This window comes from Lactuca virosa, chromosome 7 (assembly GCF_052849685.1).
Source record: "Lactuca virosa cultivar CGN04683 chromosome 7, Lactuca_virosa_CGN04683_v6, whole genome shotgun sequence".
NCBI lineage: Eukaryota > Viridiplantae > Streptophyta > Magnoliopsida > Asterales > Asteraceae > Lactuca > Lactuca virosa.
The window spans coordinates 211,722,049-211,794,137 of NC_136432.1; the positions used below are offsets into that span (position 1 = coordinate 211,722,049).

Below are 72,089 nucleotides of genomic sequence, written 5' to 3' on the forward strand. Positions count from 1 at the left end.
ACACCATGTAACTCATAACTTTACCCATTCCTTATGCTCCATGGATTTTAACCTCCATGGAGTATCCATGGGTCACCCCATGGACTTAGTCCAACATAAGAAATCTTGGATCACAAGCCCACATATATAAGAATGAATGATTTACACAATCAACCCATATATTTAATTAGTCTCCTTTTGATCACTTAATTAATTCCAAATTAATTCTTGATCAATACTAATTAAATAACCTTATTAATATATTAGAACTTATAATATATTAACCAACCTTAAGTGTTATTTCTCTCATTATAGTCTATCCAAATGCATGATGCCATGCAACCCAAATGGACCATGCCGGGTCGGGTCAAGTCTTACCAATTATAGTTATGGACTTAGACATTAATCCAACAGGCTCCACCTATTCAAACTCTCGACCCACATAGGCGTTGGACATTGGAATCCAACTCGAGGGTTAGGATTTGGTATTGGGGGATCCTGAGGTAGGTTCTCGACTTTGGGTTCCGAGTCCGTCTCTTTAGGAAATGGTTCGGAAAAGTCATCTTCTAAAGGAATTTCATGGTTCCCTTCTGGCTCTGGCTCGATCCAATCATCATCTCCTTGGTTGGGAAAGTACGTGTCGCCAGGAAGATGGAATCCAGCCATGCTATCTACGCGAGGTGATGGTAAAGGGATAGTTAATAGGCATCAAATCTATAATACCTCCAATGTATTATAGTTACATGATTGATTCTTGAAGAATGGATTTTTGGGTAAGTTTCCGGTTCGGTCGTTATAGCATCCTAAAATACTCCTATAGTATTTTAATCCTTATGTTCGGTTCTAGAACTCTTCTGGTATCTAGGTAAGTTTTAGGCTTGTTGCAACACCACAGTCACTCCCAAGCACATGTTGGTCATGTATCAAATGAATATAGTTGATCAGGCTATATTGATCCTAGACATGATTACATAACTGTCCAGGTTTAACCGCGATGTCCAACATCCAAATACTTTTGTTTTGTTCTACTTATGACACAGATTCTGGTACTCGAGTATACTTATATACTTTTTATAAAAAATACTTATACTTTTTTTTTCAAAGTATACTTTTAGTTTAGAGCACTTAGGCCCCTTAATGTTTATAGTTGTATCCCATGTAAGGTTCAGTATACTTATTTCGCTATAAACAAGGGCTCTGATACCAATCTGTCACACCCCCAAACCGGAACGGCGGAAACGTTCGGGGGTGGTTGATGTCATGCGTAGTATCACGACAATTGTATCATAACAAGCATAGTAAACACAACCAGACATTGAATACATATATTAAAAAGGTTTACATTGTTTAATACATAGTTTTGTTCATATCAAAAGTAAAATGGAAAGACGTGACTCTAACGCTCCGACTTCTCCAAATTCCTGGAAGTACCTGTCTACTAATTCCCTGAGAATACAAGCAGTTTTGAAAGAATATCAGCATAAAGCTGGTGAGTTCATAAGCATTTAGTTTTGGTGGGAAAAATGTTTCTTTGAATCCTTTTGAAGAGTGTTCCTCAAGAAAATCCTATATTTTCTTATGAAAAGCTTGTTTGAAAACTCATTCCTTCCATGACTTCCAGATTCATACAAGATATGTACAATCCAAGGGGTCGTGGAAAGAATATGAATATCCGTTAGTTACTTGTTAAACAATCCGTTTATGAAAAGCCGAGTTATCCCGGGAAAATCCTATATCTTCCCTAAAAGTTGGTGGTTGGTTATCTGTTCTAAACTGAGGTGTACAAGTATCAACCATACTTATATCGATAAACATAGTTTTCTTTTAAAAACCCTGGTTACTCCCAGTGAGGTATATTAGCCCTATTACATAAATAAAACTAATAAAAGAAAACGTGATGAACTAAATCCTGAAGGTACTATTAATACCCTCCAGTAATCAAATCGGTTATTACTTTGAGGTTAGTTCACTTGATTCATTATTACAAAAGTAAATCTCTGTTATCTACATTGTGAGTTTTATAACCATACATTAACTTGATATGGCATGTATCAGGGCCAGTATCCTTTATGACTGTGTCACCCGTAGACCTGCCGGTCCCACTGTAGCTAGCAGCGAGGTGCAGGATAGTCAGTCCCGTATAGATCTATACACAACAGTCACGCTCTTCCTACAAGAGATTATGTCCATAAGTGCTAGTTCTACACTCTGTTTCGGTGGTGAGTGTTACCAAGGACGTGTCTCCAACTAGACTAACAAATTTACAAGTAATAATACTGAAAATCCTTTTTATGATTTGCATGAATCCTTTTTAAAATAATACATTTTTCTACATGATTCACAAGTTCGTTACCCTAGTTTTGAAAACTGTTTCTACGAGTTGATTTCTTAATCGTTTGGTAAAACTGTTTTCCGTGTTAAAAGCATACTGAATATATAATTATCTTAAACAAAATAATATACTTTGAGCACAAGTTTCCTTGTACTTTTGCTTGTATCCCCCACCCCTGAAAACATGAAAAACTCGGAAAAAGCGTAGGGGTATGAACTCACCGTTGTTGCGTGAAAATGTCGGCTGGAAGCGAAGATCCTTGGTTTGTTGTACGAGGCACCTAACGGAATCCTAATATCAATAAACACATATATGTATCTAAATTAGTGATTTCGTTAGATAAAATGTTAGAAAAACACTTGCTTTCGGTTAAGGAATGTTACCGGGACTTGATTGAATCGAGGAAACTGGGTTTTTCGGCCAAGAAGCACCACTTAAGAAGTGTGTACGGCCGTGAATGGAGTTTACGATAACAAGGAGACTTTTCGGTCGACAGGCTGTTTACGGCCGTGAACAAGGGTTTACCGTCTTTGAAGATTGGTCGTAAACAGGTTTACGGCCTTTGAAGATTGGCCGTAAACTGAAGAACAAGGGCGTTTGTTTTCGCGTAAAACGTGCTCCAGATGCTTCCAATCGACCCCAAGTGATGATTTTTGATGTTTTTCGGAAGAAAATGGGCGTTTTAGGAGTTTACGGTCAGAGGTTCTAGAGAGAGAATGAGAGAGTTTCCGGTCAAAAGTGTTCAAATGAGGGTGGGGGTCTGATATTTATAGGGGATTTTGTGGTCGGTGGGTGGGGTCCACCCGACGCTGGCCGCAAACGAGTTTACGACCGTAAACAGGTTTACGGCCGTGAACATGTTGTTTTTCGAGAATAATTCGAGTTTCGCGCGGTTTTGGTTTCGACTCGCATATATAAATTTAATTATACAAAACCAGATGATTTTCTAAATCAAAAGTTCGACGGAAGATTAATAAAACCCAAATTTTATTAACGGAAAAATCGAATAACAGAAACGGAAAAAGTTTCGGGTTGTCACACACATAGTGTGAGTAGTATAATCACTAACTCACTAGTTATATTCGTTTATAAGTTATTAGCGTGACACATAAGGAACTCGGTTTCCTCGCATGATTCACGAATAGTCTCTTATGCTCTCTGTCCTAGCTATGATTGCTCTAGTTTCAGCGGTAAGGGTTGGCTTTCTCGTGGCATTCCTATGGCGTTATCGTTCCTATGATTGCCCTAATCTGGAGCCAAATGTTTGAGCGGGCTCTCCATTTTGTTTCTGATAGGGTAAGGTTCACTAACGATCTCTCTAGGGCCTTTCTCTTCGTCCGATCCTTTCTCGGGATCTTCCTCATGAACCCTCTTTTGGTTCTTCCTCAGTTCATTTGCTTGGCTGTTATAGTGGAGTGACTACATCTACTTATGTTGTTCTTGCGAGAATGGGAGTGACTAAAGAATCTATAAGGTTAATAAAAGTAATTCTATTGAAAATTTTATGATAATCCTTACTGGGTCCTCCTATAATCACGTAGTGTATACAAATTATATATGACCAAGATCAAATAGACCTTCGAATAAGTGATCCTACTCTAAGATCACAACCAAACAAGGAACAAAAAATAGAGCAAAAATCACAAATTCTAAGTGTATAAGATCTCAACTATGTATAATCTTAACGTATACACTTAGTAATTATAGACCTACCAGTAAGGGTCTTTTAGTTTTCACATAAGTTAGTTATTGTGCCTAAAATCTTCCTATAATATAAGTTATATGTTTGATTCTAAAGCTTCTTGGTATACGTAGTTGATAAGTTTTTAGACTTATGGTTATTTGTATAGTATCATAAAATACTCCTATAGTATTTTAAAATTTATGTTTGGTTCTAATATTCCTTTGTATATAGAGTTGGTAAGTTTTAGACTTATTGCAACACCACTATCACTCCCAACCACATTTTGGTCATATCTCAAATAAATATAGTTGACCAGGTTATATTTATCGCAGATATGATTACATAACTGTCTAGGTTTGACTGTAGTGTCCAACATCTAAATACTTTTGTTTTATTCTTCTTGTGATACTTGTTCTAGTATATATATATATATATATATATATATATATATATATATATATATATATATATATATATATATATATATATATATATATATATATATATATATGCACGTATGTATACATTTATAAAAATATTAATATATTTTAAAAATATAATTCTTGGTCAGAGTGTTTTTATCCCATTGTGTTTATAGTTGTATATCTTTTATTGGTTGATATACTTAGTTCACAATAAAAAATGCTCTGATACCAATCTGTCACACCCCCAAACCGGAACGGCGGAAATGTTCGGGGGCGGAGGACGTCATGTACAATATCACAACAATTGTATAATAGTAATCAAAGCAACAACAACGATTACATTAATAACATAATATTTACATTGTGTTCAAAACATTACATTGCTTAATGTTAAAACTATAGCAAAAGATAAGACGTGATACTACTATGCTCTGTCTTCGTTACGCTTGTGAGGGTACCTGTTTACTAACTTTCCTGAGAATACAAGTGGTTTGAAAAAGTGTCAACATAAAGTTGGTGAGTTCATAAGCATTTTTGTTATAGAAAGTATATTCTTTGTTCTTAGAAAATGTTAATATTTTCCTCCAAAAATCCAATATTTTCTTGGTAAATAAGTTATAGTCATAGTACTTTCAGACCAGAAAGTATTAGTTTCTTATGTTTATAATCTGTGATTCGAGGTTTAGGTTCTTGTAATTGGTATGACTCGTAAATAAGTATTGGATCTTTTGTAAATATGTTCCTAGTTACACCCGCTCTACTGGAAAACATTTTTTTCGATAAGTAATCGTATTTGTTTTCAGAAAGTTGAATTGCAAACTGTTTACTTGTAAAATAATGATGTTGATCCTGGAAAATCCTATATTTTCCATAGAAACCGGGTTGTAGTCTTAAACATTCCAAGACCGAAAGGTACAAGTATAAATGACTTACTTAATTTGATGAAACCTAGTTTTATTCATAAATAAAACTAGCTGAAAATATGTTTTCTCTACAAATTAGAAGCGATGTTAATAACCTTTTAGACTGTTTAAAAAGTATATTACTACGTAAATGAGTCTTTGTTTTCTCCATGTGAGTTCTTATAACCATACTATAACCTATGATGGCCTGATCGCGACGTTCTTCAGACGTCGGAATGTTAACGACATTTGTCACCCCAGGCCTGCCGGCCTAACTGTAGCTAACAGTTAAAGTGCGGGGTTGTCAGTCTCGTATAGATCAATACACCAATATCTCGCTCTCCCTACAAGAGACTCTGGTTATAAGTCAGGACTTGGTAGGTACTTAGATAAGTATGTGAAGGCGTCTCACAAATTGCTTCAACGAGTTTACGAGTAATAAAGTGAAAAACTCTTCAGTAAATGACGTGTAACTTTGTAAAAATAGTCTGTTTGTTCCATAAACTATACCTATTATAGTTTATAAGTTTATTTCTGTGTTGTAACCTCATCTTAGTAAAATAGTTTCCTTTGTTCCATAAACTATACCTATTATAGTTTATAAGTTTGTAAAATAGTTCATTTGTTCCTTTGATGTAAAAACCATTGCGACTTAAGATACTTTGTAAGAGAGAATGTCAGCTTGAGATAACGCAAACACTGGTGAGAATCCAATGCCCCGAAAACCTAAGGGTTCCTCCGCAAGGTTCGTCCACGGAGGGTGAGTCAGGGCCTAAGATCAGGCCGAAATGCGTAGTTGATGGATAACAGGAGAATATTCATGTACTACCCCTTGTTGGTCCCCAATATCATCCTAATTCAGGTCTTGTTTCGTACTTAAACGGATAACTCAAAGCCTTACCTTGACCAGGAAAACCTCGATGACATAATCGTTTATAGTCACTCACTTGAGGTTTGGAACCCTGAGTGCTGAATTCGGTTTTTTCGATGTTCTCATTGGTACACGCGGGCGTACTCCTTGCTTCTGGGGACATTGATCTGAAGCTCGAGTACGGTCTGTTCGCCGTTTTTCTTCTCTACCATGACGAATCAATTGATTTAATGTAGGCATCGGTCGCTCTTTCTTTCTTTTGTCCTTCGCGTTTAACAGTAACGATGTTTGGCGTATTTAGTAATTTCACATTCAAATACATGTTAACGGTAAGAAAATACAATAAACAATTTATATTTTTAAAACACAAGACTGCTTGTGTTTCACTTATATTCCCCCCCCCCCCCCTAAAACAATTTAAAAATCGTGAAAACTTAGGGGTATGAACTCACCTCGATTGTTTGTGCTCGGTTGAGTCGCGAAGTGCTAACGATGATCCTCGGATTAGAATACGTAAAGGTAGCCGTATCCTAATAATATGTATAAACGATATCGTATTTAAATTAATAAGCTATTAATTTAAATAATAAATTAAGTGATGTTTAAATAATAATTAAACTGTTAGACAACACTTTAATTATGTAAGGAATACTTATAAAACCCTTAGGAATCAATCGAGATAGTTCTAGGCGTTTTCGGTGTGAAAGTGGGTCCAAAAGAAGAGATTTCACTTCTGACCGAAATTAGTCTTGGGTCCAGAAGGGTTCTCGGTCAGGAGGGATTTCAGTCTAGTGGTTCTCGGTTAGGAGGGATTTCGGTCAGCTTGAAGATTTGAAGATTGTTCTTGGTGAAAATTATGAAGATTTGAAGGATTTTGCTTGAAGTTTTGAAGATTCTTGGATGATACTTGGAAGAAAAATGGGTGTGTTTCCGGTTGGAAAAGTGAGAAAATGACTATGTTTTCGAGTGAAACCATTTATATCGGTTGGGTTTTCGGTCGGAAGTGAGATTTCGGCCGAAAAGGGTGTTTGGTCGGAATCTAATTTCGGCCAAGGGGGTGTTCTCTGTGGGGTTTTCGGTCCGAGGAGTAGGACCTTTCGCATGCTCTCGGTTTCTAATTTGGCCCCAAAATTGTGTTTTTAGTCTAAGTGTTTATATTCCAAACATTAAAAATACTTATATAGAAACATCATTTATATATTTTAACTCATATTTAGCCCTTATAATTTTAACAAAATAAACAAAGCTCGAATTTTATTTAGAGGGTTTGATTTTTATTGACTTTTGTTGACTTGGAAAAATAACGGGTTGTTACAAGTCAAGACCATTCAGAAAGATTACGACATCTCATAACCTATTCTGACTGGTACTCCACATTCTACCTTCCTTGTCACTCCATCATACATATATATCTATTTGGAAGCGTATGCCCCATATCATAACAAAAAAAACCAGTTCTTTTATTTGTTTAATTTTTAGGTCATTTTTATATCGTAAAAAAATCCGAATATACCAAATTTCAGAATTTTTCATTTTTTTTAACTAGAGATCCAGTTGATAAATAAAAAACAATTTTTTTTATAAAAAACAGACTTTCTTTGTTTTTTTTAATAGTTGAGGTTTTCTTTATTTGTTTAACTTTCTTTGCTTTTATAAGTCTTCTTTTTCGGAACTTATGTTCATAATTACAATTGAATTTTAATTGTATCAAATTTTTATAAAAAATATTATATTTAAGTTATTATTATATTAAAATTTTCCAAAAATTATTAATCATTTACTTGTGAATTGGAGTAAATTTAGCTATGGTAATCGGTAAATTTATTTACATATGGTCAAACATTAAAATCATAGAAAAGTCAATTGTGAATGTGAATTTTCGTTCGAATTCATATGTAAATTTGATATATAAAGATTAACAATGATATAGGGTGAGGCTCAATAGATAACCATAATTAACCAATGAACCAATCTTTTTTTCAACTTTTAGAACTTATTTTTTATAAAAAAAAAACTAAAAATACAGAAATTCATAACTTTTTATCATTTTTCCAATAATATCAAATTTAATTTTTTTTACATCAAATTCACAATGTGAATCTTTGAAAATTCACAATGTGAATCCGGATTCACACGGTGAATCCGAAAAATATTTTTCACATTCACAATGTTAATATATGAATTTAGATATTTTTACATATTTTTTTCGATAAAGAATAAGCTCTAGAAATTTAAAAAAAGTTTTGGTTCCTTGAAGAACCAATAATTATGATTCTCTATTGAACTTTTCCCCAATGATATATATATATATATATATATATATATATATATATATATATATATATATATTATCATTTCATATTTCTCGTCATAACTTGAATGTAGACTTAGAAATCAATAGATTTTAATGATTTTTGTATAAAATGGTAATTTATAGAGTATAAAACATTAATTTTTTTTTGATGAATTATAAATAATTGCTAGAAAAAACAAGTACAATAATTATTCATATGTGAATTATTTTTTTTTAGCTAATATTCAAATGTTAATATGAACCAATGCTAATATGAACCGAATTGTTGTACGGATTAACAAAAAAAAAATCGTTTTATACATCTATAGATCTGTATTTAAATGACCAAAATTCGTGAATTTTGTTATATTCAAGGTTTATTCGATAAAAAAACATTACCTACAAAATAAAAATAAAACAAAAAAACGAAGTGAGTTTTTTGGTAGAATATTATACATGTGCGTTCAACCTACACAACCTATCTTTTTCCCAACCATTGTTTCACATGCCGACGTTCAAAATTGGTTAATTGGTTACTTGAATAATTACGATGTTCTTTTTAACTTTTATGGTCCGGTTCCTGTGAGAACTCATTTTAAAGTGAAGACACCTTTAAAAAATTGAAAAAAAATATATAAAAAAAATACAAATCATAAAATCGAGCATATATCTATGTCCGAGAGAAAAAAAATTGAAAAAAACATTTTGCATCATTAAAATTGATCAATGATTCAATTTTAATTTTTTATTTTGCATCATTATGATCCATGATTCAATTTTAATAATCTAAATTTTTTTTCCAAATTTTTTTCTCCCGGACATATATCTATGCTCGATTTTATGATTTGTATTTTTTTAAAAAAAAATTTAATTTTTTTAAGATGTGTTCACGAGTCCTAACTTTAAAATAAGTCATTACCCAAACTTGTTTATATATATATATATATATATATATATATATATATATATATATATATATATATATATATATATATATATATATATATCGACCCAATCCAACACTAACCGTCTTGACACATACTAAAAGTTTATTTGTTTTTATTTGTTATCTGTCATATTACAAAATTTAACTACATTAATCTTTTTTTTTCTCTTATGAGTACTCGAACAGTTTACAATAAACCAAAAGGGAAAGTGAGAAAAGATCCATACTTTTATGCAAAAGAGGAAGTGAGAAAAAAGAGAGGTTTGTAATAGGCTTGTGGTTTCTTAAATTGGAAGCATATCACAGTAACATAATTTATTATAATGTTTGAGGCTTTATGGAATGAAATAAAGCTTTATTACCATAAAGTGGTGAGCCCCTACAATGGTGGGTGTCACTATGCCATTGTCTTCCATTTATCCCACTAAACTTGCTTTTCATTCATCGTCTATCTCACCAAATATTGAATATTATCATATTCTTATTAATGCTCTAATTGGATTTGTAAGTGAAAACTATTCAGCTATACAATTATTATGATAATAAAACGCCGTTAAAATGGTTCCACGATAAAATCTGAATTGTCATTTTAAACATTACATGATTATAGTCTTATAATCAAATTCATCTATTAAATTGCCAATCAACCCAATATTAGTGTATATTAGCCCATTAGTTAGATTAGCCCATTCTCACCAAGAACCAAGGAAGAGTTGGCACCCTAATATTGTATCAAACACTTGATCCTCCGAACCCTACATGTCGTCACTCTTCTTCTCTCAATTATTTCTGTCATCGTTTCTCTTCTTCTCATTTTCTTCTCGTCATCTCTCATGGCCAACAAAAACCTCAAACCTTATAGCATCACAAATAGTAAATGTTGGAATCCTAAGTCGAGTAGGACTTGAAGACCAACCAATAGCAACCTAGTTTTTAGGAAACTATGTTCAAGTTGGTTTCTAGTTTCCTAATTGTGATCTAATTACAAGTCGGTAATTAGGATTATATATACATTGTTTTAGGTCGAGTTATGATCATTGAGAAACATTGTAAACATCGTGAGTTTTGAGCGATTTTCTCACAATAATCAAAGAGATATTTTGGTTAATATAATTGTGTTTACATCTTCTGATCTTTAATTGGTATCAGAGCCAAGATCAGAAGGCTTTGAAATCGAAATCTTACCTGTTGACGAGTCGGTCAACATGTCTGATACAGGGGGTGAAGGAGAAGCTCCAGTGAAGGTGAAGGAGGCTCACACCAACAAATTACACTGTTTGGGCCCTGCGTATGAAGGTGGTGCTTAGAATTCACAAGGCTTGGACAGTGATCGATCCAGGTAGGGGTGGAAATTATTTGGTCCGGAACCAAAAAACCCGAAAACCAAATCGAACCGAAATCGATTTCAGACCGAACCATATTCAAATTCGGTTTTTGGTTTGGTTTGAGACCAAACCGAATTGTAAATTTGGTTTTTGGTTCGAGTTTCGGTCTCATGAAGTTTAAATCAAACCGAACCGAAAAACCAAATTTCATAAATCAATTAATTAAAAAATATATTTTATATTTTATATTAAATAATAGTATTAATTATAAACTAGAAATCATTTAAACCCATTTACTCTCTTGATCATTTCGTATGAAACTTTAGATCTTTTTGTTTGCAACTTTAAGTTTCTATGTTAAAAATATTTTAATTTATGTTTGAATTTTTTTGAAGTTAATATTTGGTTTCCTCGGTTTTCAAACCGAACCAAACCGAATTAGAATTTGGTTTTCGGTTTGGTCTAGAGAATTTGAATTCGATTTGGTTCGGTTTTCGAATTGGACAAAAAAATATTTCAATCCGAAGAAATCGATTCTAGGAAACCGAAAAACCAAAAAACCGACCCGGTTCCCACCCCTAGATCCAGGAACAGACAAGAACGAGGAGAAAGTTTGCCTTGCTATGAGGTTGCTTTATCAGGCAATTCCAGAAATACCATGGGACTATCCGAGAGACGAGGCAGACAACAACCAAGGAAACGATGTAAACAATGATCCACTTGAACCAATTGAATCGGATCGTGAGATTGGAGACGGAGCGGAAGTACAAGATAATGAACAACTAAGTCCGGTAAATAATAATGTTCAACAAGGAGCTGCAAATCAAAGACCCTCAAGAACAAGAGTACCTCCAAGACGATTTCAAGATTATGAGCTTGATCTTGATAATCTCGAAGAACTCCTTCTAACAACCAATGACGAGCCGGTATCGATTGAAGAAGCGAAGAAAGAACCAGAGTGGGTCAAGGCCATGGATGCAGAAATCAATTCGATAAACAAAAATAATACTTGGACTCTTGTGAACAAGCATGTGGGGTTGAAGCCAGTTAGACTCAAGTGGGTGTTCAAATTGAAGAAAAATGCAGATGGCACCATTAATAAATACAATGCAAGGTTGGTTGCTAAATGTTACGTGCAACAACCCGGTATTGATTTTCAAGAACTATTTGCCCCAGTAGCTCGAATTAAAACCATTCGTTTTCTTATAGCCTTAGCAGCTACTCATGGGTGGGAGCTTCACCACTTGGATGTTAAAACGGCATTCTTACATGTAGAATTAAAGGAATCCGTTTACGTATTGCAACCAGAAGACTATATAAAGAAAGATAACGAATATAAAGTATATCGCCTTACAAAAGCACTATATGGTTTAAGACAAGCACCTCGAGCATGGAACACGAAGCTTGATTGTATTTTGAAGAGTATGAAATTTCAAAAGTGCATGAAAGAACCATCAGTGTACCGGAAAAGTGAAGGATCTAACTTGCTAATTTTAGCAATTTATGTTGATGATTTATTTGTCACAGGTACAAATTTGAGCATGATCAAGAGGTTTAAATTAGAGATGTCCAAAAACTTTGAGATGTCGGATATTGGAAGACTGACTTACTACCTTGGCATTGAAGTTAAGCAAGAAGAATCGGGGATTACTATAAATCAAGAAGCATATGCTCAACGCATTCTAAAAGAAGCCGGTTTACATGATTGCAATCCGACCCACATTCCAATGGAACCGGGAAATAAATTGTCGAAGGCCGAAGATGAACCCGAAATCGACCCGACACAATATCGAAAGGTGGTAGGATGCCTTAGATATCTCTTGCAAACAAGACCCGATATGGCATATGCGGTTGGAGTTGTTAGCCGATACATGCAAAGTCCAAGAAAATCACATGGAGTTGCAATCAAACACATTCTAAGGTACTTACGAGGAACAACGGGATACAGAATCAAGTATGGGAGGATGGGACAAAGACGACTTATTGGTTATAGTGATAGTAGTCACAATGTTGACCCGGATGACAGAAGAAGCACAACCGGTCACATTTTCTACTATGGTTCATCTCCAATTACATGGTGTTCACAAAAGCAAGATATCGTTGCTTTATCATCTTGCGAGGCGGAATTCATGGCAGCCACAACGACCGCATGTCAAGCAATATGGCTTCAAGATTTGCTTGGAGAAATCATGAACAAAGCGCAAGACAAAGTGATTCTTAAAGTTGATAACAAGTCGGCTATCGAACTAACAAAGAATACCATTTTTCATGGAAGAAGTAAACACATTCACACGAGGTTTCACTTCATTCGTAATTGTGTTGAAAAGGAACAAGTGGAGGTGGAGTACATTCCCGGTGAAGAACAAAGGGCGGATATTCTTACAAAACCGCTAGCTCGAACCAAGTTCAAGGAAATGCGGAGCTTGATCGGGGTTGAAGAATTCTCTAGAAGGACTTAGAGATTCGGGGGTGATTGTTGGAATCCTAAGTCGAGTAGGACTTGGAGACCAAGCAATAGCAACCTAGTTTTTAGGAAACTATGTTCAAGTTGGTTTCTAGTTTCCTAGTTGTGATCTAATTACAAGTCGGTAATTAGGATTATATATACATTGTTTTAGGTCGAGTTATGATCATTAAGAAACATTGTAAACACCGTGAGTTTTGAGTGATTTTCTCACAATAATCAAAGTGATATTTTGGTTAATATAATTGTGTTTACATATTTTGATCTTTGCATATGAAAAAATACCATTAGAAGCTTGGAATGGAGTAAAGCCATCTTCATATTACTTCAAAGTATTTTGTTGCATCGGGTATGTGTACATTCTAATCCAAAAAAGAACGAATTTTCATAAAAAAAAACTCATACATATGTTTTCCTTGGAGTTAGCTAGTCGTCAACATCATTCAAAGTGTAAGTGTATGATCTAAATACAAAAGGATAATCATTAGGTAGGTGTCATTTTCAAGAGAATAAAAATTTATACTTGGAAAAGGCATGACAATAGAAGAATATGATTACATCATAAAAGAATATAATAAAGGAGGAAGAAACATAACCAAGAGAAAAAGAAGCTGAAAATGCAAACATTGATACACCATGTCAAGAAAGGAGAGTTAGAAGACAACCTACTTGGATGGAAGATGACTACCGAATACCTATCACAATATTAGGGTGAGGTTGAAGACTAAATTAAACGGAAAGGAAAAGTAAATATGAGATAACAACAAAATGACCATATGATTATGGGAAATATAAGGAAATGATCCAACTTTTTGTATTTTCCCAAATAATTATCATGTCTAAAAAGGAGACATTTATGAGTTCTAACTAGCTTGTAACACCAAAAATACATTTCTGACAAAATGAAAACCAGATTTTAGATCTCAGACTAAACATAACATACAAACTAAAAAATGTATTGTATAATTCCAAAACTTGTCCAAAAAACAAAGATAAATTTCAAAAAAATGCTTTGCTACCAAGACCCAACAAAAAGTAATAAAAACATAGGGATAATGACTTGAGAGGGTAACGTACTTTATCTTTTGATCACATTTGGTCATTAAATTTTTTTTCGTGATATATTAACACTTGAACTTGTTGAAACGTGTAAATGTTACCCTTATGACCGCTTTTAGCTAGTTACAACCGGTTATAAGGGTAAAATGCGGACAATTTTAAATAATTCAAGGGTAAATCAAACACGAAAAAAGTTCAATGACTAAATATGAACAAAATGGAAAGTTTGTTACCCTTCAATTCATTATCCCATAAATGGTTCTAAATGTTATTAACGATGAGCACAAACAGAATATGGAAGTCACAAAAGTGAAGATGTTGTAATCGTGTGATATACCTTTATAGTATAAGGTACTAGAAACAACACTTATAAATGCAGTAGGAGAGGCTTCAATCACATAAAATGAATGGAAAAATATGGTGGTTTCAGACATATACTTAGGATATAAGCGACGATTTTCACTCTAGAAGATGGAGACGGTCGTTGTGAAGATAATACGATGTTAGATTTGAATGCGGTTTTTCTCTTTACAAGGACATGAACTTTAACAAGAGAGTGTGGATGAATAAGCTCAAGGTTGTGGAGTAGTACATGAGTAGTCTAGGTGCTAGCTCCCTCTACATTGTTTGTGCATTTGCCCAATTTTGATTGTTTTTACTTTTAACTTGTTTTGTCTATACTTTTCTTGCTAGTTATTACTTGCATCTAACTTTTCTATTTGTTTGTTAGTTCTATATGTTCCTTCTCACCGTGTCCTTTTGATTTTTGATCTTATTTTTTGTTTAATTGCTCATATGTCTCTTTTTCCCTTTGTGAAACTCTTTTGATAATTTCTTCTTTGTAGGCTGATGTTTCACTTATAGGTGAATAAAGAAACTCTAGTTAAAAGTTCATCTCATGGACTAGGATTAAAGCCATGAACTACAACATGGTTATGTGGTACATATTCTATATTTAGTACTCTGCATAAACACAATACAAAACAGTTCGTAGTGACTGAAATCAACATTATTAATCGTAGTTGCTACCAATAGGCAAAATAAACTAAGGGGTGATTGCCAAAATGGATAATGACTTGATAGGGTAACGGACTTTCAACTTTGTTCATATTTAGTCATTGAACTTATTTCGTGCTTGATTTACCCTTGGATTATTTGAAATTGTTCACAGTTTACCCTTAATGACCGGTTGTAACTGGTTAAAAGTGGTCATAAGGGTAACATTTACACGTTTCAACAAATTCAAGGGTTAATACATCACGAAAAAAAAGTTTAGTGATCAAATGTGATCAAAAGGTAAAGTACGTTACCCTCTCAGGTTATTATTCCTAAAAACATACCATAGACGAAATAGACTACAATATAAGGGAATAAAAGGTGACATTTAGTTGAAAACCTTGTGATTGAAAACATTTTGTATTTAAAAGTTTTAAAGACATGTCTAATTCCAAATAACAATTCAAAATTGCAAAAAATGATTCACTTTTTTTTTTGGAATTTAACAAAAAGTTAAAGGACGGCGTGTTTGGCAAAAAAACTTACTGGTAGCGGGTAGCTGATAGCGTTTGTTAAACGCTACGTGAGTTAGCTTTTAGATTTGAGTATTTTGTTTAAACTAAACGTTAAAAGTTTGTAGTGTCAAACAATGTTTTTTATTCAAAACCGAGCGCTAAAAATTAGAAGTTCCTAAATGTAAATATAATAAAAACAATAAAGCAATTTGATGTTGCAAACTTGAACTCCAAACAGTAAAAGAAAAAGAACTTAGAATGCAAAAGAGTACGTGAAAACCTACAAATACCCTCTATCTATATATATATATATCTATATCTATCTACAAATACCCTCTATCTATATCTATATCTATATCTATCTATATCATATCATATCATCATATCATCATATCATATCATATCATCATAGTATATTATAAAGGAAACATTTTTCCGTTCACCACATTTATTTGAAACTCCCATGCATTTTTCCTTTCACCACATTCATTTGAAACTCTCATGATTTTTCAATTTCTTTCAAATAATAATTATAATTTGGTTAATAATGTTAAATAAATATCAAACCTAAAGTGTAATCATATATAAACTAAATTTCAATATTAAAATAATATCTTTACTTCTACTTAAAAAGTTATGTTTTGTTAACTTTTAACATATTATACTTAATTTATTAGTTTTAATATATTGTTGGATGTAACTATTATCATTTTAAGGATATAATTTTGGAATAATTTGTATAAAATATTTAAATTATAAATTTGAATATAACATTAAAGGGTCAAATTAAATATAAATTTTAGTTTAACTTAAACAACCCAAATAATATTTTGTAAATAGTTAAAAGTGATTAATTGTAGTGTCTTTCTAATAATGATTATAAGTTGGTTAATAAGGTTAAATAAATATCAACCTAAAGTTTAATAATAAATATACTAAATTTCAATTTTAAAATAATATCTTTACTTCTACTTATAAAGTTATGTCTTTAACTTTTAACAGATTATATTCAATTTATTAGATTTAATATGTTATTGTATGTAAACCATTATCAATTTAAAACTACAACTTTTAAACAGTTTGGACAAAATACTTAAATTGTTAATTTAAATATAACATTACAGTGTCAACTTAAATATAAATTTCAGTTCCACTTAAAAAACCCAATGAATTTTTTGTAAATAGTTAAAAGTGATAAATTGTAGTGTTAAATGCAAAAACTGAATTATAATCTCAATTTAACTAAAATGTTTCCTAAAGATATTTGTATAATTGTTAAAAGTTTTCAAATAAGTAACTTAAAATAACTTACAATAACAATAGTTAAAAATAACTTTATATAAATGATTATATTGTAACTTTTAAAATCAAAAAACAATATTTGATGTTTTAAATAATTATAATGATAGAAATTAAAACATTAAGCAAATTAATTTTAAAAAATTAATTAACAATAACAACAATTATAAATAACATTAAACCATATATTATATTTAATTTTATTCATGAGTAACTCGCGGGTAGAAATTATTCAAACGATGAGATTATGCAGTTATAATGGATGTATATATTATCATATAATTCAAAATAATCAGTATATTATTTCAATTTAGTATACAAATTATTATATCAAATTTAACAACAATATTATTATTATATTAAAAAAAACATATATTTGTAAAGATTTCAACTATATAGTTGTTTCTGCGCAACGCGCAGACATTCGCCTAATTTATACTAATAAAATAGAATCATCATCTAATACTAAAACTAGGAAAAACTATTATTTAATCAAAGTTATCCTAATATAACAATACTTTCCTTATTAACTAATTGATTAATCCAACAATCACCCCCTTAATCGGTTTAGTCATACCATTCGTTCAAAATAATGTCGGTTCCTCTTCGATTAGACCCACCTCTTCTTTTCCCATTTAGGACATTCGTTGCTATAGTGACCAAGCTCACCACATTTGTAACATTTAACGTGACTTTTTTCCCGGACACGTTCATTACCATCTTGACTTCTCCCGGACCCCCGACCTCTTTCCCAGCCATGTCCAAAGTCATCCCGATTTGAATGTCCATTGCCACAATGTTTACAAACATGTATTTTTCCTCACTAGACAACAACAAACCACCTTGAGTTTCTTCCACTTTCTCGGTTCATCTTATACGCTCCTCATATGTCTTTAATCTACCAACCGCTTCATCGAATAACATTGAATCCAACTCGAAATATTGCTCTATTGAAGCCACGATTTGAAGAAACGACTTAGGCATCGAATCAAGTAACATTTTCACCAAATCAACTTCTTCAAACTCGTAACCAAGACTCCTTGCTTTTGAAGCTAAACCGGATAATTTTGTCACAAAATCATCGACCGTTTCACCGTCCTTCATGCGCAAACTTTCAAGCTCCCTTTTTAAGGTTGCAATTCGAGCCGTTCTCACCCGATCCACTCCCAAATATTGTGTTTTCAACCCATGCCATAATTGCTTTGGGTCGGTGTAACTCGCCATTTGCAACACCATGTCTTCGGGTATCGCTTGAAACAAAAAAGCAAGAGCTTGTTTTGACTTCTTTTGATCCGATGCTTCACCTAACACCTTCGGTTCGACCGTCTCCCATATGTCGTGTGCATCCATAATCGACTTGACTTTGACTGCCCACATCGGATAATTCGTTGGAGTCAAAACCGGAACTTGATACATCATCGCACCTCCTTCTTTAACCAACGACATCCTTTTTCTCTCCTTTGACAACCCCGACCTCTTTAATCAAGCTTGTTCTGAGAACACTCTTCCACCGGACAAAAAGACAATGTCACAACCACCTTTACCGTCTTCTGTCATCCGCAAAATGAACTGAATCAAAGCCACCCGCTTTGATGTCTTCTCGTCCATTTATTATGCACCTCCGGTTAGTCTATCACAAGCCCGATTAAGAGAAACCGAGGTTGCTTGTATTCAACCTCGAATCACACCCTCTTTAATGAAACCGCTCTGATACCAAGTGTAAATATAATAAAAACAATAAAGCAATTTGATGTTGCAAACTTGAACTCCAAACAGTGACAGGAAAAGAAAAAAATTAGAATGCAAACGAGTATCTGAAAACGAGACTTATAACTTGATTGACAAATAACCTACAAATACCCTCTATTTATACTAATAAAATAGAATCCCCATCTAATACTAAAACCAGGAAAAACAGTTATTTAATCAAAGTTATCCAAATATAATAATACTTTCATTATTAACTAATCGATTAATCTAATACTAAACATTCCGTGTCAAACATGTCCTATACCAAAAACGAAATCCTTCCTAATAAATAAAGAACTTTTTGCTACTTGTCACACTCTCATTGATTTGGCCACATGTCATTTTGTGGTTATTTTCAATTAAATTTTTTCCACATGATATTTTGTGGTTGTTTCATTTTTATTAAATGTATTAATTGCAATAATCATTCCTAATAAATAAAGAACTTTTTGTCACTTGTTACACTCTCATTGATTTGGCCACATGTCATTTTGTGGTTATTTTCAATTAAATTTTTTCCACATAACATTTTGTGGTTGTTTCATTTTTATTAAATGTATTAATTGCAATAAATATAATAATAAATGCATTTCAGTTTCATTAATTGACTTTCTTTCTAATTTCTTAATTTCTAAATTAAAGCCCATTAGTTTTCATTGTTTATTTATCTAAATTAGTTGTTTAAATTTAAAAGAGAAAAAACACTTTAATTTTAATAATTTAATAATTTTCTATTTTTCTTATAAATTCAACTTCTCAAATATTTATAATTTTATAAATTTTTTAAATGAACCCATGTAATACATGGGGGCCATAAACCTAGTTGCTTAATATACAATGACATGAAATATTGTTAGTTCATTGATAATAAATATTTCAGATTTAAGAAGAGTTTTTTTGGAAATGTTAGATGCAAAATAAAATAAAATTATAGGTTTTGATGTTTACGAAATCCAAATGGACCGTTTCGGACTTGGATGTTACTTTAGTAAATGTATAAAAATTGGATTTTCTTTTTCATAAATACATGGCATTTTTTAGATTATCCCCATAAATTATATCTTGAACGTTGTCACAAGCATCGATATCTGAAAAATCATTCGGAACTGAAACTTCATAAACTAAAAATTATCATATTCTAAAGGCAACTTGAAAGAAAGAAATTACAATGCTTTGAGATGGCTAAGAAAGCAAGAAATGAAAGATGGTTTGGTTTTTTTAGTTGTAGGTGATATCAATGCTTTGCTTTTCATATTTTATTGGGACATGGTGATCGCGACTTTTCTATTTTAATTTTATCAGGACATTTAAAGCTGTATTTTATTATATCATTAGTTTATTTAATAGGAAATATTAAATAAATATTATCATAAAGATTGTCATAATCGAGCATAATTATGCTACTTGCCATTCTTTATTTGAATTTTTTTTCAGATATATTATTGAAAACTGATTAATTAAAAATTGTTATTTTTAGCCCAAATTATTGATAAGTAAAAAATAAATAAATATTATTATTATTTGTTAACATTAATATTGTGTTTTTGAAACGATTCATTAGTAAGTAAAAAAGAGAGAAACTATTTGCTGAAGAATCCATAATTATTGACATTTTTTAGAGTTTTTTAGTTTGAAATATAACTTAATTTGTTTAATTAAAATTTACCATTATAAACATTTTCCAACCATAGATTCAAAATCATTTTTTTATTACCCAATTCAATATTTGTATTTAAATATTGGGTATAAAACATTCTAATTTAATTGTCATATTTAAATACATTTCATATATTAGTATAAAAGTATAATTTTACAAGACAAAATTGCAAAAATGGTCCCTGTGGTATGCAAAATTTTGGGGTTTTAGTCCAAACCACGATTTTTTTGGATTCGAGGTCCTTTTGAGCTAGTTTCACTGCGTTTTTGGTCCCTCTGAATAGTGAAATGACTATAATACCCTTAGATTATTTCTTTTTCATTTTTCTTTCATTTCTTTTTAAATCTAATACTAATATATTTATTTTAATAATTAATAAATTAAGAAGGGGCGCTCTCTCTCTCTCTCTCTCTCTCCCTCTCTCTCTCTCTCTCTCTCTCTCAGAACTCACTTGAATAAAAAATTTCATACAAAACCCAGGTAGAAGATAGTGGATTTAAATTCATTTATGACTTGGAAGTTCTCTGCCTCTCTGTTTCTCGCTCCTTGTATCTTACCCCACGAAGGATTTCATGGGCTTCGAATTGGTGAGTTTCAGAAGGCGATCGAAGATCGTGAAGGCAATCGAACCCCCCACAGGTCCGATCAAAACCCTCCTCCCCTAACCCTCTAGTTAAACCCCTTTTCGATTTAATGCCTCCCTCTTCTCTGTTCATTTTTTTGTATCTAATCTCTTTTCATCTTGATTCAATGATCTGAGACGATGGCGTTTTTTAGGATTGGAAGCAACGAGAAAGGAAATCAAGGTAGGTGGTTTTTCAGTTTGCTTCCTTGATGAATTTCATTGATGCTCAGTTTGGAAAACTTGATATGTTGGTAACGATCGTGAAGCCTCATTGTTCACTGAACCTCAAATGAAAAAAGCCTTTTGTTTCATCTCCGTTTGATTTATGAAAAATCGTTGAAATCGGGTGAGGGTTTCTGTCAAGATTGCTTCCTCACCACCACCTCTAACAAACTGAAGAGGGTAAAGGTTTCTGTCAAGATGGCTCTAGTTGGTCGATTTCCATGTTTGATTTGGTCAAATTCTCTGTCCGATTTCACCTGGGTTTTCATTGATTTCATCTGGGTTGCATAGAGTTTAGTGGCAGATGGGTTACATCGAGCTTTCATTAACTGCACCAGGAAAGGAAATGAAACAGAGTTGTTGCTCACCTCTTTTCAATTGTCTTCCATGTCCGATTTTCACAAAAAAAATCCTTACAAACAAAAAGAATCTTAACTATTCTTCTTTAACTGTTCTTCTTAGGATGGCAAAATTGGTTTATTGGTGAATTTTTAAGTGATTGTGGTGTATGAATTTTGATTATAACAGAGAATGGTCGTTTAGGTTTACGATTCATTAATCTGGCGAGAGAGAGAGAGAGAGAGGTGGGCCCCAAATTAGGTAATTATTTTATTTTTCATTTAAATTAAATAGAAAAAGCATAAAAAAATATATCAGAAGGGTATAATAGTCTTTTCAGTTTATCGAAGGACCAAAAACGCAGTGAAACTAGCTCAAAAGGACCACGAATCCAAAAAATTCGTGGTTTTGACTAAAACCCCAAAAATTTGCATACCACAGGGATCATTTTTGCAATTTTGTCATTTTACAATTACATGAAGTTATATAAACTAGGAAAAGGTCCGTGCGTTGCACGGGTCATTCTTTTTAGAAAAAGACGGTGAAAGTTGTATGACGATATTGAGAAACAATAAACAATGGGGACCAAAATTATCAAAACTTGAAAATTATGTGGCCAAACTCTAAAAGCAAAAACATTCCTGTTGAAAGAGTTCTTTTTAAAAAAAGAAAGTGAAAGTTGGTGAAAGTTGTGTAACTAAATTGAGAAAAAATAAACAATGGGGACTAAAATTATCAAAGCCTGAAAATTATGTGGCCTTTTTAAAAAAAGACGGTGAAAATTGTGTGACGAAATTGAGAAAAAATAAACAATGGGGACTAAAATTATCAAAGCTTGAAAATTATGTGGCCAAACTCCAAAACCAAAAAGATTCATGTTGAAATAGTCCATGCGCTTTAATATATATATATATATATATATATATATATATATATATATATATATGTTACTGAAAATAGAAAAGATAATATTGTCAAAAATTGGTAAAATATAGAGTATAAATAATATGGTATTTATTAAACTAACCACTATAAAAGAGGTAATTAATAAAAATGACTATACTTATCATTTTCAAAAAATAGCCAACTTTTTCGGAACACGTAATTCCATAATAATAATGTATGTTTCGGAGTTGGTAAAACTTAACCTAAAGGTTGTACGAAATCTAACATGCTAGAAATTAGATTCATTTCGGACTCTTCTGGTCGACAAAACATGACATAAAGTAGTTGAGTTAACATAACATTATTATGGACTAATCCGGATCATCCTATTTATAACTTATTTAATGTTGATTTCATTGACATCATTCCCTTTCAAGAAATTTGTGTTAATGGAAAAGTTGCAATTCATCGCTTATTCGTCAAAATGGCAACATATAATGGCCTTATGTCATAATTTAATTCGTTATTGGTAAGTTTTAAGAAATTTGTCTATATGACCTCGATACAAAACAACTCATACACTGTTCTGGACAAATTCATCGTATTCCAAACCGAAACACGTGTTCTGAATCTATCTATACGAGCCTGAAATATAACATCCCAAACACCCTTTCAGATACGTCGTATAATCATATTCATGATTGGTCATAATATTCCGGACCGAAATAAGTGTTCCTGATTTGTTGTGAGTGTGTGCCCAAAACACATTTTTTTCTGAGTTCCATACTCTAAATTAACATACATTTGTGGGGTTTTTTTGTGTTAAAACGTGCCATGAATACTCAAAGAAGGAATATTAAAAATACATCGACTAATAGAAAAGAATCTAAGGAAGTTGTTATGGTCATATTTAGACTTGGTTTAGGGTATTTAGTACACTTATCAAAGCTGCATATTAAATCGTCCAAACATCTCTCGCAAAAGACATAAGGTAACCCAAAAAATATGATGCATAAATTATTCAAAATATAATTAAATTAGTGATTAAAATATAATAAAAAATATATTAAAAGTTGTTATAATCTAAATAAAATAAAATAAATTAAACAGATATTTTAGTTTATACTGCGTGGTTGATAATATTAACCCATGAAGGTAAATGTAAATTAATAATTTTTCAAGAAAACCTTTTGATATTTTTTTTGTTATTTTTATAAAGTATATGAAAAAGTTGATGATTATGATATGACAAATTTAGAAAGAAAGAATAAGCATTGAAAATGGCGAAACAAAATTGAAGTTAGATAAAAAGGGGACAGGAGTGTCACCCTGTCCATGCGATTCCTCGATTCATTCATTATTCATATACACACCACGATTCCTTTTTAGGGTTTCAATTCCAATTTCTATTTCGTTTTTTTGTCTCTTCTGCACATATATATACATCGAATATGCATATATACAGTAGCTGAGTTGCAGTTACAAGCTGCCATTAACATAGATAGACCTTTCATCTTCATCTTCACATAGAGATACAGAAAGAGATGAGGAGAGGGAGGTGCTATCTGGATATTAGCATTAATGGAGAACTAGAGGGAAGAATAGTGGTGGAATTGTTTACTGATATTGTCCCCAAAACTTCCGAGAATTTCAGAGCACTCTGTACCGGAGAAAAGGGTGTTAGCCCTATCACCGGCGTCCCCCTTCACTATAAGGTTTTTCTTTTGTTATGCTTCCTGATTTTTGTAGTTTTGGACAAACTGTTTCTAATTTGGAATTCGAAAAACGTATGAATTATTCATGAATACTGAAATTAACATGACAAACGAATCGGAAAAGTTCAATAGTTGACTGATGAACGATTGTGTCAACGCCTACAGGGAGTTCGATTCCACAAGCTCATCAAAAGCTGTATGATCGAAGGCGGCGACATTTCTTCAGGTGATGGCACTGGTGGAGGAGAATCGATCTACGGTTCAAACTTCGAAGATGAGAATTTCGAAATGAAACATGAAAGAAAAGGAATTTTATCAATGGCAAACTCCGGCCCCAACACAAACGGATCTCAATTTCTCATCACTACAACTCGCACTCCTCATCTAGATGGAAAGCATGTTGTGTTTGGAAGGATAGTTAAAGGAATGGGAGTTTTGAAGTCAATTGAGCATGTTCCTAGCGACAATGATTCCCCCACTTTAGATGTTGTAATTGCAGACTGTGGAGAAATCAAAGAAGGTGAAGATGATGGAATTGGGAATTTTTTCAAAGATGGAGACGTGTATCCTGATTGGCCTGCAGATATCGACAATGGTTCTGTTGAACTTTCTTGGTGGTTGGATGCTGTTGATTCAATCAGAGCTTGTGGAAATGAAGCTTTCAAGGTACTTTTTATATAAATCATTTCAGTTTTCATGTTGCAATTTGCATACCTTTAAATCTTTCTCTCATTGTTATCTACAGAAGCAAGATCATAAAATGGCCCTCAGAAAGTATAAAAAAGCTGTGCGATATTTGGATCTCTGTTGGGAGAAAGAAGGAATCGATGATGGTATACTTAATACCAACATTTCTTTATTGGTTATAAAGATTTAATTTTTTCATATGAACAGAATTCTTATTTGTTAAAAAATTTGCAGACCGAAGTATTTCTCTTGGGAAGAAAAAGGCTCAGATCTTCACAAATAGTGCTGTAAGTTAATATCTCTAATTTGTTGTTTCTTTTTGACTTAATCTTGACATAATGTATTAAGCTATGAGCTTTTTTTTAGCTAATTGTATTTCTTTTTTTTTTTCCTCTCAACTAAAATTGATGAATATGGTGAAATTTGTTTCTTTGTAATGTAAGGGCAAAATGGTCATTTAGTCATATTCAGACGGTTTGTTTCTTTGTAATTGTATTTCTTCTTTTTTCCCTCTCAACTCCTCTTACACTAAAATTGATGAAAATCATAAAATTTGTTTCTTTGTAATGTAAGGGTAAAATGGTCATTTAGTCACGTTCAGACGGTTTGTTTCTTCGTAATTATATTTCTTCTTTTTTCCTCTCAACTCATCTTACATTAAAATTTGTTTCTTTTTAATGTAAGGGTAAAATAGTCATTTAGTCACATTCAGACAGTTTGTTTCTTTGTAATTGTAAGGGCAAAATGGTTATTTAGTCACATTCAGACAGTTTATTCAGTCTACAAAAGAAACAAATCTTATGTATAGTTCGTTTTATGATTACCAATACACGGTCTAATTATAGAAATATAAGTTCTATCTCAATTAATGACCCAAAATTCCTTTTTTACCCCTCAGGCTTGTAAGTTAAAAATAGGTGATGCGAAAGGAGCATTGTTGGACACAGAATTTGCCTTGCGTGACGGTGGAAACAATGCAAAAGCTTGGTTTCGCCAAGGTCAGGTTGGTCATTTCATCATTTATTAAAATCAATTTCACTTAATAAAATGATGTTTAATTATTGTTAAAAAAAATAATAATAATTGTGTTCATATAGGCACATATGGCACTCAATGAGGTAGATGCTGCAATAAATAGTTTCAAGAAAGCAAAAGATTTGGAACCAAATGATGGTTAGACAATAAACAATTAATTAATTAAAAACTACTCTTTTTATATTTCCATTCTTTAATAAAAATCGAATCTTTATAAATATTTATATGATTAAACATATGTATTTTAAGGTGGAATAAGAAGGGAACTCAATGCTGCATTGAAGAAGGTTTGTTACTTTTTTATATTTTTTTACATTATATGAAATATTCATTATTCAATATGAAAATTTAATTATTTATTTTTATTAATTTGCATAAGTAGGAGGCTGATAGAGTTGAGAGAGAGAAGAAGGCATACTCCAAGATCTTCTCATAGTTATGTGGGACCCATTTTTTTCATTAATGAGGTATTTTGGGTAACAATGTTTCCATCTTTAAATATAAATAGATATGGAAATCTATTTTGGTTTTTTTTTTTACTATATGATTTTATGTATTTTTTTTTATCTCAGGGTCGTAAATTTTGTCGGATTCTTCCCTTTTATAGTCGGGTGTTTCCTACGAATTTTTGAATGTAGAGAATTGAGAATTTTATAGAAACTCGTTTCGAATTGGATTGAATCAAATAAAGTGTACACAAAAAAGAATTCATGTATTATTGGGTGTGGTGTATTTAAGATGTATTTAAACGGTGTGAGTTGCATCTTTCAAAATTCCTAAACTAAATTTAATGACATAATGTGCTACAATTCACTAATTAGTACATATGGCATTGTAAAATTCAATTTTGACTTTGATTTTATGCTATGACAAAAAGTTCATGGACAATTAGTTTAATGACATAATTTACTATAAATTATATTAAGTTATAACATGTTTATTTTCTTTAATATTAACATATTTTTTAATTTTGTTTTACTTTTAGATACCTTCATTGCTCTAAAAACTAATAGCTTTAGATATACTAGAAATGGAAAAATGTTAAATGTCGTTTTAAAAACTTTAATATCCCATTTGTTGTATTTTAAAGAATAGGTATTGAGTAACCTAACTATTATAAATGAACTTTTAAAGAGAATAACCATTTTTTCGGTTTTTAAAAAATAACCACTTACTTTCGAATGCTCAATTTCAAATTTGATCTTCAAAATTCAGTGTTCTTTTTTGTTTTTTTTTTTCACTTTTTTTTTCCAAAAACATCTCTATACTTATGTCTGAAATGTTGATTTCGAAGTATTTAATGTCACAGTTTTTCAATCTAATGTATGATTTAATGTCATAATATTGTATATAGTTCACATTTACTATATTTGTTTAACTTTTTGTTAGATTTACATAAAAAATGAACTTTTTGCTCAAAATTTCTGAACTATTCATCGGATTTCAAATTTGTTTTTGAAATTTTAGAGTTTTTGAGACAATCAGTGCTCATAAAGCTATTCGCTATTAACTGAATTATCCAATTAGACAATTTGGATCAGACTATTTAGTTCAAATATTCATACTTTTTGATTGGTATTCAACAAAACAGAATTATTATAGTGGATTTCGGATTGGTTTGATTTACAAAACAAAAACTAAATAGTCCAAAAAAAAACCAAATAACAGTTTATTATTTATTTTTATTAATTGCGAGGTCATCATATACACTTTTGATAATATATTCTATTGTTAAAAGTTTGGGAAGTTTTGTGCATAATTTTATTTTAATGGGTTATGAAATTTTTATTTGAAAACATTATTTTAAACCTACTCACACGGTTGAGGTTTCATATAAGGCTAAACGGTTGAGGTTTCATATAAGACACGTGAACACCACCCCTAAGGCCGGTGGTTTGGGCGTGACGTGGGTGCAAAGACGGATGAAGACGACGAATAAGAAAGCAGCAACAACAATGGTCAAGTATTTGACCATTTTTTTTTCCTTTTCCTTTGTATCCATCGAAGTAAACAAAAAAAAAAATGGTATCGAGCAATGATCTGTTTTTTGAAAACGGGTGAAGAGAAGATGATTCATATTTGCTTTAATTGAGGTTACAAATGTGGTCCCTTAGACTGTCTCTTTTAATCTTATTACACCCTCTTACTTTTCTTTGAATTAATTTAACCCTCAACTATATATAACTATATATGTTTATTTAATTTTAAAAATTAATAATATGTTTATTTGATTTTTTAATTAGTAAAATGATTACTTAAGTTTTTAAGTTTATAATTATGTTCTTTTATTTAATCTAATATTAAAAAATTAAAAAATTAAAAAATATAAATAAGTGGTAACCATTTCCAATGTTTAGTAAGTTGGTGGTGGAGCTAACGTGATGCTAAATTGGCAGTGTTTTTCCGGTTGCTTGGGTGTGACTACTCCCCGTAGCCTTAGGCCTAAATATTAATAGTATCAATGACTTCCACCTGATAAGGTTATAGGTTCGGAGAAAACACTCAAATATTTTTATATGCGGAGCTAAAGAGCTAGTAAAAGTTATTGCTCCTTGGTCCTTTTGGACGTGGGGTAGTGTTTAGTTGGCAAAGTTTTGGGTAGACACACCAAAATGTGTATATGGCACTTGGTAATATCAACAACATAAATGTCGTCAAAGAAATGTTTGTTCAAGACAATATATAAATAACAACACAATACACAAAAAACAAATATATATATATATATATATATATATATATATATATATATATATATATATATATATGGGAAAAGGGAATATACATTACAGCCCCACCTAAGCTTAGGTACTAAACCTCTTGAAAATACATTGTTTTACTATATAAAGATTACGGTTAATGGATTCACGATTAATACTTCAAGATGTAAATTCAAGATCGACACAATATGGTTTAGGGTTTAGGGTTTAGGTTTAGGTTTAGGGTTTAGGGTTTAGGGTTTAGGGTTTAGGTTTAGGTTTAGGGTTTAGGGTTTAGGGTTTAGGTTTAGGGTTTAGGGTTTAGGGTTTAGGGTTTATGGGTTTAGGGTTTAGGGTTTAGGGGTTTAGGGTTTAGGGTTTAGGTTTAGGGTTTAGTAATGTTCACTTGGGTGAAGTAATAAACGATAATGGAGGAAAGAAAACAGAGATGATAAAACGATAATGAAAGAAAGAAATGTTATGGAGGATGGTATATGTACTAAGTAAAACCAAACCGGGTATATTTAGCAAGTTAAAACGATATATTTTAGATGTTTAGTACCTAAGCTTAGGTGGGGCTGTAATGTATATTCCCTATCCCTTATATATATATATATATATATATATATATATATATATATATATATATATATATATATATATATATATATATATATATATATATACATACTAGGTATAATACCCATGTATTACATGGGTTCATTTAAAAAAACTAAATAAAAAAATTCTAAACATTTGAAAAAGTGAATTTATAAGAAAAATTAGAAAAATATTGAATTATTAAAATTAAAGTGTTTTTTTTTCTCTTTTAAATTTAAACAAATAATTTAGATAAATAAACCACAAAATGACATGTGGCTAAATCAAATAATTTAGAAATGTTGAAATTAGAAGGAAAGTCAATTATTGAAATTGTAATGTATATTTCCTATCCCTTATATATATATATATATATATATATATATATATATATATATATATATATATATATATATATATATATATATATATATATACATACTAGGTATAATACCCATGTATTACATGGGTTCATTTAAAAAAACTAAATAAAAAAATTCTAAACATTTGAAAAAGTGAATTTATAAGAAAAATTAGAAAAATATTGAATTATTAAAATTAAAGTGTTTTTTTTTCTCTTTTAAATTTAAACAAATAATTTAGATAAATAAACCACAAAATGACATGTGGCTAAATCAAATAATTTAGAAATGTTGAAATTAGAAGGAAAGTCAATTATTGAAATTGATATGCATTTATTATTACGTTTATTGCAATTATCACATTTAATATTATATAAATTTAATAAAATGAAAAAAAACCACAAAATGACATGTGAAAAAAATTTAATTGTAATTAACCACAAAATGACATGTGGCCAAATCAATGTGAGTGTGACATGTTGTAACACCCCGTTTATTTATTTAATAAATAAATAAATTAGTGAATGAATAGTAGCCTAAAATTAATAATTATATAGCAAGGTGTTGGTCTCGAGGAGCTAATTGTCACAATTTTAGAAGTCGGGGATTAAAAGTGTAAGTTCCGGACTCAGTTCGTAAATATTTATGAAGAAAGGGACTCCGTAGAAATTATTGGAACTTAAGTTGAAAAGAATGAGAGGTGAAGGGATTAGAAGCGTTAATATGGCTGAAGTTTGATCATTGGACTTAAATTGAAATGAATTTAGAATGCTGAGGGCTAAAAGAATAAATTCTGGACTTCTTGTGGAAACAATTTGTAGGGAGAGGGGCTGTTAGGTAAATTTCTGACCGTTTTGCAAGGGATTCCCGAGGTCAGGGTAGAAAAGGTAACATATGGACTCCTTTTGAAGAAAAAAGGGGAGGGAGGGACCGAATCTGTAATTATGGGAAAATGCTTAACCGGCTGCCTCCATATTTAAACAAGCAAACCCTAACCCTAATCGACCATATTACAGCCGCATCTCTCCATCCTTATGACCCCTCGCCAGCACCGCCGCTATGTCGTATCCGACCAGCATCCGACGACAATGCCTCCAGACCTCCGTTCATCTTCTCCTTCTCCTTTCTTCAGTCGCTGCCACGTGAGGCTTCACTCACCACCAGCCACTTAGCAAACTGGAGCGCCACCCCTGTCGCATATTCCTCAGCCGCCGCTGTGGGTTTCTTGTGGGGGATTGCGTCCGTTAGGAGGTTGGGTCTAGGCGACCGGAGTTTCCGCCGCTGTTGGGGACTTGAGACCACCGAGAAGCCTCCAACGTCATTGTAGCGTCGCAGATAACGCCATCGATGCCGCTGCTGCTATTTTCCTTTGAAGATGTGTATCACCGGTTTGTGGGTTGCTGCTTGCTGGTGCGTCGATGCGTGTTGGGAGCAAAAAGGAAACCACCGCCACCACCACGGTGGTGGCTGTCTTCGTGAAGCAGTTGTGGCCGCCGCTACTGCCGTCGCCACCCACCAAAGGTGGGTGTTGGGTTTATTTTCGAGCAAAAAGGGGTTGTGTGTGTTTCTGCCGCCACGTGCCACCGCCGGCCACCATTAGGGTGGCTGTGTGTGTGTGTTTATGTTAGTTAGTGTGTGTGTGTGTCATTTTGTTGTTTTCATTGTAAATTGTAAAAAAAGTGGAATAAAGGAAAGAAACTTAAAACCACCACCTTAGGGTGGTGGCTGCCGCCACCGGACGCTGTGTCGGGTGGCGGTGTGCTTGCCTTGTTGAGTCTGATTCGTTTGGGATGCTTGAAACCCTAATGGGCCCAATGAAGCCCTAATGGGCTTAGTGAAACCCTAATGGGCCTAGTGAAAGCATAATGAGCCTAATGAACCCTAATTGATCAGAAGAGCTAGCTATTGGGCCTATTGGGCTAAGATGGGGTTGGAAACCCTAATTAGGGTTTAGAAAACCCTAATATTGGATTTATGGGCTTGGACTTATCGGGACCCACATTTGGGCCATTGGAATGGAATTGTGTATTAAGCTCAATCACACCATATGATTTATTTAGAAGAGTGATGGACTTAATGAATTAAGTCCTTAATGGGTTAAGTGAGAAACACTTAACCCTAATCGTCATTTTATGTGAAACCCTAATTTCAGTTGGGTTTATTGTTGGGCCTTTCTATTGGGCCTTGATGATTTGGGTTATTAATGGGCCATCCAAGATCAAGCAAATGGACTAGAATAATTAATGGGCTTTGAGGTAAAGCCCATATGAGGAGTTAGGCCCCATTTGGAAAATTGGGCCATAGATGGGCCATAGTTTGAGCATTTATGATTATGTGATATTGGGCCATTAGTGAAAGACCCACACTTTCGTATTTGACAATTGTTACTCCGAAACATGCTACATGCATATTCATAAAAACAATATTTTATATTGATAAAGTGATTACAAACTACTGGATACAAACCGACTATTTCAAAGTTTTATATATTACATAACTTCCCAGGATTCTATAGTTTTATACATATGGGAGTGCAATATACAATAGTTTCAAACTATTCGAAAATCTTCTATCAATACAATAGTTTCAAACTATTCAAAAATCTTCTATCAATATATAACTATACTGGATGCTTATCTCCTGCAATTTGTTAAACATTGAGAGGGTAAGCGGTGACGCTTAGTGAGTTCAATAATAGATACAATATAACGTTATGCCATATATATACTTCAATATGGCAGAAGCAAAGAGGAACAAAGAACAACAAAGGCATATGTGAATCATGTGACAAACTTTCCATATCAATCATTGATTTGATTCAAAAATATACAATCAATGAGACATAACAATTTTCATACTTGATATACATCAATAAAGCTTTGGCCCAAATGGCACACAAGACATACAACTTCAGATTAACATTTTGGTAGATTTCAGGCTTATAGCCCTGTCTAACCTTCTGCCAATACCATAGAATAGAAATCATTCTCTTACGGAGACATGTTCTACATGGCCAGAGGCTACATACCAGTACCAATATGAATCTAAGTCCTTTCACTGATCACATGGTCAAAGGTATTTCTTTTGCTATTAAAAATAGCGAATAAAAATAACACAGGAAAATAACCCGGAATAATAACACTGAAAAGCACATAGCACATATAACACATAACATACAATTGTTCTTATATATTAAACTCACCTTGAAATAATCGGGGGTTAAAATAATAATTTGTGCAGCACTTCATTCATATAAATAGCTTTCTTCTATAAAAACCGGGAGATATATTGAAAACCGGGCTCTGCGAAGGTAGAGCTTCAAACCGAAAAGATAAATTTCTCGGGGTCTTCGGGCACTTCGGGGTGTGTTTTGGGTGCTAAAATTGATATCGGGGCTTCGGGGGATGTCAAAATAGTGAAAATATTGAAAAATGGGTCAAAATTGCCAATTTCCTAAAAGTACCCGGGCAATCTCGCAGGCCTTCTATTTATAGGGGCGAGCATGCGAGGGTCGGCCGAGAAGGAGGAGTCAGCGAAGGCAGGTGGCAGCCGCAGAGCGAGGCCAGGTGGCGGGTGCGAGCTTCGGACACGCGGCGCTCTCAGATTGGACCAACGAAGCTCGGATGCGATGAGTCACCGCGACACGCGTCGGCTGCTGCTTCCGGATGAGTCACGACGTCGGACACGGGGCGCCGGCTAGGATCCGATGACGTGGCCGATCTTACCCATGCGAAATTCCTCGGAAATTGAACCAAAATCTTCCGAAATTCATAACTTTCGCATACGGGCTCCGTTTTTAACGTTCTTTATATGGACGCGTAGGCGGGAATATATTCTACAACTTTCGTTTAGACTTCGTCGGCTAATTTTGACTTTATTTTTAATATTATTATTTTTAACAGACCGGGACTGGTAAATTCGTTAAAAATTCATAACTTTTTCATCCGACATCCGTTTTCGTCAGACTTTTTACCGTTGTACTACTATTGACGAGATCTTCAATTATCGTTTAGGTTGTTTCGGCTAAACATCACTCGATCTAAAATTCGAGTTTTTAGCTGTTACTACTAAGCTGAAACTTAGAAAAATCATAACTTCCTCATACGAACTCAGATTTTGGCGTTCTTTTTATCGAACTTCTCGGTTTAACGAATACTACGACTTTCATTTAGATTACTAAGGCTAAAAAGTAGTTTATCAAAAACTCACTTTTTACGTCATTCGGCGTCGTGCCGGTTTTGTCGCAGATCTTTGATTGGTCATAACTTCTTCGTTATAACTCGGATTTCGACGAGGTTTTCGCCTACATGTTTCTAACGAGATTATCTACAACTTTCAATAATAAAATTTTACTTATTTCAAATTTTATATTTTCGCTAAATTTCACTATTTGGCTTTTAATTGGAATCTCATAAGACTTCCAATATTTTCTGAGTGATTCTAAACATACTTTTACTTCATTTCTAGTAAAAAAACTATCTGTTAGAACTCAACACTCAATTTCATATAATATTTCATAATATTATTCACTTTTATAATTTACAATACACGATAACTGAACGTGTATGTTACAATTAGAATGTTGAATGTTGGACTGGACTAAATGGTTGGGCCTTATGGTAAGACCTTATAAAGGTTTGGGCCCAATTTGGAAAATTGGGCCATGTGTTGGGCTTTGACCCATAGTTGACTTTTGGGCCTTTGGATTGGGCCTTAGGCTTGGCTCAAGCTAAGATTGGGGTAAAGTAGTCTTTTACCCCAAGCATAGACTTATGGTTATGTATTAGAACCCAATTATTAATTGGGTGTTGTTTTGATGTTGACAGTTCGGGAACCTGTCATCCAGCAGCTGGGGTTGGGTCTGCGGGACTTCAGCAGTGACAGGTGAGTTACCTTCCAGTAGAAGTGGGTCTACAGCCACAATACCGGCCGACTAGTAGGAGTTGTTTGTTAGATGATTGTCATTGTGATAATTATCTGGTATGCCATTATCTGTTATGTTTGTGTGCTAGGATGCTTTGCGATACATGTTAGTAGTAGTAGGGGTGAAATAGGCCCCAGATACTGGTTGGCAGATACCGAAGGGGTCGTCAGAACCCATGCATGCATAGCAGTATGTTTATGATATGTTATATGTGATAATGGTAGTAAGAGGGGAATAGTCCCCAAGTTCGGTCGTTAGGACCGAAGGGTAGGTCGGGCACCCCAGATATGCCTGACAGTATGTTTATGCTATATTTTATGTGGTAGTAGTAGGGGGTGAAATAGTCCCCGGAGCCGGTTGGGATAAACCGGAGGGTAGGTCAGCACTCCAGAATTGCTTGACATGGGTTGGTCAGCACCCCAGAACTGCTTGACATGGGTTGGTCAGCACCCCATAACTGCTTGACATGGGTAGGTCGGGCACTCTAGAATTGCCCGACAGTATGTATGTTTTGTGGTATGTGGTATGCTGGGGGAACTCACTAAGCTTTGTGCTTACAGTTTTTAGTTTTGGTTTCAGGTATTTCGTTTTCAAAGGAAAGGAGCCGGCTCGATCGCAGCGCATCACACTATATTTCCGCACATGAGATCTTGGAGATTACACTCTGATATTGTTTTATGATAACATGTTTTGATTATTTATACTTTGGTTTTTGACATGAGATGTATTATGGATGTTTTATTACTAAGGGTTTTATAATAACTTATTTAAAAATGAAATTTTCAGCCTTGAATTTTGGGATGTTACACATGTGGCAAAAAGATTTTCATTTATTAGAGTAGATTGGTCATAAAAAACAAACGAAACATATGAAAGTGAGAATTAATACGTTCACATGAACCAACATTTATATAATTTCCCACATAACATGGCACTATCATCCCAAAACTACCTTGAATGTGCATCAATCTATAAGACTATTGAGTCTTAATTAAGCGAAGTTTAAGGTACTTGGATCTCGTATAATAAACCAAAGAAATAGGGATGAAGAATAGACTCAAACCCGAATGGAAAAACCAATCTCGAAACCTTTGGGATGGGTTTTGGACCGCATATGTGTTTATTCTATAGGTTTGAGATGATTATGATATTTTGATTTTATATGTCCGATTACTAGATCTAAACCATTTAAATTTTATGATCCTTATAATTTTATATTAATATATATAATTTCAAATTTATAATATTATAGGTGATTAGAAATAAAAAGTTTGTTATGTATATTAGTATATACTACTTACATCCTATTCCACAATACAAAATACTTATTCAAAATTAAAACCACATAGTTGAGAGCCTCAAACTCATGAGGTTTCTGGTTCTCCAATATCCAAGTCGACAGTATGTTGAGTTGTTGGCACGAGCATTCAAGCAAGAACCAAAAAGTTCAAATTATTAAACTTGTTAATATTGTTGTAAATTGTAACTATTACAAAAATTCAAGTAATTTTTTAGATGAGATTGTGAAAGGATTTTAGGTCATGAAAATTCCACCATGTAAATTTTAGTCAATTAAGATAACAAATTGGGATACTCGATGCCCAAATGTATACCCACGAAACCGGTGATTATTTACTAACCAGGATACCCAAGGAAACGAAAGCAAATTTAGGATACAAATTTATAATCAAGTAGGAAACTGAGATCACCAATAAATAAAACCTCATCACAACCATTCAAACAAGATAATCATCCACCTTAAATTCAACCTCTAGCCCTACATTTGTATTATAAAAAAATAAATAAAATTATTTACATTTATATAACCATGACTTCAAAGATTTTAGAAACTCAACATTAGCCAACCTAGATAAATACCAAGATTGTAAAAATCACTAGACAGTAACTAGTCGTTCGACTGGGTCAAGAGATTAATCGGCCTATGATTAACCTGAGATTAATTGGAGACCCTAAGTTATAAAAAAAATTATTTAAAAAATAAATAGTTCGACTATTTTGCTAATTTTGACCAATTAATTACCATCAAGCCCGATTAATGACTACCAAACCCCATTTAATCATATAAACACCCTAATTAATTTTTGAAATATTTTTATTGGTTGAATTATATTGTTTTTCAAAAAAACTGATAATAAGTAGTTGACTATAATTTGACATTTTATAAAAATGTCAATATGATGTCTAAAAGGTGTCTTATTAATAACACCCTTGTTAACTAGTTTGCTCATTTTGACCAATTAATGAGCACCAAGACCGATTATTGACTAGCTTTGACCGATATTGACTAACTTTGACCCAATGTTTTAAAAACCGTTTTTTTAGTTGAACCGGTATGGTGACCGGTTCCCGGTTCAACCGGTTCGACCGCTGGGTCAACCGATTTCTATAATTTTCATATTTTTTCCTATTTTCCTATACATATATAAATCATGAATTTGATGTTTACTACTTCAAATATTATATATATATATATATATATATATATATATATAAGTTATAAATCAATTCAAATACATTAAAATAACAATTAACACATAACCATAAGTTTTAGTGTTTTACATCAATCCATATACGTCAAAAAGAAATAAAATATAATACTGACACAAAGTATAGTTTTAAATGAGTACAAACACATCAAAAAACTTTATAACATTTAGCATATGTTTTTATTTAGAGAAAACTAAATAGATTTGAAAAAAAAAATCACCAAAGTTTATTATGAAAATGATTCTTTCCCATGTGTTTTTATTCGGTTCAACCGGTTTATTTTGACCGGTCCAACCGGGTTTTTCTAAAAAACCGGCCAGTTCAATCCGGTTCAGAAATCGACATAAAACCGATGATAGTTGAACCGCTCTTTCCTCCGGTTCCCGGTCCAACCAGTTCAACCGGCCGGTTCAAACCGGTTTTTAAAACATTGCTTTGAACTTGACCAAACCCACCTAGCATCTAACCATCTAGGAGCCAATTAATCGGTCAACTAGACTGATAAATAGTAATGACTATAGTTACACGATCACCCATGTTCTTACATCCTATAAGATTTTTCAAAGTTACATATAAATGATTTGGATCAAAGGAACCTCCGTCTACAAAATGACATATTTGCCCTTGTGGTTATACTTTTCTTCTACCACGGTTCATAGCCAAGTAAAAAAAAACATTTTTCATATAAAGAAAGGTAAAAAACTTACCCATCTCTTACATAACAATTTTTATAAAGTCTAAAAACAAAATCATATATCATAAAAAGATAACATTTTTTTAAGGCAACAATAGCTATGAATTATAGTTTTCAACCCCCAAGTCTCTAAGTGCATCAGTCCCAGCTTCTCTACAACTTTTATGGCTTTCTTTCGCATTCCTTATCATCTTCTCAATAGCATTATTCAACAAAATAGACCTATCCAAATTCCAAACAAAAAAAAAAGTTTATAAAAAAACAAAAGATATAATTTCCATATTTTGAGTAAAAGTTAAAAATATCCACCTGTTTTCTGTATTCCTAGCAACAAGATTACGAATCATGAGACATGAATATTTCTGCAACTGAGATGCTTCAGGAAACTTCTTCATAGCTTGAATTGCAAGCTCTCCTGCTCCAGCTTCCATGGCCATGGCTGCATGATCAGGTGATCGCAGGCACAGGGTGCTTATGATGGTCATCACCTCTTGGATGACTGAAGGATCCTCATGAAGTCTGTTGGAAAGTGTGATGAGTCTATTCAAACCTCCCCTTTCAATTATAGCACTCTTATTAAAGTCACTTCCTGCCAACTACCAAAAGAAAATATCTCAAGATTCTCAATACCCTTTTTGGGAAATAGTATAAAAATTAAAAATTTATAAAAAGATTAAACCTTTGATAACAAAGAACAGCAAGATTTGGCTACAGTTTTGTTTCCTTGTATGCCAGATTCATCGATAGTATTGAGTAGTGAATCTATAACACCTTTTTCAGCAACTGATCTGCATATTTCATCCTGAAAGTATCCCAGAAAGATCAAGAAAAGGAGAAGAATAGAAGATAAATTTTAATGGGATATGATAATTGATAATTGATAAGTTTAGTACTTACATTCACTGCAATGGCTTTTAGTGCAATTGTTATTGAAACCAGGCTTGATAAGTTAAGTTCATCATCAAGTGACTCAGCAAGAGCTTCAGCAATTCCAAATTTAGCAAATTTTCGAGCATACCCATAAACCTAATTGGGGATGCATGATTTATTTAATGTTTCAAGAACATTTAGAATGAAGTGTTTATGTGTTTTTGTATGTTACTTACTTGTGAGGCGATTACACGGGTATCATCAGCTGCTAAGAGTACTCGAATGGCATCATATAAACTTGAGATGCTTCCTTTTTTATGGTTCTTCATGATTTTAACTATTAACTCATCTATGTGTAATTCGACATATGCTTCCTTGAGAACCTCATTACCAGTTGCAGAAGCAGCAACAACAGAGAAGGCACTGTTCAAGATGTTTACATTTTGAGTTTCATCAGTTAGGATACCAATCACGATTTTTGGTCCTCCACTTTGCCTGAAAGTTTCTGTACTTTGAAGATCTGCATTGAAAGATTGTATTCATGATCTTATGACTCTCAGTGTAAAGATCTTAAAGGTGAAAGGTTACAAAGAAGAAACTTAGTATTGAATACGTAATCCTGTGAGTGAATCTGAGCCACAATCATGAAGGATTAGAACTGCATAAGCATTCACTTATTCATAGTTTAAGCATTTGAATTCATGCTCCATAACACTAATCAATGTCACAATTGGCAAAAGATATCACACACATCGGATCAATCAAACGAGAGATCGATAGAACTCCAGTACTACATTGAACAATTAAGTAAAATCATAGAGTTAGCCATTCATACCATGGAGAAATGCAGCCAATGCATTCAAAGCCGATACAAGTGCAGAATCACGGCCAATATCGCGAAGCTTCGAACAAACAGAGCACATCAATTCTACACCTCCGTTTCTCGTAGCAATCGCAGCATTTCCAGATCCCTCAACACGGGACAATTCCGTCAAATGATCTAACAAACATCGCGCCTCGTCTAAGACTGCTTTGTCTGTCCAATCCGAACTCTGTAATTGTTTGATTCTGTCAAGTGATTGAATCACCGGATTGGTTTCTCCGGGGAGTGTAGAGGTGACGATACCAGAGAGATCTACGCCTTGAAGAGTAAGGGTTTCGATGGCGTCGCTTAGGGCTTCCGTTGGCTCCATACCTAGATCGTCTATGTTTTCTTTAACCATTTCATCGAATGCTTGTTGCGAGATCGACCGAATGCTGGGCTTTGCAGGGGCCATGACTGATGTCTCACCGGTGGTAGCGTAGGTGGTTGCCGGAGAAATGGCGGTGGTGGAATGAGGGTGGAAACGGAGTGTGTGAGTGAGACTTTCTTTGAAATTTTTAAGCTCTTTCCAGAATCTACAAAAGACACAAATTACATTCAAATTTAATCTATTTACAAAAACTGCCCATGGATTCAGATAATTGCAAAAGTCACATCACATTTTCGTATAATTGTAAAACCAGCCCAAATTGCTACAAAGTAGTCCCTTTGACCCTATGTAAATAAACCCAATGAAAACGGCTTGCTCATTTAGTCATTTTCATTTATTTAAAGTTAGTCGAACAAACAAATAAACAAGAACAAATAAACAAATGAGTTTTAATGTTTATATTCATTCGTTTAACAAATTACATTATTAATGTTCGTTTGAACATGTTAAAGGGACAAACATAAACGAAAGGAGATAAAAACACAATTGAATATATATATGAGCATACACAAACATAAATTAATATAGTAATATGACCAAAAACAATTAAACATATATGAAAATAAATGAACTTAAATGAGCGAACGTAAACGAACAACATAAACAATCGTTCATAAATATAAATGAACAAATGAAAATATTGTTCAATTTTGTTCGTTTAACTAAACAAACAATAATTTGTATTCATGTTCGTTCATTATTATATAAACGAACTTCCTGCTAAACGGTCTGCTAAATATTTGGTTCGTTTATACTCTTAATTAATTATTTGGATCAACGGAAATAGCTAGAAAATGACCATTATCGTATAAGGTCATTTTTGTTTTTCCATATAGATTGTCTTTCATGCATTTTTTCAAATAATTAAAAAAAAAAAAAACTCTTAATAAAACTTGATTTTAGATTGAAATTTATAAATTGTAGGTTACGACGTTAAATGATCCAACTAAAATTTTTAAAATGCATTTTAGCAAGTTAATTGTAAAAATAACAACTAATTCCATCGTAATTTACTTAAAGTTCACCAATAAATTAAATTGGTAGGGAAATGTTTTCGTTTAGGATATAATGGGTCAAATTGTTGAAAATGTTTCTATTTTGGACATAATCCACTTCCATATGTTGAAATTTTTCTGCACGCAAATGAGAACACAAAAACTTAAAAATCCACAAATTTTCAACATTACACCAACCCAACTAAACAAACTTAGGCTCAATTCCATTTCTTACTTCAATTGTTAGCCTCATTAATCTCTATATAAACACATTTTCTCCAAACTTTATAAATCACCACCTTAACCAAATTCATTACTTTCAAGTCTCTTTCCATCTATTAGAGAAAACTTTGAGTAAAATGGCTTTGACGTACACACATTCCCTTCTTCTAATAGCCGTAATTTCGGCAATATTCACAGTTGCATCAAGCAATGCGAATTTCCAAAAAGGTCCCCAAAATTGGAACTTCAACTTCAACAATACAAACGAGCCATTTAGACATAAGAACCCTTTTCATAGCTCTAGAAGAATCATTGTTGGTGGATCTGATAATTGGCGTTTTGGCTTTAATTACACTGAATGGGCTCGCACAAACGCACCATTCTTCTTCAACGACACTCTAGGTATGTATCATGCATGAAGACATGCATGAGACACCATGCATGTAGTTTCCAAGTCTTTTTCATTTAAATAACATGATATATTTTGTTCAACGAAAATCTTTACAAATGTTATTGATCAAATACATATCATGATTTAACGTTGAAAATTATGGTATTGCAGTGTTTAAATTTGATCCACCTAGCACTACCAATTTACATCCACATAGCATTTATTTGCTACCAAATTTATGGAGTTTTTTGAAGTGTGATCTAAAATGGGCAAAACTTGTGGCAAACACATCACAAGGTGGAGGAGAAGGGTTTGAGTTCGTGTTAAACAAATGGAAGCCCTATTATTTTGCTTGTGGAGAAAGCAACGGTTTTCATTGCCAATCTGGAATGAAATTTTCAGTAATGCCATTATTTCGTTGGTTTTGAACGCTTTAATGCTCATTTTAAACCAATTGAAGAAAGAAGAATAAGTTTTTTTTTTTTTTTTTTTTTCCTGTTTTAGGTTTATCATTTTTCGACAAAAGAAAATAATGAGTGTTTCAATATTTACTTTTTTGCTTCTATGTTTTGTATTTTGTGCTTCACATACTTTACTTCTACAATTTGAAATGTATTTGTCTTAATAGAGTTGTAATAAAAAAGATAATTTTACATTTTTTGATATGGTGAGGTAACAAGGGAATTATTAGTTCATTCTAGTATGTATTAATTCATAACAAGATTTTAATAAGAATAAGAAAGTTTTATGTTTTAGCTCGTTTGGTATATAGACATAAAAGATCGTTACATATATAAGTCAAATAGTCAAATATAATTGAAGAAAAAATAAACAAAATTCTAACTATTAACACATAGGATTATTTTCATTTTTACCAACACAATTGACATGCAAATGGGGAAGTCAAACTCCTTTATTTTTTGTTGGCTTTATCATTATTAATATATCTATTGCCAAAGATTTATTTAACTATGAATTTTTTATTATTATTATAAATATATATTTTAATAACTATTTTATTAACTGAATAATAAATAATTATATGTTTATTAATATTCCTATGTTTTTTGTATATTAAAATTGTTAAATTATGCATTTTATATTATAGTATTCGTACCAATATAATAAGACGTGCCACATATAATGTCCAAGATGGAATAAAGCTATCCACTGTGAAATTTCAGTGCTTTCTTTGACCATATAATTCCAACGTATGTGCTATTGTCGTTGACGATTGACTTCCATTATCTGTAATCTGCTTTTGAAATTTAAGATCCAAGTCAATGATTTATGATTATTAGTTTTGTAGGTTTTATTTATGAGCAAATACTAGAAATAATTGCATATTTTGATCATATTTTTTTAAAACAAAAATCAATTTAATTCAAAATTTCTCAAAGAAGTCATACACAACCTAGTAATTCAAGCCTTAAAGGCCTACTAAACATAGAGCAAAATTTGGATAATACTTGATATATAAAGTCATCCATTATATACATACCACTAACCATTATAATAGGTACCACACTCTATACCACTAACATAGGATATCTACCATTAAACACACAACTCCACCTCATTTTTTAATTAAATTTAATTCAAAATACATTAAAATCATATTTTTTTTAAATACTAGTTTTTCATTAGATTAAAGCACCACATTACATTGAAAAAAAACACAATAAAACAATATATTTTTTAAACAAACATTACATTAATTAAAAACACACAACAAAAAACCATAAAAATGCAACCACAAACAACTTAAACTAGTTTTAAACCTTATTATTTTTAATGACTGAATTTTGGGCACTCCTTCAATTTTCGTCAAGTTTTGACGTGTTTAAACGGTATGTGTTTCGTGTCTTCATATTGGTGCATGACCACAACAAACGGCTCGCCTTCGTGTACGTTGTTTATAACAAAATTATAAATTTCATCAAACTCAAGGCATTTAACCCTCATATCACGAAACTTCGAACATATACGATTTCGGCAACCCGTTAAATCATGGAAAACGTTTCCAACTTTTACCAAAAAATTAGGAGGCATTATAGCATCTGGGTCTTCTGAAGCCGTCACCCATGCTAGTGATAAGTTCTCTTTTGAAGCCGCCACCCATGTTAGTGCTAAGTTCTCTTCTTTATTTTCTGATCAATTCATCATTTTAGGAGCCATTGGTTTTGAATTATCAAGCAAAACAAGTGTTTGATTGTGAATAAAATGAGAGAGGAATTATGTGAGTAAAATGAAAGAAACATTGTGGTATTTATAGAAGATGTTTAATCGTATTTGAAAGGTAAATTTTTTTTAAAAAAAAGTATGAACGTTACATATTTAATATTGAGCCGTTACTCACAATCGATCAAACAACAATTTCATTGGCCGTTTAGAATCGTGATGGCCACCACGAATCACCACGAAATCGAGCAACCACGACCGGTCGGCCTAGTGTGCATGGTCGTGGTCCGTTGCCACCTCAACCACGGACCGGTGCGTGGCTTGTATACCGTATGGTCTAAACATAGATAATTACGTTAGGAAAATAATATCACGACAAAACTTTTAATTAGGGTATGCAATAAGCAATATATATATATATATATATATATATATATATATATATATATATATATATATAAGTTCAATTGAGAAAATAAAAAATGTTGACAATTGGGGAATCATTCTCAACCGATCATTTATTTTTGCCGCAAAATGTTTCGGCGTACCAGCCGACGGAGGATGAGTAGTATTCATATATGAATATAAATATAAATGTTGGTGGCGGAGAGAGGTGGTGTATTCATATATAAAATACATTTAATGGACCAATAAAAGTACAATGAAATATACAAGTATAAAATATTGGAACAATAAAAGAAAAAAGATAATGTAACGAAAACACAGTTTGCGTTATTGGTAACAATGAAATATCTAACAAAGTACAATGAATGCTTGAATATCTATAATTGTTGATGGACCTCTTTGTAAACTACATTTTTTGTTTTATTAGTTGGGCGGTCTTCCTCATCACATATGAGTACCTCAAGCCTTTATAACTTATGACGCGAGAAATAACGACATATAATTGACCATTATTGAAGATGAGTCTACGCAAGTATAATCCAACATTTGATAATGATTGTTCTTGATTTTTGTTAATGGTCATAGCAAAACAAACAACTATGGGGATTGCCTCTGTTGAAAATAGAGTTAACTTCATGCAAGGTATATAAGTAATCTCGTTGAAGAATCACCACTGCGAATAAGCCTTAAACTAAAAACAATACATTGATTTTATTTTTTCTATAACATCATTCTTTAATTTGTTCTCATATAAGTATGAAGCAACTAAGGAAGAAGCTCAAAGCGTTGACTTATGCTAAAATAATCAAGAAGCAATACCAGCATTTCAAACCACCTATCATTTTTATTATGAACTGAATGGAAAAATAACAACATACTTTGAAAATTTTATATAGGTAAAGTTTTAAATTGAATATTTGTTAAAGTATAATTCCTTAATAGGAAAATAGTGAAATTATAATGATGTAAAATTAAAATACGTTGTTATTTCTTACATTGCAATCAAGTTCTAACTTTCTCAATCAAGACAGTATTAATGTAGCAAGTTAAAAAGTTGATCATTCATAATGTGATTAATAGATATATCCTAGGAAGATATCTCAATGTACTTGGTAGGTATCTTAACAAGAAAAATAAAATTGCATTTTGCTTTATAACAGGAAGACATATTAGCAATGCAATTTTTTTTACTAAAAACATACTAAATAACAAAATAGTACTGAAGGCGTTAATGAGAAATATATAAGGCGAACATATTGCTTTGGAGCCGTCCTTAAAAAGTAAACCCGAAAACTTGTTTAAAGAACCAAAGAAACTTATCATATTCTAAAATATTACTTGAACAAATCATTTCTATCTATTACAAAATTACACTTTCTAAAGTATAATATTGTCACATGAAGAAATGAGAGTAGAATAATATATAAACAAATATATGAAAGTAAGTTGTTATTTCTTGCATTTAAAAAAGATGGCATACAATAAAATATTTCAATATCCGTCATTGCTTTGCTGGTGCTTTCAAGCCTAGTGGCAAACATTGACCTTTCTACCCTTGGTACCGTTTTGGGTTGTATATGAATGCTGTCACTTCTGGTGCCTTGGCTAGCTTTTTATATCCGTTTTATTAAGTACCATGGTTTAATAAATAAATAAATAAATAATAAAGTATGTTTTATTTATTATATTTAGCCCATAGTTGGGCTAAATGCAAAAAAATAGCAATATATTTTCCGACTTCCAACTGTTTTGACTGATTGAAATGACCAAAATGACAAAAGTTGACTTGAATGGTAAAAATGACAAAACGGTCCAAATACGTTATTTCGTATGGTGAAGGTGAGTTTAAAATGACCAAAATATATGTTTTTCATGGTTGAAGTGAGAAAAATGACCAAAATGGTCATTTTGACAAAAATAGACTTACTTGGTCAAAATATACAAAATGGTCCAAAATGCATTCTTTTGTACCTGTAATCTACATTTAAAATGACCAAAACACGACTTATCTTATGTTTAACCCGATTGAAAGGACCGACATGACTAAATTGGTAAATCTGACCAAAATGGCAAAAATAGACTTAAGTAGTCAAAATGAGCATAACAGTCTAAATGTGTTGTTTTGTTCGTATAATGTAAAGTTTAAAATGACCAAAATACTAATTTTAACCTTTTGGACCGATTGAAATGAGCAAAATGAGAATTTTGCGAAAATGATAAAAATAACCTTAAATGTTCAATTTGAAAAATGACCAACTGTTCTTTTATACCTGCAATTCCAAATTTAAAATGACCAAAAAATTTAATTTCTTTAAGTTTTACCTAATTGAAATGTGAAAAATGACCAAAATGGTCATTTTGGCCAAAATGGTCATTTTGGCCAAAATGTCAAAAATAGACTTAAATGGTCAAAATGATCAAACTGGTTACATTATGTTCTTTTGTATCCGTAATGACATGTTTAAAATGACCAAATCACATTGTTTTTTCTATTGAACCTGATAGAAATGATCAAAATCGTCATTGTGATAAAAATAGACTTAAATGATCAGATTATCATAACGATCCAATTGCATTTTTTGTTTCACATGTGGTAGCATATGATTAATTTCATTATACATGTACTTTTTAAAATAAAAAAATCACATTAATATGAGCTTAAAAATGATTAGAATGATATCCATATACATGCTTATGAATGAAGAGTTAACCCTTAAAACAGACTGCATGATATATTTTGTTAAACTAATTCTCTTTAATTGTAGTTTACATTCATACTTATGTTTCCATTTACTTGCTTAATATTAGCATTCTAGTTCCAATTGTTTCTTTTAATATATTTTACAATAAATGGAAATAAGTAGACTCAATAGCTATTAAACTAACATAAAACCATTTTTTTATTTGCAAACGACCATCTTGTCCCTTTATTTATTTTTATTAAGAAAATGATTGATTTGGTATTTTCCTCCATGTAAGGCTCATCAAATTTGTCTGACCCAAAACCTGAAATAGTGGATTTGAGTCCACCGGTTCCAGAGGCCTGAGCAGTTAGCTAGAGTGCAAGGTAGAAAGACATACCTAGCCTTAACATAGTTTCCTTTGTTATTAGCCTAGAGATGGTTAAGAATATCACACCCTTGAACTGCAACAATATGGCAATGATGAGGAACCTGTAAAAACATTCATAATATAAAATATGACAAATTACGTTTAAACTAACTTTTATTTAAGAAGTCAACAGGTTAATATGCTTAAGTAATTACCAACCAAGAAAAGTTTCAACAATAAAACCTCCAAAATGAATAGTTCCAGTCAAATGGGTCACTAAATTCACAGCAATACCAAAAGTCACTAAAGTTTCACATCCCTCTATTATTAAATATATGATATCTCAAAGTGTAACTTTTAATAGTTAAGGTTTCATAAAAAAAACAAAAATCTTGCAAAGCACAAGTAATCTTACATTAATACTAAAAACATTTAAGTTGAAAGTCTTGATGAAGGCGTCGATTTGTGTAACATACACGTTCAGTTATCATGTTTTGTTTAAAAATGAATATTATTTAATATATGATTTTGAGTGTTGAGTTCTAACAAGATAGTTTTATGAAGAATTGAAGTAAAACTATGTTTAGAATCATTTGGAAAGTATTGGAAGTCTTATGAGATTCCGATCAAAAGTCAACTATTGAAATTAACGAAAATATAAATTTGGAAATAAATAAAAATAATGTTATTGAAAGTTGTAGATTATATCGTTAGAAACATTTAGGCGAAAACCTCATCGAAATCCGAGTTATAACCAATCGAAGATCCGCGACAAAACCGACAAAAAACACTATTTAGCGTAAAAAGTGAGTTTTCGATAAACTACTTTTTAGCTTTAGTGATCTAAATGAAAGTCGTAGTATTCGTTAAACCGATAATTTTCATAAAAAGAACGTCCAAATCTGACTTTGTATGAGGAAGTTATGATTTTTCTAAGTTTCAGTATAGCAATATACATCTAAAAACTCGAAATAAAGATCGAGTGATTTTTAGCCGACACAACCTAAACGAGAATTGAAGGTCTCGTCAATAGTAGTACAACAGTAAAAAGACGGATGAAAACGGACGTCGGATGAAGAAGTTATGAATTTTTAACGGAGTTTCCTGTCCCGGTCTGTTAAAAATAATAATATTAATAATAAATTCAAAATTAGCCAACGGAGTCTAAACGAAAGTTGTAGAGTATAATCTCGCCTACCCGTGCATATAAAGAACGTAAAAATCGGAGCTCGTATGCGAAAGTTATGAATTTTTGAAGATTTAGGCACAAAATCCGAGAACCTTCGCATACTAGGCTCGGACTCGGCCACGTACGAGCCTCGCAAGCCTGCCCCGTGTCTGAATCGTGGCGCGTCCGAAGGATCCGAAGCGAGCCACCTCGCCTCGCTGCTGATGCGTGCCTCGCCTTCGCTGCTGACGCGTGTCTCGGCTTCGCTTCTGACGCCTGGCCCCTCGCATGTCCGACGCGTAGCCCTCCCCCTCGCATGCGAAGCTGCCCCATGTCCCTCTTCTTCCTTCGGTCCGAGCCCTCGCACCATATATAAGGGAGGTGCGAACCCTCCCGGTTTTGGTTGGTATTTTTCATACTTTTACACCCTAAATTTTATTTTTAAGTTATTCCAACATCCCCCGAAGCTCCGGGATCATACCTAACACCTGAAAAACATTTCGAAGTGCCCGAAGACCCTGGGAAAATTATCTTTTCGGTTTGAAGATCAACCCTCGCAAGGTCCGATTTTCAATAAAGCTCCCGGTTTTCAATAAAGCTCCCAGTTTTTCATTGAAGAAAGTTAATTATAGAAACGAAGTACTGCCCAAATTACTATTTTAACCTCCGGTTATTTCACGGTGAGTTCAAATTATAGGAACAATTGTATGCTTTGTGTTATATTTTCAATGTGCTTTCCTGTGTTATTCTGGTTTTATACCTTTGGCTATGTAGAGCATGACTCGTATAACTTCTGGTATTGGCTTTGAGCCTTTGCCCATGTAGAGCATGTCTCGTATTATTTTGGTAACAGAGTTATACCTTTGACCACGAAGTGAATGACTAAGCATCACTTGGGTACTGGTACATAGCCTTTGACCATGAAGTGAATGATTAAGCATCACTTTGGCATTGGCAGAAGCCTAGGTAGGGCTGAAAAGCCTGTAAATTGCTAGCAAAATGTTTATTCAGAAATCGTATATTTTTCCATGCCACATAGACAGAAGTCTTATTGATGTATATCAAGTTGAAATTGTTATGTCTCATTGATTGTAAATCTTTGAATCAGATTATTTGTTGATATGGAAAGCATGTCATATGATACTCATCTGTCTTTGTTGTTCTTTGTTCCTCTTTGCTTCTGTCATATTGGTATATATATATGGCATAACGTTATATTGTATCTATTTTTGAACTCACTAAGCGTCACCACTTATCCCTCTCAGTGTTTAATTATTGCAGGTGATATGCATCCAATATAGTTGTGTACTGTTAGAAGATGTAGAATAGATAATATTATAACTTCTGTATTTAGTGTATAAATTTCTGGGAAGTTATGTAATATATAAAACTTTGTAAAAACCTCGTTAGTCGGTTTGTATCCAGTCTTTTGTAATTAAACTATCAATGTAAAATATTGTTTATGAATATGCATGTAGCATGTTTTGGAGTAATATGATGTAGTTTTAGAGAGGGGTTCTCTCAATTTGCTAGGGGCATACTTATGAAAGTGATCTCTTTTCCATTCTATTTGATTTTCTATGTTTCACGTGACAACATCTCTTGATGTCTAGATTAATCAAAAAATGATCATGTTGTACAACGAAAGATAACATTTAAAAAACTAAAAAAAACATAGACAACCAATCATGAAGATAACATTGTTTTATTTAAAAATACACTTTTATCTATCTAATAATTCCTAGCCAAAATAATATGTATAAAAACATGCATAAATTAATAATTTACATGTCTTTGCAAAGTCTGTTTCTTCCCCCATCATTTTATAAACCTTATTACTTTGTTTTATAAATTGTGTACTATCTTATCAATTACAAACATGAAAATACGGAAATGTTGGAATGATAAAACAAGAAATTAATTGAATATAGAACATAGAGAGACAACTTTCATTCATTTAAAAAAGGCTAAATGAAAGAAATAACATCCTATATTCAAATCTAAGAAAAGGGCATTTAAGACTTTTCTACGCCTCATATGTCTGGTTACAAAATATTAACCCGACAAAATTGCTTACATTATATTCTTTAATTTATAAAAAAATGAAATTTACTTTATAATAATGGTGATATGCAAAAAAGTAAACTCACTGGGATTGCAGCTTTAACCTCATTTAACAATGAACTGTCTGGGGTATTATAGCTCAAAATCAACTTAAGTATTTCAAATAAAATCTTGAACATATCAAAATTCACATGTATATAAACTTGGATCTAACTTGAATTCGAGTTAAACCTCAATCACATGGTTATATGCAGAGTATCAAACATATTAATTTAAATAAAAAAGCAACAAAAAGATTCATTATAATTTATAACCAATTGATTTGAAGATTGAGATAACACTTAAATATTGGGCAAAAAACTATTTGAAATAATATATTGAACTATTTTAACCATTTGAAGTAGAAATATAGCATTCCAAAAAAAACCAATTCATTTATTAAACTCCATAACATATAATTAGGAACATAAAGACCAGCATATAATAAATCCTTGTTAAAAATGAATAAATTTATTGTGCACTACATAATAATATTAATCAAATTTACCATCATTTTGTTAAAAAAAATAGCATCATCAACATCATGCACCCACTTTGATTAAGGAATTTGTACTCTCATTGATGTTGGATTCAGTTTATATATAAATAGAGAAAATGACATGATTTTGAGAAAAACACCCTCAAAATTAAATAAAAATAATAATAATTTTAAGAGTTGAGATATATGTGGTGAATTATGAACATTGGTTTGGCATGCGGAATTAAAGAACACACAATGAACATGGTGATTTGGGTGTTTAAGAGATGCATTCGATTATGTATGGTGTTACACAAAAAAAGGATCTAGATCTAAATCTACATAATTAACACACACACAAGCTCAATGTTACACCTCTGAAGCACACCTCCATAAGTGATATGAACCCACCTTATATAGAGGTGTTTACATGTCTCTCTCTCACTCTCTATCTCATGTCACAAGGATAATTTACCACATGCAAGTGGGTCTACAAAAGTCAAACCATTTACAAAGTCATACATGGATAACTTTGTACCCAACATTCTCCCCCTCAAAGTTAGGAATGGATGATCCGCTTCAAATCTTCCAAAATCAAGCAACTGCGCGAACCAAGCCTCAAGCGTGACACATGTAGAGATGAACTTCAAATCTTCAATTCTTCAATGATTTTTCAATCCAGGTTCTAGAATGTGAGACCATATGAACCGAGCATCAAAGGATAATTAGGAGTTTCTCAATCTCCAAATAATCACCCTAAAGTTGAGCATAAAAGCACACCCCAAAAATCTTCAATAAATCCAAAATCATCTTGAACCGAAATCACCTCCAAATCTCCAATCGAATCATTTCATAAACTTCAAAAACTGAAGGTCACTTCAGTCTTCAAGTCCGCGTAATATCAAAAATTCAACTTTCGAATTTCCATATAAATTTCTCCCCCTTTTTATAATCGAAATTTGATTATAAAACCAACAAGGAAAGATAATGTGCTCTATTCGGAATTTTTCTAGCCAAAACTCCCCCTTAACATGTGGCATAAACTTTGTGCTTCAATCCGGAAAATCCAAAAAATCTTCAATTTTTAGCTTCGTTCACGGACCGCCTTTGACAAAATTTCTCAAAAATGGGTAGAAATTGTCAATTTCAAAATTCTGCAGTGACCCGATGCGCCCAAAACAGCCAAAAATGCGAAACTCTCCCCCATTTGCGAAACTGGATAGAAAGCGTCAATTTGCATTAACTGCAGGGGCCTGAAATGCATATTCTTCAATTTCTCAGCAAAATCAGTCCATTTTCGAAATTGTGTATGAATAGACAAAGTTTCGAAACTACAGGGACTACTTTTGAAATTTCTGCCTTTTGTCCCAAAATGTCTAAAATTAACTCAACTTTCCAAAGTGGTAAAAGTGTCATACTTTCGAAATAGCAGGGACCAAATTCGAAACATCTTCCTTTGCTTTCCAAAATTTCGAAAATAATGGCAAATTTCGAATGTGGGTCAAAACAATTAAACTTTCGAAATATTAAGGACCACTTTCGAAAATTTGTGTGTCTTCCCCATTTTGATAAACTTTCGACAGTATATAAAAAATCAACCATTGACTTTCAATTTTCGTTCTTTGACCATTGACTTAGGAAAACAACAACCCACAAAACCTTCGTTAGTCAAACTTAATTTCGTTATCAGCCACACCATTGCTATCCCAAACTTCGTTCATCGCTTTCATTACCGAGACCTCAAGATGGTAATATCGATTCCTAGATCGTTCCAATTATCAACCGCAATACTTTGAATTTTCAATCCCAATTCATTTTCTGTTCGATTCCAATCCTTCCTGTTCAGCATCAATCATCGACACAAAAGCAAATCCTTCAAAATCGTTTATTGACACTAACCATTGACATTGAACCCATCGATATCCATCATTTCACAGTTCATTCTTTAAGCTACCCAACACACGAATATCTGATAGAAATCAATCGAATTCATTCCTTCATCGTCCTTCGATTCTCAATCACAATGAATTCGTTATTAAGGCCATCGATTTTAAAATCTTCAAAATCCAAAGAACGAACATCTGAGTTCGTGAATCTCAGTTCGTTCCCAAGCCATCTCCTTCGAACATCGATTGTCAATACTAAATCGAAATCCAACAACTTTGATACTCAATGCTTCTTCCAACATCGAACATTGATCCATTAATTCTCAAAACTCAAAACAAAATTCACTGATTGAGAACCAAGAAATCGATTTTGACTTTTCTCAGTTTACTTTTCGAAATCAAAGTGCAAGAAACACCAAATTCTCGATTCTATCACCGATTTTCAGATCAAACAAAGAATCTTCAACTTGTTCTTCATTACATTCAAGTGTTCTTGACCAAGATTTATAAGATCTAAAAATCAATTTCCGATTTCTAAGACTAGATACGAATAAAACCGATTTCATCATACACAAATCATATGAAGTCGATTTCTAAGTTCAAATTAACAATCAACAACAAATGATTGTTAAGAACGATGAGATGAAATCGTAAGAACAATTTTGATCAATAATCAGATGCGTATCACAGTGTGAAAAGTCGTATGACAGATTGGAATAGTTTATCAACCACCGATTTTCGTTTAGATGAGTTTAAGAAGTTATTGGGATCATGATTTTAAGATATCGGATCAAATACTTTTGGGCTCAAGATACGTGAACAGTAACAGATTTTGAAATTTGGATCAATTGGGCTCATGAACATTGAACAGTAACTTCGAAAAAAAAATTGGAATTTGATTTTTATTTATGAACTTTTGATCTAAGCAACAATAAATGGATCAATCAATGGGGTTAAAACGAATTTCGATCCATTGAGACAAAACCATCAAAAAATCAAGAACGCAATGCACGAATCAATGAGATTTAGAGAGATCATAGAGAGAGACTCACCATAAATGCTCCAATTGTGACAAATTTAGCCAAACCGAGAATCGTTTCTTCAAAAAAATCGTGTTGATCTTCGAAGACCCGCTCTGATACCAAATGTGGTGAATTATGAACATTGGTTTGACATGCGGAATTCAAGAACACACAATGAACATGGTGATTTGGGTGTTTAAGAGATGCATTCGATTATGTATGGTGTTACACAAAAAATGATCTAGATCTAAATCTACATAATTAACACACACACACACACACACACACTCAATGTTATATCTCTCAAGCACACCTCCATAAGTGATATGAACCCACCTTATATAGAGGTGTTTACATGTCTCTCTCTCACTCTCTATCTCATGTCACAAGGCCAATTTTGTGGGTCTACAAAAGTCAAACCATTTTCAAAGTCATACATGGATAACTTTGTACCCAACAATATAACTGAGTGATCAAATAGTCAAAATTACATAAAAAAATGTCGTCTTTTGATTAGAGAGTTTAAACTTACAAACACAAAGCTCTAAGGAAGCAATTAATATTCTTTAAACATCCATGCCCAGAATTTTGAGATGGAGTTCAAACTCTTTAATCTTCCAACATCCTAATGTCTTCACTGTCTACCTACAATGATAATTACTGAGTTATTTTCTCTACATTTGAATTTTGGATATTAGTCACTTGCATTCAAAATTAATAGACAAAGAAATAGTAACTCATTGATTTTTTTGGAATAAGTTATGAAGGAGCAAAGCAAGTAAAACATAACGTGTAACGGTGTTTGATATGAAAAAGAGCTTCTCATGGGCATTTTATCAAATACATAGAGTGCAACATCAAATTCAAGTTTTCCATCACCAAATCTTATATTTCTGTAATAATCCAACAAATATTCTAGGAACGAAACCCAAACACACCTTCAAAAGTTAGTAAATGACATTAAATATACCAAGCAGAGAAGGAAGGGCATATTAGGAAATATCATATTTTGGTTGGATTCTGGATGATATAGAACTTCAGATATCAAACCGATGTTATCATCTTTTATAAGAAAAAAGAATGAATATCCATGAATATGTATCATTCGCATTCATGAAATTAGAATTACGATTTAAATTTTACCTCAATGGAAAGGGTCAGGAAATATGAGGTACATAACACTTGTCTCTTTCAGCGTCTCATTAGCGGTTTCAACTGTAATAAATATGATGCAAAATTTTACATTATTTTGGCACTTTCTGGATTGCTAATAGCCATTAATAATAACCAATCACATGGCGATTGAAAACATAATACAATCATAGATAGAACCTGATGTAGACATTACATCGAACACCTTTAGGGCATTCAATAATTGATATTCCATTCTTTCTCAAAAGCTTTCAATTACCAGCATATCCTTTAAGTAAGAACATGTTTTAAAGATGAGTGTGTATGTAGTAGAGAGAGAGAAAAAAAAAAAGAGAAAGCACACACCATCTTCATCAGATCCAATAGAAGCAAAGATAAAAATCAGTGAATTCAAACATGTATAACCGGTTGATCGAGAAAATAAATAAATAGAATAATTAAGAAAATATATCTAGTTGATTTGCAAACATATAGGATCGTCTGTGCACAGATTGCGGTTTTAAACTTGGGAAGGATTTTCAATTTTGCGAATATATTACCTGTAATAATGTTCTTACAATACCGACTGAATCGATGAATGGGTAATCAGAACTCTATCTTCGTAATCGTCTTCAAGCACCTACGTATAACAAATGTTTATTAAGTTCCCGTGTTTGAGAGAGAACATTATTAGAATCAACCGATAACTCTGTTGGTTAAGAATAATCATGGTGAAAATCAATCAGAATGAAAAGATGATTAACAATATAGAACCTTAATCAACAGACGATGTAATGGCGTAATAACTGACCTTGAGGAAGCGATTCAGAAAGGATTTCAATCAAATATGTTGCAATCATCATCATCGACTTATCAAAAAACGCTAATTAGGTGGCTGATTTATTGCTTTCAACATGGAAAGTGTTTATTACAGTCGGATGTTTTGTAATCAATCGAATTTGTAATGCGTTCAATCAATAGTGAATTGTTTTGTTATGATGACATCATCAGAAATATGGAAAACGATCCAAAGGTTGAAATTAATCAAGGAAACCCAATGAATGGTCCCGATTGTTGAAGGTGACATCATGAAGTTTCTGTTTTAATATATATAAAGATGATTACAAAACCTAACTATTTTTTTTTATAAAAAGAAAATTGATTTGTATTATTTAAGAATATTGTATAATAACTTTTTGCATATTGAAAATTATTTACGTATTGAATTTTTTAAGAATACGAGGACATGGTTTAATCTATTCTTGACGAATACGTAACATTTATGTATTAAATTCTTTAAGAACATGAGAATATAATCTAGTTTATTTTTTACGAATACGTAATATTCATGAAACATGATACAAAGTTAAGAATAAATTTTAAAAAAATAAAATATACTTGCTTATATATATATATATATATATATATATATATATATATATATATATTATGAAAATGGTTAATAATAATTTTTTTTAGTTAAAACATCATTCTTGACGATGATAATGTTAAAAGTGACATTTTCATAAGACATTTTTGACGAATAGAACATGTTTTTGCAAGAGCATAAACATTCTTGAAGAATAAACACTAAATAAATTTGAAGAATTCAAACATTCTTAAAGAATACAATGTATAAGTTTTTGTTTTACTACCACCATCAACTACTGTTTAAATCTTTTTATACAACTATAATAATTCTTGAAGAATAATTCGCCATCACAAGCCACCACCATCATCTACTGTTCATCGTTGTTGAGTAGCAAAGAATAAGATTAGAATATTAAATTTTAAAATTCAACCACGTAATATTAAAAAATTGAAAAACAATTTGAAGATAATTCATAATAAAATTACAACCATACAATATAATTAGTTACGTGAATTGAGAAAATCAATTCTCAAATTTGAAACTCAATTCTTCGTTTAATGTACTAAATATTATTCCAAATGAATTAATAACCATGAAACTCTAATTAGTTGAAATTGAAAGCTAAATTCTCATAACAAGAAATGGATGAATAATAATTATATTTTTTTTATAGTTATTACATAAATCAAAGTATATGGACCGTGATGAATTGAATGAAGTAACGTTTAATTATAGAGACAACAATTGAAGGTGTATAGAGACATTGTGCAATTTGATTTTTTCCACTTAGATTTGCTTATTTAAATGGTGTTGTTAAAGTTTCTTTTATATCATAAAATGTCAAATGACATCGGATTGAAAGATGAAATCATATGGACAGACTAACGAGGTGATCGATGAAGATAAAATGGAGGCTGATATATATATATATATATATATATATATATATATATATATATATATATATATATATATATATATATATATATATATATATATATATATATATATATATATATATCAAGTAATGCATTTATCAAATTCAAAGTGGATTCTTCCCACTTAGATTTGCTTATTTAAATGTTGTTGTTAAAGTTTCTTTTATATCATAAAATGTCAATGACATCGGATTGAAAGATGAAATCATATTGACAGACTAACGAGGTGATCGATGAAGATAAAATGGAGGCTGATGATCGTAATATAGGGTTAGAGTGAAAAAGAGATTAATAAGGATTAATTCATAAAATGATGGATTTGAAATCAAATATATTAATTACGTTTCCAAATTTATAGAGATATAAAATTTATACTAATTAATTTAATTAATCAAATTACTATAATACCATTTAAAAATGATTGGACCATATTTAGTCATACATTCACACAACACTTATAATTTATATATGATCCTAACTCTTTCTCTCTCTCTCTCTCTCTCTCTCTCTCTCTCTCTATATATATATATATATATATATATATATATATATATATATATATATATATATATATATATATATATATCAAGCAATGCATTTATCAAATTCAAAGTGGATTCGTCCGCGGAAACGCTCGGATGTGATCAATTATTCGTAGGGGTATTGAATAGTATATATATATATATATATATATATATATATATATATATATATATATATATATATATATATATATATATATATATATATATATATATATATATATATAACACCCGCAAATTCGGGCTAGTCAATAATAAGCGTTAAAAATGATTTTTTTTTAATATCTAGGATAAATAATCTTAACAAAAGTAATAGTTATGGTCAACAATTGTAACATATTTCATGTAATAAAGAAGAATTATATGAATATTATGTGTTTCATGATTATTATAATATAAATAGGAAAAATCAGCCGAATCGTCCGTAAATCGTAAAAGTTGTTGGGTTTTGAGCAAACTAACACTTCTAAGGTGTTCATGCAACCCTAGAAACCTTGGATCTATGTTTGTCTAAAATACATGCAAAATAATTTTCCAAGGTTCATAACCTATCTAGCATACATGGGGTACTTTTAAACATAAAATATACTAGAAGAATTACATACCTTTGTTAGTGAGTTGATTCCTTGGGAGTTTGAGAGCCAAACACCAATAATGTGAATGCCTCAAATGGAAATCACAAATCACCACAAACTTGGAAAACTTATGAGAGAGCACTCTAATACTCTAGAAATCGGCCACACCTTATGCACACACACACAGTGTCTTCTCAAGCACCATAAGCCTCTTTATATAGTGTAGATGATTAGGGTTATGAACCATGCAAACCCTAATAACCCATGTCTTTTCCTATTCCAAGGATCCATGGGTTAAAAGCTCCATGGATCATCCATGGACTTCCATTCAAGCTTAGCCCATTTCCTTATGAGTGTTAGCCCACACTATATAAGTACAATAGCCCATTATTTAATTAGTCACCTTATGATCACTAAATTAATTCATAATTAATTTAAGATCAATACTAATTAAATAATACAATTTCATATTAATATATTATAACTTATAATATATTAATAGGCCGCAACTATACTCTTCTCATAATATTATCCATATAAATAGTTCGGGTGAAGTGCAACCCAAATGGACCATGCCGGGTCGGGTCAAGTATATACCAAATAAGTTATGGACTTAGACACCTTATCCAACAGTCTCCCACTTGGATAAGTCTGATAACTGTATTTGCCTATATAGCTTCAGGAACCAACCGGCAATCGTAGGTCTCGATAACTCTGTTGAACTATGAAGCGCCATTTTAGATAAGTGATCACATAATCCTCTGCTCTCATGATATCAGCCGGACAAATACATGGAACAATGTCTTACTTATTGTCCAGCAGTTTGTTTCCTGATTTCTGATTTGTTTGACAAAGAACTTAATCGAACACATCAATTTAGTTCTAACCGGGCCCGGTACATAGGTCAAAACAAAATCATCGAGGGGCCCAGATATCGCTTCTATTTCTAGAAGGAACAGATAAATTTCGACTCATATGCTTGTTCTACTACTTATTGAATTGCACACAAAGGCACGTTTTATAACATCAAGTTACTGATGCGTTTACGTGCAATCAATGCACAACCAACTCATATCTCTAGGTTTGAAGACTTATATGATATTACCGTCTCACGATCACTCGAGATAAATTCCATGAAGTGATACAAGTGAGCGTGGGTTTATTCCAATACTCATAACTTATGAGTACTCATGAATGTTGTAGCAACCATTGCTATGGCTAAACACCTTTAGTCATCTACAATCCCAATTCATGACAGTCTTGATTCATACCTAATTCCGACATATGACCGATTGTGGAGAGTTTGAATAAACTTATTATTCTAGAAGTCAAAACATGCAAAGCTGAAACAATAGTAAATAATTGACAATGATAGCAACACCTTACTCATAAATAAATCACAACTTTTATTCATCATCAAACGTCGATTACATTTTACAAGTTTCAGTAATAACTATCTAATATGTAAAACTAATATCGTCCCTCAGCCCGATGCGTCTCGCATGTTGCAAATGCTTCACCCTCGTCAGTCCCTTCGTAAGGGGATCCGCAGGGTTCTCATCTGACGATACCCTCTTTGCCACGAGGAGTCCCTCTTCTATCTTGTGTCTTATGAAGTGATATTTTCTGTCAATGTGTCGGGATCTGCCATGATCTCTTGGTTCCTTGGCTAAGGCAACCGCACTATTGCTGTCACAGAAAATCTCCATAGGCTCCTTAATAGTTGGTACAACTCCAAGGTCTCCGATGAAGTTCCTCAGCCATATCGCCTCCTTTGCCGCTTCACTCGCTGCTATGTACTCTGATTCACAAGTCAAATCAGCTACAGTCTCCTGTTTGGAACTCTTCCAAGTGATTGCCCCTCCATTTAAGGTAAAGACCCAGCCCGACTGAGAGCGGAAGTTATCCCTATCAGTCTGAAAGCTAGCATCACTATACCCTACTACTCTCAAGTCATCACTCCCACCAAGGGTAAGGATCCAATCCTTAGTCCTCCGCAGGTACTTGAGAATATTCTTTACCGCAGTCCAATGAGCCTTGCCAGGGTTCCCCTGATATCTGCTGACCATGCTCAAAGCGAAGGCCACATCAGGACGGGTACAAGTCATAGCATACATGATCGAGCCAACAGCGGAAGCATAAGGTAATCGACTCATCTCAGCTATCTCATCTTCTGTACTCGGGCTCTGAGCCTTGCTTAGTTTGGCATTGCTTTGGATCGGTAATTCTCCTTTCTTGGAATTCTGCATGTTGAACCTTTTCAACACCTTATCCAAGTAGATACTCTGACTAAGTCCAATTAGTCTTTTACTCTTTTCTCTTAATATCCTTATCCCTAGGATATAGGCAGCTTCTCCAAGGTCCTTCATAGCAAAGCACTTCCCAAGCCAGGACTTAACCTCCTGCAAGGTTGGGATGCCATTTCCTATGAGTAGTATGTCATCCACATACAGTACCAAAAAGCTAACTATACTCCCACTAGCTCTGACATACACGCAAGACTCATCTTCACTTCTTGAGAAACCAAACTCTTTGACCTTCTCATCGAAACAAAGATTCCAACTTCGAGATGCTTGTTTCAATCCATAAATGGATTTCTCAAGCTTGCACACTCTATTGGGGTACTCTGCACTGACAAAACCCTCTGGCTGATTCATGTAAATATCCTCAGCCAACTTTCCGTTAAGGAAAGCGGTTTTGACATCCATTTGCCATATTTCATAATCATGAAATACAGCAATGGCTAGCATAACCCTAATAGACTTAATCTTTGCTACTGGTGAAAAGGTTTCATCATAATCAATACCCTGAGTCTGAGTAAAACCCTTCGCAACCAGTCGAGCCTTATAAGTGTGCACCTTCCCATCCATTTCGGTATTCTTCTTGAAGATCCATTTGCACCCGACTGTCTTACGGCCTGGTACATTGTCAACCAAGTTCCAAACTTGATTGTCATACATGGACTGTATCTCGCTGTCCATAGCTTCCTTCCATTTAGCAGACTCTGGGCCTGCCATGGCTTCCTTAACACTGTTAGGTTCATCCAGATTTACCAGTGTACTGTCACTGATAAATGTATCACCTTCCGTAGTAATATGAAATCCATAATAAAACTCAGGTGTGTTCTTAACCCTTGTGGAACGCCTCAGAAGTGTAGACTCGTCAGCTGGATCAACAGGAATTTCCTCCTCAAGTTGATTGCTAGTGTCTGAGGTTCCTTCACCAATCGAGTCTTGAATTTCTTCAAGGTCAATTTTCCTCCCACTGTCTCCTTGGTTTATAAATTCTCTCTCTCGAAAGACCCATCTCCTTGCTACAAAGACCACATTCTCACTTGGTCTGTAGAAGAGGTAACCAAAGGATTTTTGTGGGTAGCCGATGAAAATACACCTTTCACTTCGAGGTTCGAGCTTGTCATGAGTATCGCGCCTCACGAAAGCCTCACAACCCCAAATCTTGATATGGTCGAAATTGGGAACTTTCCCAGTCCACATTTCATGAGGTGTTTTGGCAACCTTCTTTGTAGGGACTAGATTAAGGATGTGGGCGGCAGTCTCTAAGGCATACCCCCAAAAAAAGATTGGTAGCGAAGCTCGACTCATCATAGAGCGAACCATGTCCAACAAAGTTCGATTACGCCTCTCAGCTACACCATTCAGTTGTGGTGTCCTGGGAGGTGTCAATTGTGAGACAATCCCACACTCCTTAAGATAGTCGAGGAACTCAGTACTAAGATACTCACCACCTCGATCAGATCGAAGCATCTTAATGTTCCTACCCAATTGATTTTCTACTTCCTGTTTAAACTCTTTAAACCTTTCAAAAGTTTCTGACTTATGTTTGATTAAGTAGATATAACCATATCTACTAAAATCATCAATAAAAGTCACATAATAGCGATTAGCATCCCTTGTGGCGGTTTTGAATGGTCCACATACATCAGTATGTATAAGGTCCAACAAACCCTCACCCCTTGCACAAGTACCAGTGAATGGTGATTTTGTCATTTTTCCAAGTAGACAAGACTCACAACTATCATCCGACTTGAAGTCGAACGACTCCAAGACTCCATCCTTTTGGAGCTAGCCTATGCGTTTCTTGCTTACATGTCCAAGACGACAATGCCACAAAGATGCTTTATCCAAGCTAGTAGAAGAATCAATACATAATACATTATTTCCTAAATTATCTACAACCGATATAGCTTCATACACACCATCACAAGGTAATGCTTTAAAATAAAGAACATTATTAAAGAAAGCATTAATACTACCAACTTCATTATCAAAAGAAAAGGTAAAACCTTGTTTGTACAAAGCATGAAAGGAAATAATATTCCTCGCCATTTCAGACGAGTACACACATTTATTCAAATCTAACTTTAACCCACTATCTAGCAACAAAGTATAAACTCCAATCTTGGCAACAGGTGCAACCTTCTTGTTCCCCATGATTAAGTTTATCTTTCCGTGCTCCACATCCTCACTTCTTCTTAGGCCCTGCAAGTCACAACAGATGTGAATACCACAACCTGTATCAAGAACACAAGAATTAGAATATGGTGAGTTATTAGACAATATAGTGTAAATACCTGCATGGGATGGTTTCACTTTCCCATCCTTGACATCCTGCAAGTACTTTGGGCAGTTTCGCTTCCAGTGCCCCTTATTTTGACAGTAGAAGCATTCAACATCCTTAGGGATGGCAGAAGGAGTGATAGAACCACCTTTGGTTCCAGATGAGGAGCCTTCAAGGGACTTTCCCTTGGTACCCTTCGAAGGGTGCTTCCTCTTCTTCCCTTTGCCTAGCCCGATAGCCAAAACAGGGGTAGTAGTAAGAGTAGGAGTAGTAACCGACTTACTCTTAAGACCACTTTCGGCAGTCTTCAGAAGTCCTTGAAGCTTACTGAGTGTGACTTCCTCCTTGTTCATGTGGTATGTCATACGAAATTGATCATAACACGAGGGCAAGGAGTGCAAAATGATATCAATTGCCAACTCCTCAGGGAAGTTCACATTCAGTTTCATTAGACGGTCCACATACCTTTGCATTTTCTGCATGTGGCTCGTGATCGGTTCGCTATCCTTCATATGGGTAGTGATCATGGAGGAGATTATTTCATACCGCTCTTGACGAGCACTCTGATGGTACCTTTCCATCAGATCCTGATGCATCTCAAAAGGGTAATAGTCCTCATAGGACTTTTGGAGTTCAGCTGTCATGGTGGCCATCATGATGCATGCCACCTTGGTGGCATCTCTTTCATGTGCCTGATACTCAGCGACCTCCTCAGGAGTAGCAGTGGACTCATCAAGCTCCTTTAGCTCCTTATCGAGGACATATTCCTTGTCCTCGTAACGAGTGACCATCCTGATGTTCCGGATCCAATCCATGAAGTTGGAACTGATGGGTTTTGCGCATTCTAACACTCCTAAGTGTACATGCAACCCTAAATACCTTGGATCTATGTTTTCTCTATTATACATGCAATTATGAACTTTCGAAGGTATTACCCTATCTAGCATACAATACTTGATACTTGGGTAATCAAATGGATAGAATACATACCTTTGTTTGATGTAGCTTGTCTCCATGAAGCTTGAGTGCCTAGTGCCCCAAGTGTGACACCTCAAATGGTTCACACAACACCAAATGCACATGGAATGACTTGAGAGAAATGGAACACTCCTTGAAATCGTCTAGCCCTCATATTCACACATTAGTGCACGATTTCTTGAGCCATGGGATTCTTTTATATGGTGGCTATTAGGGTTACACCATGTAACTCATAACTTTACCCATTCCTTATGCTCCATGGATTTTAACCTCCATGGAGTATCCATGGGTCACCCCATGGACTTAGTCCAACATAAGAAATCTTGGATCACAAGCCCACATATATAAGAATGAATGATTTACACAATCAACCCATATATTTAATTAGTCTCCTTTTGATCACTTAATTAATTCCAAATTAATTCTTGATCAATACTAATTAAATAACCTTATTAATATATTAGAACTTATAATATATTAACCAACCTTAAGTGTTATTTCTCTCATTATAGTCTATCCAAATGCATGATGCCATGCAACCCAAATGGACCATGCCGGGTCGGGTCAAGTCTTACCAATTATAGTTATGGACTTAGACATTAATCCAACAGTCTCCCACTTGGATAAGTCTAAAACTATTATTGCGTATGACTTCAGGAACCGATCAGCAATCGTAGCTCTCAAAAGCTTCTGTCGAACTCTGACCTTGTCGATGAACTATGACCTTTGTCAATGACTTGTCCATTAGATAAGGGATCATATATTCCTCCATTCTAGATATCATATGGACTGAGACATGGATTATCAATCATTCTCTCTGTCCATTTGTTGTTTCCCGATTTCTGATTCATGATAACTGACTGATTGAACAAATCAAATCAGTCCTGGCTTGGCCAAGCACTCACATGTATCATCTTTAAATCATTGAGGGGCCCACAGATATCACTTTTATCCCGAAGGTAAAAGGAATGGATAAACTTCGACTCATATGGCTTGTTCTACTACTTGTTGAATCATACACAAAGGCACGTTTTATAACATCGAGTTACCAATGCGTTTTCGTGCAATCAATGTATAACAAACTCATAGTAACAACTCATATCTCTAGGTTTGAAGAATATAAGATATTATCGTCTCATGATCACTCGTGATAAAATCCATGAAGTGATTCAAATAAGCGTGGGTTGAATCCAATACTCAGAACTTATGAGAACTCATGAGTGTTGTAGCACCACTTTGTCCACCAACTTGGACCTCTACAAACCAACCCATGACAGTCTTGATTCATATCTACTTCCAACATATGACCGACTGTGGATGTTTGAATAACTTAATCATTCAGGAAGAGCGACTTAGTTATTCTGGAAGTCAAAACATGCAAAGTGAAACACAAGAATAAATGAATCAAATATGGCATCAAACCCTATGAATATAAATAAACACTTTTATTTATCACCATACTGATTACTCATTATTCATTGTTTCGGTTTTATCAACTTTATACTTGAATTAAAAACACTAGTTGTCCCATGCTCCAAGCATGTACACTATGTTTTTCTTAAACAATAGCTTTGCCATACACCAAGTATGCACTCTATGTTTGTCTATGATCCTTACTTTGTGAAATAAACCAATTGAACATAATTTCAATGATTCTAATTTCACACTCCCAAATCCTTATCGAAAAATGTGAGAATTTCAAATTCCTATCATTTATCGAAATCTGTTTAGATTTTAAACTTATATGCACTGACCCTCCTGTAATGAATATGTACAAAGTCACAAAGACTGGTCAACAATCATTATAAGGTATTCCAATGGAGATCAACTCCATGGAAACTAAGTCTCATATTCAAAGTACATTGCTTTGGACATGCTTCTTGCATTAAGTTTTCTAATCTTACACAGATAACTTCCACCTATGGAGACAACTCCATATTCTCATTTTGACTATCACTTCTGAATAAGAGATGCCTCTTTTCAGAATATGTCAATATGGTCCTTCCAAAATTAGCACTATACTTCCAACTGTCCCTGAGCAACCAATCTTTGGTAAACCTCAGATTGTCCTCGACAATTGCTTAATCATTTTAGTCATATCCAATTCTAGACCTTTTCCCTTCTTAATGCCTCTGGGCATTTGGAAAAATTTAGAAATGACAAATATTATAGCACATGCAATCGATCCTGTACCCAAAGCAAATGGTACACGATTCATGATGTCTCACATAAAGACATGATTCTAGACCAGTCTTTTGCTACAATATTTTTATTTGCCATGTTTTCAAAATTTGATTATGAAGAGGGATGCCGTAATCATAATCGAATTTTGAGAACGCAATATATAGAATTTCCTTAAGTTGAACCAATCCAACATGAAATTCATATATATATATTCTTGACTAAAGATGATTAAGGTCTCAATCTAAGCCTTTAGAACTGAAATGAAGTATATCCTCTCCCTTAATTATAGCAAAACAACTTTTTCAATCCCTGCAGCCTCACGAATTGAAACTTTTGTTTTCTATAATTAACATTGCTAACTTGCAACACTAACAATAATTATCATGCTCCCACTAACATGATGATTATTAGCATAACACTTATGCTCCCACTAGCTTTGACATGTACTCAGAAATCAGCTGGACTTCTAGAAATCAATACTTTATTGACTTCCTTACCAAAGTTCAGATTTCTGATACGAGATGCTTTGATAAAACTTTATCAAAATCATACACCTTTCCTTAGATAGCATGCATGTGTGTCTAAACAATTTCAGAACTATGAAAAGGGATGCCGTAATCATAGTCTCAATTGTTTAGACCTTTTGCCATCTGCTTCAAATCTACTTGGTGGAAGTGTTTCCTCACCATCATTTTCATGAATCGGAGAGAAACCTTATGACCCTTAGATTTTATGGTGTATGTGTTCTTATCCATGTGAATCGTCAAAACCATAGTCACAAGACAAGGATAATGACAAATCCAAACTAATATGGACTGAACTTATGCAATCTTAACTTCTTGCCACCTGGCAGTACAGGGCCTACCATTGCTTCCAAGTTGTTATGCAACCAATTGAGAACTTTCAGAACTCCTATGCAAAGCCAACTTTAACTGGAATGGGCACAGAATATGTCAACATGATAGGTTATAAACCTCAAGTCGTGTGCTAGTGAAGAACCTCAGGTTTTATTCTTGATTAGTTCTTGCAATTCTTTTTAGGATCTTTAAGACTCCCACTGTCCTCTTGACATATAAGACTATCTTGCCAAATATTCAAGAGATAGTGCGGATTCTTTATCAAGACAAACACTTCACACAATTGGCCTTAGTTGGTCTTTGTTTAATCCAAAACATCACAACTTACCAACTTCAAATGTACAAGAGTAGGACACTTTTACTCTTACATTTGACAAGTGTTATAAACCTTTCTTTAAGATATGTCACTCAACTTATAGTCTTGGAGTATGACTCTAAGACTTGTTTTGAAACGAAGTATGACTCATCTTCTTGATTTAACCATTTCAACAATTCATGACTCCTCTTCTTAGTCATAAGAATGCACTAAGATGTCCTTAGAAGACCAATTGTGATGTGGTTCTTTAATCATTAAGATGATCACAAAACATGATACTAAAGTACTCTCCCATCTTTTCAGATTTGAGAAACTTTTATCTGTTTGCCTAATTTGATTCTTCCCATTCGTTCTGCCATACATTGAGACTTTTCCAATGTTTCAGAATTATACTTAAACTTGTAAGTATAACCATATTTACTAAAATTTAGTAAATCATGACGAATAGTCTTAACGAGCTTTGTGGTGGACTTGACCAGTGCACAAGAATGTGTACTCGATCCCTTTAGTCCTTAACTTGACTCACACATCCATGTGAACAAGTCTTAATTTTCCAATGCTTGAAAGTTCTCATTCATCATACTATTCAACTTGCATGATTCCAAGTTTCTATCCAACTGAAGCCTTGGGAATGAGAATCTTTCCTTATTTGGTAAATTATGACACTACCACAAACGAAAGAATCAAGTCCATTTTTTTTCAAATATTGCTATCAATGGAATCATATAAACAACCATTTTCCACAAATGCCACTTGTAAGGATATTTAAAATAAATATAAAATTAAAAACTTTTATTTTATTTCAAAACTTTGCGGAAAAAACTTATCCTTATAGTGCAAATGCATACGGAAAAACTTGTTGTTATCTATTCCTAATCAATATATCATAACTCCTAAGTAACAGCTTCAAAATTCTGATGCGATCGAAATCCACCTACGCGATCAGAATCAGCATATACTTCCTTTAAGCTTTCTCTCTATTCTTTGATTCTTAAAACATCAACATGTGACCCAGTCACATCATGTAATGAGGATCTTAGAATAGAAACTTAACAGAGTTAGATAATGGGCTCTACCTGAAGTAGAGTCAGACTTATTGACTTTAACATCCTTAGGTAAACTTGGCAGCTTTGCAATTAACGCCCCTTCCTTTGGCAAAATAAACATATGGACCCTTTGGTAATGGGACTATCTCAGACTTAGCCTTTCTCTTTACCATTTGGTCAACCGGGTTGACTATGGCCAATCCCTTTCCATTGGGAAGAGAATGCTTTTTCTGGATTTCCAGTGTCACCATTGTCACTGTCCATAAAGTTTTTGGGAAGTTGATCTTCTAATCAAATTTGCTTTACTATCGTTCCAAATCATTGCTGATTCAGCAGCACCAAGCAAATAGATATGATCATTAAGGTTCATGTCATAGTCTGTTTCATAGTAGTCCCAAAGGAACTCACTATGTGACTTAGAAAGTGATTGAACATCCAACTTTCTCAAGACTTTGACACCCAACTCTCCCAGGTTGTCAATATGTGACTTCATCTCTAAGATGTGATCACACATAGACCTTGCTTGCCATTAGGGCTTGAGTGACCTTGAACTTGTGGGTTAGGGAGAATAATTGGAGGAGGTGGAGGAAGTAAAGTTCCAAGAGATTTGGGAAGATCATAGATGTCTGAACTAGACATCTTTTGGGAGATATTCAAGATAGTTGATCTAAAGTCCTTAATATAACACCCAATATGAAATATTAAGGCTAGGATCCAACAACCTATTTATAACTGGAAGAGGGATGCCGTAATCCGAGTTATAAAATAGTTGAAGGTAGGTAAATGACGATTTACCAATTTCCACCATGAAAAACGAAATAATGTAATTAGGTTTTTAATTGGATTTGAAACTCCTAGATCTTTTGAGATTCATTGAACTTTTCAATGGCATGTTTCAATCTCGAGTGTGCCCGTCAGGTTTTGTGACTGGGATGCCGAGGATCACAAAACAAGGTGTGAAGTAACCATGCAAATATACTTGGTACCCTTAATATTTACCCCTCAATCGATGTGCCGGTTAACCACACGAGCTCCACCGATACTATGATAAATATTAAGTTACCCTTTGCCTACTTTGTTAAATCCAGGTTAGTGTGCCGGTTAACCACACACGCTCCACTAACGGTTTAAACAAAGTGCAAAGTGTAATTTCATGGATTAGCACCTTATTCACATTTTCCTAAGTAACTAAGATTGAGAATTTATAAGTGTTTAGTTACTTAGTATTTATCATTAATACTTTTAATGAAGGGAGAATTATAGTCCTTGTCCTACCCGTTCGACTAACGACCCTCCACCAGTCAAGGAAGCGGTGGGTGAGAGTGGACACCCATTAAACTGCCATTTTATAGGCATTAACCTTATACACCCCTTATAGACCGGCTTCGTGAATGAGGCCTACTAACGGTAAGACTGACTTGCTCTTATACATATATTTATTATTAACTTATAATACTATAAAGTATAAGGGTTGAATTTTAACTTTTAAAATTCTAAGGGCTAACTTGGAATTAAAGTATTCATGGGGAAAACTTTACAAATTCCAAAACTTGAGGGCAAGTTTTAAAAATATTCAAAACTAATTAATTCCATAACTTATGTGTTTAAAGTAGTTTTAATTAAAAAAAAACTCTTCAAGTTCCATAACTTGAGGACAAGTTATGGAAGACTTCAAACTAATAAAAGAATGTAACTTTTCTTTATTTTTGTAACTTATGGAACTAATTAAGGTTACACATTTTATCATTTAATGAAGTGACTCTTGAACCTCCATAACTTGAGGACAAGTTATGGAGTCATAAAACCATTTAATGAGGACAAGACTCTTCATTTTTGTAACCATTGCCAACTTTTTATGAGTTTTATGAAACTTAAATGTGACTTTTCATATAACTTGAGGACAAGTTACAAAAACACACTTTAGAATCAACTCTTAGATTAAAATGGATTGAAAACACATAATCAATTAACTTTTCTATTAATCTAATAAACTCATATGAACAAAGATAATTCACATCAATTTTTTTTTCAAGTAATTAGCATAACTTTTAAACTAATACAAAACATGAATCTATTGACAATTATCTTTGAAATTGGATTAGCATGAACATTACCACATCAAAAACAAGTTTATAAGTCCAAAAACATCTAAGGGTAATGTTCCTAGTCCATTTCTAGCCAAAACAGTCGAATATATGCTGTCAGGGGTTCCAAAATTCGATTTTTCAGCTAATTTTGCAAGTATAACAAGAAAACAAGCATTGTCTCTGACACCACTGATGGGTTTTGCGCATTCTAACACTCCTAAGTGTACATGCAACCCTAAATACCTTGGATCTATGTTTTCTCTATTATACATGCAATTATGAACTTTCCAAGGTATTACCCTATCTAGCATACAATACTTGATACTTGGGTAATCAAATGGATAGAATACATACCTTTGTTTGATGTAGCTTGTCTCCATGAAGCTTGAGTGCCTAGTGCCCCAAGTGTGACACCTCAAATGGTTCACACAACACCAAATGCACATGAAATGACTTGAGAGAAATGGAACACTCCTTGAAATCGTCTAGCCCTCATATTCACACATTAGTGCACGATTTCCTGAGCCATGGAATTCTTTTATATGGTGGCTATTAGGGTTACACCATGTAACTCATAACTTTACCCATTCCATATGCTCCATGGATTTTAACCTCCATGGAGTATCCATGGGTCACCCCATGGACTTAGTCCAACATAAGAAATCTTGGATCACAAGCCCACATATATAAGAATGAATGATTTACACAATCAACTCATATATTTAATTAGTCTCCTTTTGATCACTTAATTAATTCCAAATTAATTCTTGATCAATACTAATTAAATAACCTTATTAATATATTAGAACTTATAATATATTAACCAAACTTAAGTGTTATTTCTCTCATTATAGTCTATCCAAATGCATGATGCCATGCAACCCAAATGGACCATGCCGGGTCGGGTCAAGTCTTACCAATTATAGTTATGGACTTAGACATTAATCCAACAGGAACCATCAAAGATGACCCTCCCACAAAGGTTCATGAGGGAAAAGGAGCCAGTAGGGTTAGAGCCCGAAGCTTTGTTGTTGGAAGACATCTGAAAAGAAGAAAACAAGTTTAGATTAGATATATCGAATCCTTAATAATACACCCAAATGTAATATTAAGGCTAGGATCCAACACAATATATTATAACTTAGAAGAGGGATGCCGTAATCTAAGCTATAACATATTTGAAGGTAGGTGAATGACGATTCACCAATTTCCACCATGAAAACGAAATGAATTATTAGGTTTAATTGGTTTTGAAATTCCTAGATTCTTTTGAGATTCATTGAACTTTTCAATGGCATGTTTCAATCTTGATTGTGCCCTTCAAGTTTTGTGACTGGGATACCGATGATCACAAAACAAAGTGTGAATAACCATGCAAATTCACTTGGTACCCTTAATATTATCACCTAATCAATATGCCGGTTAACCGCACACGCTCCACCAACGACTTGGTAAGGTACAAAGTGTGAATTTCATGGGTTAGCACCATATTCACATTTTCCTAAAGTAACTAAGATTGGGAATTTATAAAAGGTTTAGTTACTTTATAATATTCATTATACTTTTAATGAGAATTTAAAGTCATTGTCCTACCCGTTCGGCTAACGACCCTCCACCGATCAAGGAAGCGGTGGGTGAGAATGGACACCCATTAAGTTGCCATTTTATA

The 72,089-nt window shown here is 33.1% G+C and overlaps 4 protein-coding genes across 5 annotated transcripts; 2 read left to right on the forward strand and 2 right to left on the reverse strand.

The window, feature by feature from the left end:
* Positions 1-17,957: 17,957 nt before the first annotated feature.
* Positions 17,958-18,536, reverse strand: LOC145127519 (uncharacterized). The gene has a single exon (XM_079062704.1). The coding sequence runs from the start codon at positions 18,534-18,536 to the stop codon at positions 17,958-17,960; it is 579 nt and encodes a 192-aa protein (XP_078918830.1).
* A 5,297-nt stretch (positions 18,537-23,833) lies between these two features.
* On the forward strand, positions 23,834-26,769 carry LOC145124480 (peptidyl-prolyl cis-trans isomerase CYP40-like). 2 transcript variants are annotated; one of them, XM_079059824.1, is made up of 9 exons: positions 23,835-24,282; positions 24,448-24,948; positions 25,028-25,115; positions 25,204-25,256; positions 25,868-25,972; positions 26,067-26,142; positions 26,254-26,291; positions 26,387-26,471; positions 26,577-26,769. In XM_079059824.1, the coding sequence occupies exons 1-8, from the start codon at positions 24,112-24,114 to the stop codon at positions 26,438-26,440; spliced, it is 1,086 nt and encodes a 361-aa protein (XP_078915950.1). In that variant the 5' UTR covers positions 23,835-24,111; the 3' UTR covers positions 26,441-26,471; positions 26,577-26,769. The 2 variants fall into 2 exon arrangements, 1 of the variants encoding a protein (XP_078915950.1); XR_013715621.1 differs by lacking the exon at positions 26,577-26,769 and having other exon boundaries at positions 23,834-24,282; positions 25,868-25,967; positions 26,387-26,469.
* A 10,992-nt stretch (positions 26,770-37,761) lies between these two features.
* Positions 37,762-40,053, reverse strand: LOC145126203 (ARM repeat superfamily protein). Its single transcript, XM_079061603.1, has 6 exons — positions 39,497-40,053; positions 38,898-39,181; positions 38,689-38,817; positions 38,471-38,593; positions 38,101-38,387; positions 37,762-38,013 (listed from the first exon to the last, which is right to left on the reverse strand). Exons 1-6 carry the CDS (start codon positions 39,936-39,938, stop codon positions 37,890-37,892), a joined length of 1,389 nt encoding a protein of 462 aa, XP_078917729.1. The 5' UTR covers positions 39,939-40,053; the 3' UTR covers positions 37,762-37,889.
* A 1,199-nt stretch (positions 40,054-41,252) lies between these two features.
* On the forward strand, positions 41,253-42,055 carry LOC145127521 (uncharacterized). The gene is made up of 3 exons (XM_079062705.1): positions 41,253-41,533; positions 41,694-41,939; positions 42,027-42,055. The coding sequence occupies exons 1-3, from the start codon at positions 41,269-41,271 to the stop codon at positions 42,053-42,055; spliced, it is 540 nt and encodes a 179-aa protein (XP_078918831.1). The 5' UTR covers positions 41,253-41,268.
* Positions 42,056-72,089: the final 30,034 nt, after the last annotated feature.

Bases quoted from the DNA above. Each gene is read 5' to 3' on its own strand.
- LOC145124480 (XM_079059824.1), top strand. From the start codon at position 24,112: ATGAGGAGAGGGAGGTGCTATCTGGATATTAGCATTAATGGAGAACTA. The intron at 26,143-26,253 runs GTTAGACAATAA...ATGTATTTTAAG, and splicing joins AGATTTGGAACCAAATGATG to GTGGAATAAGAAGGGAACTC. The intron at 26,292-26,386 runs GTTTGTTACTTT...TTGCATAAGTAG, and splicing joins TCAATGCTGCATTGAAGAAG to GAGGCTGATAGAGTTGAGAG.
- LOC145127521 (XM_079062705.1), top strand. From the start codon at position 41,269: ATGGCTTTGACGTACACACATTCCCTTCTTCTAATAGCCGTAATTTCG. The intron at 41,534-41,693 runs GTATGTATCATG...ATGGTATTGCAG, and splicing joins CTTCTTCAACGACACTCTAG to TGTTTAAATTTGATCCACCT. The intron at 41,940-42,026 runs GTTGGTTTTGAA...TTCCTGTTTTAG, and splicing joins TTCAGTAATGCCATTATTTC to GTTTATCATTTTTCGACAAA.
- LOC145126203 (XM_079061603.1), bottom strand. From the start codon at position 39,938: ATGGCCCCTGCAAAGCCCAGCATTCGGTCGATCTCGCAACAAGCATTC. The intron at 38,594-38,688 runs GTAAGTACTAAA...GGATACTTTCAG, and splicing joins TAAAAGCCATTGCAGTGAAT to GATGAAATATGCAGATCAGT. The intron at 38,014-38,100 runs GTGGATATTTTT...GAATTTGGATAG, and splicing joins GCTAGGAATACAGAAAACAG to GTCTATTTTGTTGAATAATG.
- LOC145127519 (XM_079062704.1), bottom strand. From the start codon at position 18,536: ATGTCGTTGGTTAAAGAAGGAGGTGCGATGATGTATCAAGTTCCGGTT.